This window comes from Schistocerca cancellata, chromosome 2 (assembly GCF_023864275.1).
Source record: "Schistocerca cancellata isolate TAMUIC-IGC-003103 chromosome 2, iqSchCanc2.1, whole genome shotgun sequence".
Lineage (NCBI taxonomy): Eukaryota > Metazoa > Arthropoda > Insecta > Orthoptera > Acrididae > Schistocerca > Schistocerca cancellata.
This window is the reverse complement of record NC_064627.1, coordinates 776,968,910-777,040,998: the sequence shown is the minus strand read 5'-3', so window position 1 is coordinate 777,040,998 and position 72,089 is coordinate 776,968,910.

Sequence of the window (72,089 nt, the reverse complement as noted above, 5' to 3'; positions counted from 1 at the left end):
AACACTCCCAACGCACTAGGCGCGTCGTGCCCTGCTCTCAGTTCCCGCCTTCCATGAGAACGGAAACAAGAATTAATGTTGCTGTAGTGGAAGCAGCGACTTGACCCCATTATTGAAAACAGTATTGGAAAAAGGTTCAGTAGAACTTTCAAAGCTGTCTGTTTTTTGGCCGCGATATGGTTATTATAGTCTGAAAAAAAGTTTGCACTAAATGGTGAATTCTAGGCGTAATACCGAACTCCCGCAGTGGATATCGTCCCTATTAAGGAAAAGCAAATCTAATACATCTTTTTCCTACCCTCCGCGCATAATACACACATCAAAAATGTTTTGCATCATCTCCGTTCCGAGAGTTCCGGAACCTGTACAGAAAACTGGAATAGAGATCAACATAAACACTATTTCCGCCATTTTTATTCCTCGTGAAAATCACGCATTGCATGTTGTACCATCAAACAGTGAGACTTTCAGAAGTGGTGGTCCATATTGCTGTACACACAGGTACCTCTAATACCCAGTAGCACGTCCTCTTGCATTTATGCCTGCCTGTTTTCGTCGTGGTATACTATCCGCAAGTTCATCAAGGCACTGTTGGTCCAGATTGTCCCACTCCTCAACGGCGATTCGGCGTAGATCCGTCAGAGTGGGCGGCGTAGGGTAGCCGTGCGGTCTTAGGCGCCTTGCCACGGCTCGCGCGGCTATCCCGTTGGAGGTTCGAGATCTCCCTCTGGCTTGGGTGTGTGTATTGTCGTTAGTTTGACTTAGATTAAGTAGTGTGTAAGTCTAGGGACCGATGACCTTAGCAGCTTGGTTCCATAGGAACTTACCACAAATATCCAAATTTCCTCAGAGTGGTTGGTACACTTTTCAATTTATCCCAGGCATGTTCGATATGGTTCATGTCTGGAGAATATTCCGGCCACTCTAGTCGAGCGATGTCATTATCTTGAAGGAAATCATTCACAAGATCTGCACGATGGAGGCGCGAATTGTCGTCCATGAAGACGAATGCCTCGCCAATGCGCTGCCGATATGGTTGCACTATCGGTTGGAGGATGGCATTCACGTAGCGTACTGCCGTCACGGGGCCTTCCATGACCACCAGCGGGCTACGTCGATTCCACATAATGCCACCTGAAAACATCAGGGAACCTCCTCCTTGCTGCACTCGCTCAACAGTGTTCCTAAGGCATTCAGCCTGACCGGGTTGCCTCCAAACGCGTCTCTGACTATTGTCTGGTCGAAAGCATATGCGACACTCATCGGTGAGAACGTGATGCCAATCCTAAGCGGTACATTCGACATGTTGTTGGGCCCATCTGTACCGCGCTGAATGGTGTCGTGGTTGCAAAGATGCACCTCGCCGTGGACGTCGGGACTGAAGTTGCGCACCATGCAGCCTATCGATCACAGTTTGAGTCGTAATAGAACGTCCCGTGGCTACACGAAAAGCATTATTCAACATGGTGGCGTTGCTGTCAGGGTTCCTCCGAGCTATAATCCGCAGTTAGCGGTAATCCACTTCTGTAGTAGTCCTTGGGCGGCCTGAGTGAGGCATGTCATCGACAGTTCCTGTCTCTCTGTATCTTCTCCAAGTTCGAACAACACCGCTTTGGTTCAGTCCGAGAGCCATTCCTGGCACAAAATAACAATGACGATGCGATTTAACCGCGGTAGTGACCGTCTAGGCATGGCTGAAGTACCGACTACACGAGCCGTGTGCCTCCTTCCTAGTGGAATGACTGAAACTGAGCGGCTGTCGGACCCCTTCCGTCTAATAGGCGCTGCTCATGCATGCTTGTTTACATCTTCAGACGGGTTTCGTGACATCTCTGAACAGTCAAAGGGACTATGTCTGTGATACAATACCCACAGTCAACGTCTATCTTCAGGAGTTGTGACAACCGGGGCGATGAAAACTTTTTTTGATGTGTGTGTATGAAACAGCGTTAGTAAGGTACTATACTGATAGAGGTTGTAAGTACCACGTCGATAAGGAGCGAGACAGAATTATAACGCATGGCAGATGCTATTCAGTCTCTAAGAGAATTAAAGTTCAGGGAGAAGAAATTAAAATTTTCAAGCTTGTCGATGGTATTCCAATTCTGTCAGAGAAGGCAAAGGACATTGAAGATCTGGTGAACGGAGTACATTGTGTCTTGAAAAGGGTTTATAAGATGAACATCAACAAACGTAAAAGGAGGAACTGGAATGTAGTCGAATTAAATCAGGCGATTCAAAAGGTCCTAGATTAGGAAATAAGGCACAGTAGTAGTAGTAGCAGTAGCAGCAAGGGTTGGGTGTGCAGCTTGCTTAATTTCCTATTGCAGTTTTGTGGGATTGTTCTGTTTACACATCCTTCATTTATCTCACTTGAGTGCAGATACAGTGGAACTTGTGGATCTTTATATATCATCTTTATGTCTTAGTTTTCCGGATCTGCCATGTTGTTTGAGTTGGGAGTGTGTATCTGTAGGCTGGAAAATTTTCTGTGTCAAATAGATGTTTCATCTGCTCTGTGGTAAGTGTGTGTATCTTAGCCTGCAAGTTGGTATTATTCGCGTCTAGCCTAGTGGATCTATTTGTGACTGTTCACAAACTACATTATCTTATGTTTTGTTGCTGACTTTTAATGCGATTCTTGTTTCAGTCACACATACTTGATGTATTCATCTTTTGAATCTGCAGCTCCTGTCTGTCTTTTCGTGTTTGTCGTTAAATTATTCGATATAGATTCCGCCTTTTATGCAAAACACTGTTTTTTTTTTTGTTAGCCAAACATGTTTCGGCCCCCCTATGCTATCACCAGTGGTTTTTGTTTATTGAAAACCGTAAAAAGTGAATATTTTAAGTTGTAACTAATCTAACAAAGTGGGGCCTAGAGAAACTTGTAAACAGAAAAGGAACGAATGCACAACACACGCACAAAACCTTACTCAACACGGATCAACGCAACATACAAACAATGACAGCATGCAAGGCACAACAGTGCAACAACACAAACGCAAAACAAAATGGCACATACTGATCTACAATAACAAAATTGTCCACAGAATTGGCAACATACTGAAGAAACGGGGACTTCAAATAGTATGCAGGACAGACAACACAACACAGAAAAACTCAGAACACAGGAGACACCCACAGATAAATTCAACAGATCAAGAATATATAAACTCACATGCAACACTGGCCAATTGGTATACATAGGACAAACATGCAGGAACTTCAAAACAAGATAATTAAAACATTTCACAGCCACAAAAAGTAGCTGCACCCATAGCACATTTGCTGATCGCCTTATAGCCCATACCTGCCATCCAACTACATGAGCAACAGATGATAAATACTGAAATCTAGCCACAGCCAAAACTGACAACAGAAGAGAACTACCATATAAAGAAGGAAATAGTAGAAGGCAAACAAGTTTTAAATGAAAACACTACACTCTGTAAAGGCATTCTGTAAAGGCTCATTATTTAACATATTAAAGGAACTTTACGCGTGCACACACACACACACACACACACACACACACACACAAAGAGAGAGAAAAAATGAGCAAAATTAAAATTCGCCGCCAAACTCTCTCGGGAACAAATGAACGCCGACAGGGTTAGGAAACAGAACAACGTAGTGCTCACCTAATTTTGCGAAGTGGGAAAGGCGTTTGGTAAAACGAAATTACACAAAGTAAGTTAATATATGTGCGTGTGTGTGCAGTGTCCTTAGAACACAAAAGAAGAAGAATCAGTCACAACAAAACGAGAGAAATAACAAATACACTCCTGGAAATGGAAAAAAGAACACATTGACACCGGTGTGTCAGACCCACCATACTTGCTCCGGACACTGCGAGAGGGCTGTACAAGCAATGATCACACGCACGGCACAGCGGACACACCAGGAACCGCGGTGTTGGCCGTCGAATGGCGCTAGCTGCGCAGCATTTGTGCACCGCCGCCGTCAGTGTCAGCCAGTTTGCCGTGGCATACGGAGCTCCATCGCAGTCTTTAACACTGGTAGCATGCCGCGACAGCGTGGACGTGAACCGTATGTGCAGTTGACGGACTTTGAGCGAGGGCGTATAGTGGGCATGCGGGAGGCCGGGTGGACGTACCACCGAATTGCTCAACACGTGGGGCGTGAGGTCTCCACAGTACATCGATGTTGTCGCCAGTGGTCGGCGGAAGGTGCACGTGCCCGTCGACCTGGGACCGGACCGCAGCGACGCACGGATGCACGCCAAGACCGTAGGACCCTACGCAGTGCCGTAGGGGACCGCACCGCCACTTCCCAGCAAATTAGGGACACTGTTGCTCCTGGGGTATCGGCGAGGACCATTCGCAACCGTCTCGATGAAGCTGGGCTACGGTCCCGCACACCGTTAGGCCGTCTTCCGCTTACGCCCCAACATCGTGCAGCCCGCCTCCAGTGGTGCCGCGACAGGCGTGAATGGAGGGACGAATGGAGACGTGTCGTCTTCAGCGATGAGAGTCGCTTCTGCCTTGGTGCCAATGATGGTCGTATGCGTGTTTGGCGCCGTGCAGGTGAGCGCCACAATCAGGACTGCATACGACCGAGGCACACAGGGCCAACACCCGGCATCATGGTGTGGGGAGCGATCTCCTACACTGGCCGTACACCACTGGTGATCGTCGAGGGGACACTGAATAGTGCACGGTACATCCAAACCGTCATCGAACCCATCGTTCTACCATTCCTAGACCGGCAAGGGAACTTGCTGTTCCAACAGGACAATGCACGTCCGCATGTATCCCGTGCCACCCAACGTGCTCTAGAAGGTGTAAGTCAACTACCCTGGCCAGCAAGATCTCCGGATCTGTCCCCCATTGAGCATGTTTGGGACTGGATGAAGCGTCGTCTCACGCGGTCTGCACGTCCAGCACGAACGCTGGTCCAACTGAGGCGCCAGGTGGAAATGGCATGGCAAGCCGTTCCACAGGACTACATCCAGCATCTCTACGATCGTCTCCATGAGAGAATAGCAGCCTGCATTGCTGCGAAAAGTGGATATACACTGTACTAGTGCCGACATTGTGCATGCTCTGTTGCCTGTGTCTATGTGCCTGTGGTTCTGTCAGTGTGATCATGTGATGTATCTGACCCCAGGAATGTGTCAATAAAGTTTCCCCTTCCTGGGACAATGAATTCACGGTGTTCTTATTTCAATTTCCAGAAGTGTATATATGTCAAACATTTTGCCACACTAAAACCACGTTTAAAAAAAAATCAATCCTTTGGATTGGAAATGACAAGCTATCAGTGCACGGCACTATACAGATGGTCCTGCAAAACCATATAATGTAAAATCACAGTAAGAAGAAAAAAGAACAAAAACCTTCTTTAGGGCCCACTTTGTTAGATCAGTTACAAACAAAGATATGTTCACTTTTTACAGTATTCAATAAACAAAACCCACTGACGATGGCAAATAGATACCGAAATGTGTTTAGGTAAAGAGAAAAAAAGTGTTTTGCATAAAAGGCGGAACCTATATCAAATAACATACTTGACGTGTTTCTATGATGTGAGCCATCCAGGCGGGCCACATTTTGTAGCACTGACCTGAGAAATGCCTTGTAAATATGTAGCACAGTTGCAGTGTTGGTACAATGTGCCCTGTCTCTAAAGGTCTTGATTAATTCTTCTTCGCATCCTGATTTTGTTGCTGTCACCGCGTTATGTTGGTTGCAAGACAGTGTTCCGTCTAGTTATCTGCCTAGATATGTTGAAGTCTCCTTGGGGACGATATCTTGTCGCCATAGATTGAGTGTGACACCTTTTCGACACTCAGTTCTATGCATTGTTTCGTTCCTTTGTTGGGAAACTATTAGGTGGCTCTTGAGGGTACCTGGCCGTTTTTTCTACTTTTCTAGCGATTGTTCTAATTAGTGGGTTACTGGCCATTCATTTCTGAGAGTTTTAGTGCTGTTTGTGACTGACATTAGTATCCCGCGTCGTACGCATAAAACGCCAATCCTACGTTCCGCTAGGTGGGCTGGGAATGTCTGCCATATAAAGTGAATGGAGCAGTGCTGCCTATCGCACTCTTGCCTCTGGGTAAAATGGTTCAAATGGCTCTGAGCACTATGGGACTTAACATCTGAGGTCATCAGTCCCCTAGAACTTAGAACTAAGTAAACCAAACTAACCTAAGGACATCACATACATCCATGCCCGAGGCAGGATTCGAACCTGCGACCGTATCAGTCGCGCGGTTCCGGACTGAAGCGCCTAGAACCTCTTGGCCACAACGCCCGGCGGGTAAAATGTATCAGAGAGTTTGCCATTTATATATGCTCTGGTTAGCCTTTGGCTCAGTGTGTTTTAAGAAGATGTATGAGTATTAAGTCTTGTGGAAGTCCCATTAGTGACAGCTGTTATGCTACATTTTCTTGAAGGCCCTTTCAGTGTGCAGCATCAGCGCATTGATTGAGGCTTTTGGTGATTTTATTACAGAAACGTAGAAAAGGATTGATACTTGCATGTTCCATACGGAAGCAAGCTTCTATTCTTGGTATGAGGTTTTTTTTTTCTTTTGCATATTTCTGCTGGTACGATTGGATCGTACCCGGGATTATAGCTGCATTGTTACCTTTGTGTTTTTCCACTTCTTTGGTATATTTTGTACTTCGTATACAATTTTGCTGCGCCTGAAGTAGTATCTTAGACGCACAAGCTATTGGCTGCTCTGTACCATCGACATTCTTCTGCGACAGAAAGACCCCATTCCTGTTTTGTCATGTGTTGGTTGTGAGAGTCAGGAGGTTGCTTGGAGTGAACGTCACTAAGCACAGACAGACCTCAGCTGTTTTTCCAGTCGCAAGAATGCCTCATGAGACGACACGAAGTGAACGCTTTTCTTCCTCATATGGTTCAACGAATGCATCAAGTGAGCTGCCTGGCGAATGAGCTTTGAGCTTTTATCCGGAAAAGACTTAAATGCCTATAAGATTTTTGGAGCTGGCAACTTCTCAACAGCGTCAACTTTCTCTGACATAGGCATGATCCCTTTTCTGCTTAACATGTATCCAGAATATTGCTTGAGCACAGCAAAGAATTTGCATTTCTCCATGTTACAACTAAGACCGTTTTCTGTTATCCGCTGAAATAGTGTTTAAGTTTTCTTATATTCTTCCTTGGTAGCTCCAACATCCAAATTTCATTCAAACAGTTTCTGTACTTCTGAATACATTGGGATACTCGCTCTGCGTATCTTTATAAAATTTCTGGTGTTGAGGCGACACCAAATGGTACTTTGCAAGCTTGCTACTCTCGTTTAGAATCTGGACTTTAATAAAAATGGCACGGTAGTGTTACTCAGAATACAGGAGAAGTTGTGATTAAATGACAAAATATTTATTCAATCTTAACATAACAAGACAAAAAAAATGACTAATGAAACGTCACACAAATATCTTTATTTGACAAACGCTTTCACTAACATGGGGTCTAGGTGGACAAAGTGATCAGTTGGGGATCGACACACGACGCTAGCCAGAACACTAATCGCTCTATCTGACCTCATTCACGTGAGTCTGGGATATGGCACAACAATTACCTCACAATCAAGCATCTATACTCTACGATTCCAAAAAGAAAAATATGGTTCGAAAGAACAAAAAATGGTTCAAATGGCTGTGAGCACTATGGGGCTTAACATCTGTGGTCATCAGTCCCCTAGAACTTAGAACTACTTAAACCTAACTAACCTAAGGACATCACACACATCTATGCCCGAGGCAGGATTCGAACCTGCGACCGTAGCGGTCACGCGGTTCCATACTGAAGCGCCTAGAACAGCACGGCCACACCGGCCGGCTCGAAAGAACAGAGTGCTGAGAAACATATACTGGAGCCCTAAGCCGCAGCAGCGAATGCTTTACCATCCTCCTGGTCAGGGTGACACACCACGATGCGTTCGGCGACTGAAGTCACGGACGACCGCAATCTGTTATTAACGGCGCGCACCCGAAAAAAGCAAGTACGCTGTTTCGCGTTGGGTTAATTCGGAACGCAGGTACTTTCCTAAGAGCCTCTGAAACCTCAGTGGCTTCCAGTGTGCAGGTGGACCAGTTTGCTGGTCTGTCAAACCAATTTGACTCTGTGCCATGACTGTGAGTGACGGAATACGTCAAATGTTTAGACGACCGACTCAAGACAAATAATTACACCCACGCGTCACTCGTTGTGCGTGATGCTAGAAGCAGTACCTCTGACAGTTCAGAAGGTGACTGGCATAGGCTCTAAGTGGCACACTAGCAAAAGACACAAGTATCACGGTTTAGGTAGAGACCTGCAGTTCTTTACTAGCGAAGCGCCAGTACAAGAGTGATCTCTTCTCTTTCTGTCCGCTTTTTCGTCAGCTTGGTAGCAAAGCACAATTACATCTTAGACTTCCCCCACTTTAGCACAAACAGATCAAGAGCTGGAGTGCGGCATTCGTAGATCGGAGAGTGCCCCTTGCTCTGCATACACCGATTTGACCAATCAGAGACTTTAAAGTTAATTGGGAGAAAAAGAAAAAAGATTCAGCTTCGCAGCCTCTTTCCCATGCGCCGTGTCTTTTGCTAACAACATGGCCAGGATGGAACCACACCCCTCCATAAAAAGCTTGCTATGTCCCGTGTTGCGACCATTTGGAAGTTTCCAAAGAACGCTCATAAACTCACTAAAACCCTCCTGCTTTTACAAATATGTTTTTAACAGAGTCTGGACGTCTGGGCGCCAGTGACCTGCATACGGAAATTCGCAGAACGCTCACAGTTGTCTTGTCGGCTTCCTGCCTAACAAGGGCCCATCCTCTGCTTTATTGCCGGTCTACAATGCGCTGGCCATTTTAGCAGCGACTTCCCAGCGCTAGTCAGTCTTCCCATATGTGGCTGCCCACTGACGGGAGCCAACCAACATGTCTGCACAATGAGACCACGGAACTCGGCCGTCCTGAAATGTTTCCACCCAGGTTCCCCAGAAAAGACGCGCTTCCCTTGGCCCACTGTCGCCGTGCTTTTACTGCAGTCGCTTAAATCGTCACAGTCTTCCGTTGAATGCAGGTAAAGCTTATACACTCCTGGAAATTGAAATAAGAACACCGTGAATTCATTGTCCCAGGAAGGGGAAACTTTATTGACACATTCCTGGGGTCAGATACACCACATGATCACACTGACAGAACCACAGGCACATAGACACAGGCAACAGAGCATGCACAATGTCGGCACTAGTACAGTGTATATCCACCTTTCGCAGCAATGCAGGCTGCTATTCTCCCATGGAGACGATCGTAGAGATGCTGGATGTAGTCCTGTGGAACGGCTTGCCATGCCATTTCCACCTGGCGCCTCAGTTGGACCAGCGTTCGTGCTGGACGTGCAGACCGCGTGAGACGACGCTTCATCCAGTCCCAAACATGCTCAATGGGGGACAGATCCGGAGATCTTGCTGGCCAGGGTAGTTGACTTACACCTTCTAGAGCACGTTGGGTGGCACGGGATACATGCGGACGTGCATTGTCCTGTTGAAACAGCAAGTTCCCTTGCCGGTCTAGGAATGGTAGAACGATGGGTTCGATGACGGTTTGGATGTACCGTGCACTATTCAGTGTCCCCTCGACGATCACCAGTGGTGTACGGCCAGTGTAGGAAATCGCTCCCCACACCATGATGCCGGGTGTTGGCCCTGTGTGCCTCGGTCGTATGCAGTCCTGATTGTGGCGCTCACCTGCACGGCGCCAAACACGCATACGACCATCATTGGCACCAAGGCAGAAGCGACTCTCATCGCTGAAGACGACACGTCTCCATTCGTCCCTCCATTCACGCCTGTCGCGACACCACTGGAGGCGGGCTGCACGATGTTGGGGCGTGAGCGGAAGACGGCCTAACGGTGTGCGGGACCGTAGCCCAGCTTCATGGAGACGGTTGCGAATGGTCCTCGCCGATACCCCAGGAGCAACAGTGTCCCTAATTTGCTGGGAAGTGGCGGTGCGGTCCCCTACGGCACTGCGTAGGATCCTACGGTCTTGGCGTGCATCCGTGCGTCGCTGCGGTCCGGTCCCAGGTCGACGGGCACGTGCACCTTCCGCCGACCGCTGGCGACAACATCGATGTACTGTGGAGACCTCACGCCCCACGTGTTGAGCAATTCGGCGGTACGTCCACCCGGCCTCCCGCATGCCCACTATACGCCCTCGCTCAAAGTCCGTCAACTGCACATACGGTTCACGTCCACGCTGTCGCGGCATGCTACCAGTGTTAAAGACTGCGATGGAGCTCCGTATGCCACGGCAAACTGGCTGACACTGACGGCGGCGGTGCACAAATGCTGCGCAGCTAGCGCCATTCGACGGCCAACACCGCGGTTCCTGGTGTGTCCGCTGTGCCGTGCGTGTGATCATTGCTTGTACAGCCCTCTCGCAGTGTCCGGAGCAAGTATGGTGGGTCTGACACACCGGTGTCAATGTGTTCTTTTTTCCATTTCCAGGAGTGTAGTTATTCCTTCCTTAGAGCACGCAAGCAAGAGCATTATCTATTTCCCCCCATTTCATCAGGATCTATGAAGTCAAATTGCAGTAAAGATCATATTCTCTAAGAACATGAAGTGGCATAACACCGAATCAGAAGTGAGAGTGCCCTGCAATCTCTCAACGTTTTTTGTATTAATACTGAAATGTGGCATTTAATCCAGCTTTCCTGATATTTTGTAATTATATTAAGTTCTGCAAAGGGTCTCATCTCTGCCTGTGTTTTATCATGCCTTGAGGAGGCAGGGTGGAGGTGTGGGGAGAGATCACGCTGCCGGCCGTTGTGGCCGAGCGGATCTAGGCGCTTCAGTCAGGAACCGCGTGACCGCTACGGTCGCAGGTTCGAATCCCGCCTCGGGCATGGATGTGTGTGATGTCCTTAGGTTAGTTAAGTTTAAGTAGTTCTAAGTTCTAGGGGACTGATGACCACAGATGTTAAGTCCCATAGTGCTCAGAGCCATTTGAATCAAGAGAGCGCGCTGGGAACTTTTATCTAAATTGTAAGGTGTTTGTTATTCAGCACCCGCATGTACCATTAACCATCTATCCCAACCATGGACGATTGTTAGATTGTATGAGTGTGGGTGTAATTGCAAATGCATGCACACTGGTAAATTCAGGTGGAATTCTTTGGTTCGGCTTCGTAACAGCGCGTGGGAACGGCCGTACAGTTCCAGTTTCACGTTCAAGTTTTCGTAGGCTTCGGGCGCCAGTTTGGTGGGGCATCCATTTGCCTGGTGTTTCTTAACACAGGGGCTCACAATTGGTTCCCTCGGACCCACATGCAAGGTTAGCATGTACTCAAATTTAGGCGATGAACAGATGGAAAATTTTTAACAAAGTAACCAGACGATATTTATCTTATCTTCTAAATGGAGCAGACGCCAGGATCAAGGAAAAATCGTCTTGTCGATTTGTAAGTTTGCTCCCAACAAGGTTCTTTCTTTCTCTGTCCACAGAGACGAACGAATCGGTTTTTGTGCAGAGTTAGTCACTCGCTGTGCTGGAGTCTGGTGAGTATGATGTGCCTCTTCCGTGTGCACTTGGAAAGTGATTATGAATGGAAATTACAGCAGATTCTTCTGTTAGAAGGTTTCTATAATTTTTAAAGTCATTATGGGGTTCTCACGACTAACAGCTTTTCTATTCTTCAACTTGATTCTAATGGGACTAACTTTGTTCTTTCTGTGGTCACGACTCACCTCATCGCTGTGATACCAATTATGTTCACACTTCTTTTTGCTCTGAGTTACAAACCAGTTTTGACGAATCAACATTTAAAAGAAAATAGTGAATTATTATTCTTTGAATGTTTGAATCTTCATGTGCGAATAAAGGTGATTAATGTAATGAAAAACAGCTTCCCTTAAGAAAGATTATTTTAGTATTTGATACGTGTTAAATATTTACTGAAGTTGAGAAATACATTCCACTTCATGTAATTCACATAACATCAAGAGTACTGTGGGCCCTTGTTATTGGCCATGGTATGGCAAGAACATCAACCTGTGCTCTATTTACCGCTAAATGAAGCTACTCGACAAACCAACGGCATCATGAAGTGAAGTAAGATCTAGAATTTTATAACTAGAAGTGTAATAGATTGACCAGCGTAGTTGGAATTTTATTACTTGAATAACATTGTTTTCTTGCATATTGCCACATAAATAATTTTCCTAAGTCAATTTACAAGTAGTACCCATCCTATCCTATTGTATGAACCGAGATAATCAGTAAATAAATTGAAAATGAAGTGAACATTAATTTATTGGATTATCAAAATGCAATTTTTCCAGCTTTTGGACAATTGCGTAATAATGAAATCTTTGGTTGCAGTACGAATGATGTCAGAAAGAGAATGATGCAAAAGCCAGTATTAATTCATTGGTTAAAAATAGAATAACTTTCATAATAAAAAACTGGTAGTAAAAATTTACGTAACTTGGCACAGAATTTGATTGTCAGAGCACAGTTCTAATTTATAGCTTGCGGCATAATTTGTAACTTTTATTACAAAGAAATGTCAAAGTAACTGCTAAATTCAAACAATCTTTGAGCTTGCTACAATTACGACAGTCAGTATTACGTTGAGCAACGTAACAAAAAGTTTCTGTGCACAGCCAGTAAACAGTCATACTTTACTTGATCTTTGAAAATTAGTACGATATTACGATATGTTGTATGTGTTTGCTGTTTGATTATTATCTGATTGCTGTGACATGTGTGGCGTGAAGTACTTGAAAGTGTGCGTTAAGTACTGTTCCTACGTCATGACGCCAATAACTATTCTTAAGTAAGATTGCTTACGAGCATAAAGTTCAGTTTCAATTTAATTATTCTTGTTCTGGTAAGGAACTGGCGACCGTTGGTTATTTCATTTATGACATACTTTGAAAACCTTTCTTCCAAATTTTCCACTAACTCTCCTCCCGAACAGGCCATGTAGGCTCAAAGGTATCGACCGGCCGCCGTGTCATCCTTAACCTACAGGCGTCATTGTGTAACCTCCCCCTCACTTACCGACCTTAATGACCGTAAAAAATGAAACCGCGTGTACCTAATGGGAGTTTTGGAAAAGCAATCGTCACCGAAGTTAACCTGTCGGTAAAGAGGGAGGAAAGGGTTACATCTAAATGAAAGGAAATGTGCTAATGAAACTGGTGGAAATTAATTTTGAAAAGGGGTAAAGTTAATAAAGAAAGTAAATGTGCAGCCGTTACGTTAACAATTAACTAGCGGTAATTAGGTATTTGAGATTTGGGGGAAATCACGGTCGCCAGTCCTAAGGACAATTACTATAGTAACTGAAAAAGAAAGGTTATTACACATATAATTAGCACTAGAAACGTGGCAACTGAAGGTTGACACGTGTAGTGTGAAAACTGAAAGTTTGTCAGAAGTAATAAATTTCGCTACACTCTGACTTAATTTAGCAAAAGAATTAATAAAACAGGAAAATCGAAAGTTAATTCAGTGACTGAAGTTAATAGTGAGCTTTCTTTCTGAAGCACATCGAAATTCAGTAAAACACGGTTAGTCTTGGACTACCTCAACAATCATTTCAAAAGCTACTTGAATCTACGCAATTTAGAAATAAGAGATTTAACTTTGAACTTGAATTAAATGATTCTGAACAATTAACAATAGAAAAATTTAGTACGTACCAAGCTGAGCTGCAGTCACAGGTAACTACAATACGGTAACAAAACTCGCACTCTTAATTTGTGCTTGTGCAATCTAAATACTGTAGCCAGCTATGACTGAACTTTGAAATTAAAGCAGTGAAATAAATTGATGCTGGCGTTTGAATTTCAACGACACTCGGATTCATTCCGGAAAAGGAAGGGACCCTGCTTGGTAATGCAACTGGGACAATGAGCAACAAAGGTTCATGCTAAGTTGCTGTAATTATAGTTACTAAAATGGAACAGTTTGAAAAGCTGAGGTCTGCCATACAGTTCTAAAACTTTACGTGCGTCCAGTCTTCCTTGTCGGTTGATTGAAGATTTGAAGCCGTCGGTCGAGGAGGTGGCGACAGTCACTCATTGTCGGCCGTCGCTGTTGCAGAAGCTGTATGTTGGCGCGCCTTCCTTTCGACACGGTCACCAGGCGAAACGGGCTCTTGATGTGCGCCAGCTAATGCTTCCCGTCCGCGACACCATGTCAGAAACTATCATCACAAGTCGAGCGCAATTACATGCTGCCAAACCCCGCAAGCGCGGCAACTCGCGGGAGCGTCACACAACACACCTGCTCCACTCGCTACTCCCGCCACACTCCTTCTGCTCAGCCCGCGCTCCACGCGGCAGAGCTAACTCTACCAAAGATCCTACACACTTTGATTCTTCATACGACCTATCGATGTAATCGTTCGATAGCAGTTTTCCCTAGGCAAGACCCAGCGTAAAAATACAAATAATATTTACGAAACAAACCAATTATACATCGACATAAATGTATAAATATATATATACAAACAGTAAAACAATTACAATATACAAAGAGACAGAAATGTCATATCTTGAGGTAACAAAGCAAGGAAAAAAATAATAGTACAATAAATGGAAATAGGAGGATATGCATTTCCGGCGTTACAACTGGATGCGGATATAGAGGGGCATGTGGTCAACACACCGATCTCCCGAACGTATCTCAGTTTACGAGACCGGAGCCGCAGCTTCTCAATCAAGTAGCTCCTCAGTTTGCCTCGCAAGGGCTGAGTGCACCCCGCTTGCCAACAGCGCTCGGCAGACCGGATGGTCACCCATCCAAGTGCTAGTCCAGCCCGACAGCGCTTAACTTCGGTAGTCTTACGGGAACCGGTGTTACCATTGCGCCAAGGCCGTTGGCTTCCACTAACTACTGTTAATTAAAGAACTAGTTTACCTAATTAAAATATATAAAATTAACTGAACTTTGTTTCTAATAGTTATTGCTAAAATACTGATCATGGCGATTCCGTTATAACTTCATATACTTTTGTCGGTTTTGCATTATTATTCGGAATAGATACCTTTTTCCCACAGATTAGCGACTTTAGGTACACGGTGATATAGAAAAGCATAATTAGCCGGAGAGGTAGCAGGGTTATAAACTTACTCCCTAAAGTATTTGCTGGATGCATCCCAATCTCTGCCATTCCCCACAGTTTTTACCCTCTGCAGCTCCCTCTGCTACGAGGGCTGCTATTTTCTGAAATCTTACCATATGTTTTATCATCCTGTCCCTTCTTCTTGTTTTTTCATATCGACTCCCATTTCTTCTTCTATCACATGACGAGTCAGTTCCTCCTCCTCCTATAGGCATTCAGTGTAGTCTTCCACCATATGTTCTTCCTCAGCGTTTAACTTCCACTAAGAAAGGGAATTAGAATAATTTTTAACGAAATATACGCTAACATTGCCTTAAACTGTCATTAGAAGACAGAAGATCCAGTTGAAGCCAAACTCGAAAGACGTATCTCATCAAGAAATGATTCAGAATGCAGAATTCCACCAGCCTTGCCTCTGTCCAGTGGAATGGTTGGCGCTACGCCAGGCTCATTCAGTTAAGAGCCAGCAGACGGAGTGGAGACGTGAAAGCAAATGGCAATATGCCTCATCGACAAAGGAGAGCTGAGGATCAGCAAGTAAGTGAGTTTGAAATGGCAGAATTATCGGTCTCCGGGAAATAGTGATACTGTCGTACAGAGGGCACATTCCGTGTGTGGCACCAGTGGATTGTGGAGGATGGTACGCAACCCGGTGTGATTACAGTACGGGATGGCTGCCATATTCTCGTAACTGCCGCAGTGATATCCGCTTCATCGTCCGTGCGGAGGCTCAACGTTTGAGTACTGCAATGCCTGTGAACCTGTTTGTGTTACCGGCTCCACACCGTCTCCTCTGAGCTGTATTAGTAGCACACATACTGACGCATCGATTTCTATTGCCCACATACCACAAAGGCCTCCAACTGCACCGTGGGCGTGGACGCTTTCGATAGTGTGCTGAATGTCAAACTTAAGTGTTTTCCTACGAGTTCCTTCTCGGTGCGTTTCAGAGTAATGATAGCATACCACTAGTTTTTATCACTATCATTTTAGTAGGGAATGTACAAAATAACGATGGGCTTTTAAAAAAAAAAATGTACCCTGGGCATGTAACTGAGTGACTGTTCCCACCGAGAGCTTCTGTAGTGAACCACATGCTATCTGTCAGTTGACTGTGCCATATTTACCTAATGCTTACTCTTTATCTTTTATAAGACATCAAATAAACTGAAGATAATGTCGCAGTATCATTCAGGAACATATTAGTGTTTTTACGCTGTTACTTACTTACTTTATCCGAATAACCCGAAAAACACTAAATAACTAAGCACCGATCGAATAATAAATGTGTTTTGCGATGTATCAAAGTGTTTTTTAAAAATATATCATTTACAAAGTACGTGGACGCTTAGATACGTGATGCATCCGAAATCATCATAAAAATTTTAGTTGCCCATCGTTATAACAGCGTATTATTATGACCTGTTATCAGCTACTACGAGCTCTTTCTGTACTTACATAAATGTGCTAGAAGTATCAGACGTACAATTTAGGTAATGTTGTGCCGGATGTATGCTATGTACATCTAGCAAAATAAAATAAAATGAAATAAAAAGCTCTTGCAAACTGAAGAGAGGGAGGGGTATAGTGGACAGACACAGGTCTGCGATAGTATGGAATGGCACTGAATACGATATACGATTTCGGGTCTTGTCTAATGAGAACTACTTGTGCTTTAACACTTGTTGCAGGAGGGTTTACAGGCAGGGACATAGGTCCTGGCAGAGGTAACTGCAGATACCTAATGATGGCAGGAAATTCGCCTACTTATACATCGGGAGACATGTGCAAGCTTTCTGTGATAAAAGAAGGGTACAGATACTACATAGGCCTCCACGTTCGTTCTGCACGTTGGCCATCAAACATTGTTGGGACATAGTTGGTCGCAAATTGTTCGTCACAGACTTACAAATTCCACTTGATTCTTTGTGAAGTCATATACAACCCACATGGAGGTAGATTCCGTAGCAATTCATCCGGGCTCTCTTTGTATCTATATCACGGAATTTAGAGGCTCTGATTGGACTTGACATAAAACTTAATTCCGATGAGATTTCGTGTACCTAACATGTACCTAACATGTGGTATGAAGTTCTTTTCCGTGACATCTATCCTCTTTGGTTCTGGAATTTTCATACAACTAGTGTATATTCTTCCATACATACTGGCTTCTCACTGGGTGACAAGTAATGGGTCAAAATTTGCAATATGTGCAGACTGTGAACTATCTTTCGATTGAAAGTTGTGGAAGAGACTTACGGCACGAAGGATTCTATAATTACTTGGTATAATTAATGACAGCTCTCTTTAACAGTACGGAAATGTAAGATAACACCTACAAAAAAGAGAAAAAGCCCAACAAAATTCCTATTACAGGATTAGTGATGAACACCTCGAGTATGTCACACCCTTTAACTATTTAGCGGCTATAAAAAATGGTTCAAATGGCTCTGAGCACTATGGGATTTAACTTCTGAGGTCATCAGTCACCTAGAACTTAGAACTACTTAAACCTAACTAACCTAAGAACATCACACACATCCATGCCCGTAGCGGCAGCGCGGTTCTAGACTGTAGCGCCTAGAACCGCACGGCCACTCCAGCCGGCTAGCGGCTATACTAAGAAGGAATACGTAATGGTAAAATCATTCGTACAGGGAGCGCATGGAAGCCTTCATGGGTTTTAGTAAAATGCAATAAATCCGTAATGGATTTCACACACAAGACGCTAGCGCAATCAGTTCCAGGGTATTTTTCTATTGTTTCGAGTCGTTATCAAGGAGGTACGTCAAAGGACATCGTAAGAAAGTGCAGGATCATACACACATAAAAAATTTTTGTATCATCTCTGTCCCGAGAGTTCCAGAACCTGTACAGAAAATTGATCAACATAAACATCATTTCTACCCTTTTTATTGCTTATGAAAGCCATGCATTGCATGTTGTGCCACCATACAGCGTGACCTTCAGAGGTGGTGGTCCAGATTGCTGTACACAGAGGTACCTCTCATTCCCACTAGCACGCATGATGCATGCATGTATTCGTCGTGGCATACTACCCACAAGTTCATCAAGGCACTGTTGGTCCAGATTCCGCCATACCTCAACGGCGATTAGATCCCTCTGAGTAGTTGGTGGGTCACGTCGTCCATAAACCGCCCTTATCAATCTATCCCGGGCATGTTCGTTAGGGTTCAGTTCTGGAGAACATTCTCGCCACTCTAGTTGAGCGATGACGGTATCCTGAATTAAGTCATTCACAAGATGTGCACTATGGGGGAGTGAATTGTCGTCTATGAAGACGAATGCCTCTTCAATATGCTGCCTTTATGGTTGCAGTATCGGTCGGAGGATGGCATTCACGTATCGTGCTGTCGTCACGGGGCCTTCCATGACCACCAGTTGTGTACGTCGGCCCCACATAATGCCACCACAAAACAGCATGGAACCTCCACCTTGCTGCACTCGCTTGACAGTATGTCTAAGGCGATCAGCCTGATAGGGTTGCCTCCAAACACTCTCCGACGATCTTCTGGTTGAAAGCATACGCGACACTCATCAGTGAAGAGAACGTGATGCCAGTCCTGAGCGGTCCATTCGATATGTTGTTGGGCCTATCTGTACCGCGCTGCATGGTGTCGTGGTTGCATAGACGGACCTCGCCAGGGACGTCGGGAGTGAAGTTGCGCATCATGGAGCCTATTGCGGCACAGTTTGAGTCGTAACACGACGTCCTTTGGCTGCACGAAAAGCATTATTCAAAATGGTGGCGTTGCTGTCAGGGTTCCTCCGAGCCATAATCCGCAGGTAGGGGTCATCCACTGCAACAGTAGCCCTTTGGCGGCCTGAGCGAGGGATGTCATGGACAGTTCCTGTTTCTCTGTATCTCCTCCATCTCCGAACAACATCGCTTTGTTTCACTCCGAGATGCCTGGACACTTCCCTCGTTGAGAGCGTTTCCTGGCACAAAGTAATAATGCGGACGAGATTGAACCGCGGTATTGACCGTTTAGGCATGGTTGAACTACAGAAAACACGAGCCGTTTATCTCTTCCCTGGTGGAATGACTAGAACTGTTCGGCTGTCGGACCCCCTCCGTCTAAAAGGCACTGCTCATGCATGGTTGCTTACATCTTTGAGCGGGTTTCGTGACATCTCTGAACAGTCAAAGTGACTGCGTCTGTAATACAATATTCACAGTCAACGTCTATCTTCAGGAGTTCTGAGAACGGAGGTGATACAAAAATTTTTTATGTGTGTAGTAGATCGGTATATCTCAAGAAACATATGTGGGAATCCTCTGAAGAAAGAGGGGGTAGTTCTAGCGAAATCATGCCGAGTAATCGTATATCACTGCGATAGATGGACAGAAACGCATCGATGGAAGGGACCATGAATATCGCGGGATTTGCGACGATAGCTACGACAAATAACCGCCAGTCACGAATATCGGACACCCGCGGAATTGCAAAAACGACAATACAACTAGCCACCAGTCTTTGGACAGCCACGGCAGGCACGTTACTACCAACCACGCAACGTCACCGTCCTCTTACCGACATTGCAGCTGGGCTCTTAGTACGATACCGCTGCGCTTAGATGGACTCCTCATTTTGTCGTCTAGCCAAGTTGTACTTCCGGAGATCTTGGACTCTCTCAGCGGTACTCGACTGCAAGTGACAGACTCGGATACAGTTCCTCTGCATATCTGTGCTACCGTGCCGTATGCCCGTATGGGACACTCAGAACATTCTCACGTCACTATCAAATGACAGACGATCAACTTCTGAAATTTTCTTCAACTTGATATATTTTCTTATGTAGTTCGATTTCTTTCCCAGATACATGGAGCTGTCGATTTAAGAGTTTGATGGACATTAAAAACTGCACCTGATAAAATATTTAATTATTTCTGTTTGCTTCAGTAGGTAAACTTAGTGATCCTATATTCAAGGAAGATTGTATGACTATTATGCATTGCCTGATCAAAAGTATCCGGACGCCCCTATGTAATGCGGAACTGACCACTAGACGTCACGAGAGACTAACCCGCCAGTATAAAAGCAAGACGGGGATATTGTGTCGTTAGCAGAGAAGCATAAACAGTAGAACGGGTCCGTCAGTGCAGTTCAGCTACTTCGACAGTGTACTGTCAAATACACTCCTGGAAATGGAAAAAAGAACACATTGACACCGGTATGTCAGACCCACCATACTTGCTCCGGACACTGCGAGAGGGCTGTACAAGCAATGATCACACGCACGGCACAGCGGACACACCAGGAACCGCGGTGGTGGCCGTCGAATGGCGCTAGCTGCGCAGCATTTATGCACCGCCGCCGTCAGTGTCAGCTAGTTTGCCGTGGCATACGGAGCTCCATCGCAGTCTTTAACACTGGTAGCATGCCTCGACAGCGTGGACGTGAACCGTATGTGCAGTTGACGGACTTTGAGCGAGGGCGTATAGTGGGCATGCGGGAGGCCGGGTGGACGTACCGCCGAATTGCTCAACACGTGGGGCGTGAGGTCTCCACAGTACATCGATGTTGTCGCCAGTGGTCGGCGGAAGGTGCACGTGCCCGTCGACCTGGGACCGGACCGCAGCGACGCACGGATGCACGCCAAGACCGTAGGATCCTACGCAGTGCCGTAGGGGACCGCACCGCCACTTCCCAGCAAATTAGGGACGCTGTTGCTCCTGGGGTATCGGCGAGGACCATTCGCAACCGTCTCCATCAAGCTGGGCTACGGTCCCGCACACCGTTAGGCCGTCTTCCGCTCACGCCCCAACATCGTGCAGCCCGCCTCCAGTGGTGTCGCGACAGGCGTGAATGGAGGGACGAATGGAGACGTGTCGTCTTCAGCGATGAGAGTCGCTTCTGCCTTGGTGCCAATGATGGTCGTATGCGTGTTTGGCGCCGTGCAGGTGAGCGCCACAATCAGGATTGCATACGACCGAGGCACAGAGGGCCAACACCCGGCATCATGGTGTGGGGAGCGATCTCCTACACTGGCCGTACACCACTGGTGATCGTCGAGGGGACACTGAATAGTGCACGATACATCCAAACCGTCATCGAACACATCGTTCTACCATTCCTAGACCGGCAAGGGAACTTGCTGTTCCAACAGGACAATGCACGTCCGCATGTACCCCGTGCCACCCAACGTGCTCTAGAAGGTGTAAGTCAACTACCCTGGCCAGCAAGATCTCCGGATCTGTCCCCCATTGAGCATGTTTGGGACTGGATGAAGCGTCGTCTCACGCGGTCTGCACGTCTAGCACGAACGCTGGTCCAACTGAGGCGCCAGGTGGAAATGGCATGGCAAGCCGTTCCACAGGACTACATCCAGCATCTCTACGATCGTCTCCATGGGAGAATAGCAGCCTGCATTGCTGCGAAAGGTGGATATACACTGTACTAGTGCCGACATTGTGCATGCTCTGTTGCCTGTGTCTATGTGCCTGTGGTTCTGTCAGTGTGATCATGTGATGTATCTGACCCCAGGAATGTGTCAATAAAGTTTCCCCTTCCTGGGACAATGAATTCACGGTGTTCTTATTTCAATTTCCAGGAGTGTAGATGTCACCTGAGTAACAAATCCATCAGAAAATTTAAACGCTTATGAACAGCCCAAGTCGTCTGTCGGTGATGGCCATTATGAAGTGGAGATGCGAAGGAACAACCAAAGATAAACCCAAACCAATTAGACCCCATGCACTGACGAACACTGCGGAGGTTTCCCGTTGTATAAAAATTGCTCGAAATATCGGAAGGCATCACTCGTGAGTGCCAACTATCAGCACTCCAGCTAACTCAATGACTCCGTGGGTTGTTAAGAATAATGGGTTGCAACTACTCAAAAGCCACACTAACAGGCCCTTGAGGAGGTGCAAAGAGCGATACCACTGGATAGTGAACCAGTGGAAACGAGTGGCTGGGAGTGATGGATCTCATTACATCCTGTGACAATCCGGTGGAAGGGTTTGGGTCTGGCGAATTCCTGGGTAACGTTACTGCTGTCATGTGTAGTGCCAACATTCGAGTACAGAAGAGGCAGAGTCGCGGTATGGGCGTGTTTTCCGTGGTTATGGTGTGGTCCCTTATTACGCGTAAGAAAATGTTAAATATGGAAAGATGTTAACACATTTTGCAGCATTGTGTGCTGGGTACAGAAGAGAAACAGTTGGGGGACGCTGACTGTTGCTGTCAGCATCACAAATCACACTGTCGTAAAGCAGCACCTGTGAGGTAATTATTTGTGGACAATAACATTTCTGATATGGACAGCCCTGCTCAGACTCCTGTCTCCAATGGAACACCTTAGAGATGAGTTAGAACGTCTAAGTCGCCCCAGACACCAGCATCAAACCAACTTGTGTGGCTTCGGCTCTTGAAGAAGAAGGGTATGCCATCCCTCCCCAGATATTCAGACACCTGATTGAAAGTGCCCAGCAGAATTTAAGCCGTCATAACGGTGAAGGGTAGACACACACCGTCGTAATGTCTTGTAATAGGTGCTGGCTACGGTTGATCAGACGCTGTATATCTCGTGTACGTCTCACGACAAATAAAATCAGAGAGGTCGAGGAGGGTAAAGAAGCAAATAGACAGGCGTCACTCTCGTGCCCAACACGCGAAAGCATGGGAAAGAAAACTAATAATACTGACACGATGTACCCGAATGCACTGTAGAGTGGCTTTTGGTGTGCATATACGCAGCTATAGAAGTAGAACCGATTTAGCGGTGTGCTCGCTGGGCTTTTTTCCGTCGTAACACTTTACGATAACCGGAAGGGCGCTGTGACGTGACGCTTTCCGCGAAGCTTGCCGTTCTGAAAACCGAGGCGAACGCCTGCGCGGCGCCGTAACAACAAGTAGTGGCTCGGCGCCAGCTGACGGCCTGCCCCGCCGCCGCCGCCAAAAAAACAAGCGAATTGCGTTATCTCGCCGTGGGAGCGCCAGGGGCAGCACCAGCGCCGGCGAGTGTGCCGGCCCGCATTACTGCGACGGCGGGCGGGCGGCCGCCCACAGAGCTTCCGGGGGCGAATTACAGCAGCTACCGCCCGCCGCCTTGATGGATACGCCGGACCCTACTGTGTCGTCCCCACCACGAGCGGCGCACGTGTTGCGCCACTTCACGCCCTAGCCGCTTCCCTCATAACGATCTGTTCGTTGTTCTACATACTGCTGTAGCATCCGCTAACATGGTATATTCGTTATAATAATGTCGTGTGACGACGGCCTCCCGTAGGGTACACCGTTCGCCTTTTGCAAGTCTTTCGATTTGACGCCACTTCGGCGACTTGCGCGTCGATGGGGATGAAATGATGATGATTAGGACAACACAACACCCAGTCCCTGAGCGGAGAAAATCTCCGACCCAGCCGGGAATCGAACCGGGGCCCTTAGGATTGACAGCCTGTCGCGCTGACCACTCAGCTACCGGGAGCGGACGTATATTTACCGCAATAAACTACAGCGTAATTACATTAACGAAAAAAAAATCACAGCGCCAAGTAGAATCTTTGTGACATAAACGAAAGCTGGTAGGCTGTGTATCTACATCTGACAGATCAATCTTAAGGGCCTGGGTTCGATTCCCGGCTGGGTCGGAGATTTTCTCCGCTCGGGGACTGGGTGTTGTGTGGTCCTAGTCATCATCATTTCAGCCCCATGGACGCGCAAGTCGCCGAAGTGGCGTCAGATCGAAAGGCTTGCACCTGGCGAGTGGTCTACCTGACGGGAGGCCTTAGTCACAAGATCTGACAGATGGTGTCTAATCAAATTTCGCGCTAGTCGCGTAAGAGTGGCGATAGGGGCGTCAGTTATTTTTGAGATCAGACATGGTAAGCTGACGTCAGTCAAAAATGCCTTAAAGGCGACAAAGATGTTATCAACACATCACTGAGTTTGAACGAAATCGCGTAGCAGGGCTACGAGAAGCTGGATTTTTCCTTCTGCGACACTGCAGAAAGATTTGGCAGGAATGTAGCCACCGTACACGACTATCGGCAGCGGTGGTCAGGAGAAAGTACGGTCGCGAGGAAACCGGACTCTGGACGGCCTCGTGGCGCTACCGAGGGAGATGACCATCACGTCTGACGTATGGCTGTGGCGTATCGTACTGCATCTGCAGCGGGAATTTCAGGAGCAGTTGGCACCACAGTGACATAACGAACTGTTACTGTTCAAGAACAGCTCCGAACCAGACGCTCTTTAGCGTGCATTCCACTCACCCCAAGCCACCGCCATTTGCGACTTTAGTGGTGTCAAGCGAGTGCTCACTGGAGGACAGGGTGAAGGTCTGTTGTGTTTTCTGATGAAAGCTGCTTCTGCCTCGTCGCCTGCAATGACCGTATGTTGTTTATAAAGAGTCCAATTGAGGGCCTGTAACCAACCAGACTGCGTGCTAGACACACTGAACCTACACCTGCAGTTGTGGTCTGGGATACGATTTCGGAGGACAACAGGAGCACTCTCGAGGTTATCCCACGCACACTGACTGCAAATCTGCACGTCAGTGGCCGAGCGCTTCTAGGCGCTTCAGTCTGGAACCGCACGACCGCTTCGGTCGCAGGTTCGAATCGTGCCCCGGGCATGGATGTGTGTGATGTCCTTAGGTTTAAGTAGTTATAAGATCTAGGCGACTGATGACCACAGATGTTTCTTGTATTGTTAATCACTTAAATATTTTACCTTGACAAATGTACACTAGTAGCCATTAAAATTGCTACACCACCAAGATGACAATCTACAGACGCGAAATTTAACCGACCAGGAAGAAGATGCTGAGATATGCAAATGATTGGCTTTTCACAGCATTCACACAAGGTTGGTGCCGGTGGCGACACCTACAACGTGCTGACATGAGGAAAGTTTCCAACCGATTTCTCATACACAAATAGCAGTTGACCGGCGTTGCCTGGTGAAACGTTCTTGTGATGCCTCGTGTAAGGAGGAGAAATGCGTACCATCACGTTTCCAACTTTGATAAAGGTCGGATTGTAGCCTATCGCGATTGCGGTTTATCGTATCGCGACATTGCTGCTCGCGTTGTCGCGATCCAATGACTGTTAGCAGAATATGGAATCGGTGGGTTCAGGAGGGTAATACGGAACGCCGTGCTGGATCCCAACGGCCTCGTATCACTAGCAGTCGAGATGACAGGCATCTTATCCGCACGGCTGTAGCGAATAGTGCAGCCACGTCTCGATCCCTGAGTCAACACATGGGGACGTTTGCAAGACAACAACCATCTGCACGAACAATTCGACGACGTTTGCAGCAGCATGGACTATCAGCTCGGAGACCATGGCTGCGGTTACCCTTGACGCTGCATCACAGACAGGAGCGCCTGCTGTGTACTCAACGACGAACCTGGGTGCACGAATGGCAAAACGTCATTTTTTCGGATGAATCCAAATTCTGTTTACAGCATTATGATGGTCGCATCGTGTTTGGCGACATCGCGGTGAACGCACATCGGAAGCGTGTATTCGTCATCGCCATACTGGCGTGTCACCCGGCGTGATGGTATGGGGTGCCACTGGTTACACGTCTCGGTCACGTCTTGTTCGCATTGACGGCACTTTGAACAGTGGACGCTACATTTCAGATGTGTTACGAACCGTGGCTCTACCTTTCATTCGATCCCTGCGAGACCCTACATTTCAGCAGGATAATGCACGACCGCATGTTGCAGGTCCTGTACGGGCCTTTCTGGATACAGAAAATGTTCAACTGCTACCCTGGCCAGCACATTCTCCAGATCTCTCACCATCTGAAAACGTCTGGTCAATGGTGGCCGAGCAACTGGCTCGTCACAATACGCCAGTAACTACTCTTGATGAACTGTGGTATCGTGTTGAAGCTGCATGGGCAGCTGTACCTGTATACGCCATCCAAGCTCTGTTTGACTCAATGCCCAGGCGTATCAAGGCCGCGATTACGGCCAGAGGTGGTTGTTCTGGGTACTGATTTCTCAGGATCTATGCACCCAAATTGCGTGAAAATGTAATCACATGTCAGTTGTAGTATAATATATTTGTCCAATGAATGCCCGTTTATCATCTGCATTTCTTCTTGGTGTATTAATTTTAATGGCCAGTAGTGTATTTCCGATAGTTCATCACTCCATATTAATTATATCTTGGTCTGCAGCTTTTTCCATTAGTGTATAAAATCCATGAAATATAATTTTAAAAGTCAGTTCAAATAAATGGCCGGAATGACGCAAATTTCTATGTGCCCACCTCCCTCTCATGGCACATCTGATCACATCTACTCGGTAGTCCAATTCTGTCCTCATTCGATACAGCATATCAATAGTGACGTCAACACCAGCTGTCACTGTGTTGCAAGTCTTCGAGCTTCCGTTGCAGTGCTGTAGCATAGACGCTAACCTTGATGTAACCCGACAGGAAAAAATGGCTAGGCGCAAAGTCCGGCAACCTTGGTGACCACTCTGGTAGCGCCAGGTCGGTGGCCGCAACATGACATATCCGGCGATGAGACGTCGTGTCATTCAGATAAACTCGTACCACAACTGTGGAAATGTAGAGACCCGCCATATCATTGAAAGATGAAATCACTGCTATCAGTTTTAAGTTGCTGCATGAGCCACGATTGCAGGACGTCGAGACGGGTGATACCATTAACATTGCTCGCAGTGAGGGAGAAGAGCCCATGTACTGTCAAGTTGGCCACGGCACACACCATAAAAACTATATCACAATTCTGGACGTGTTCGATAGTTGCATGTGGTACCTCTGTCCCCCTCCCCCCTCCCCCATGCATGTGTTGTCGCCTAATCTTCCCCAAAAAATTAACGTGGCTTCATCACTGAAGTTTAATTTGCTTGTGAAATCGTTGTTCTCTAGATGGTTCTACATATCAATGCAGAGCTACAGCCGGTTCAATTTGTCGTCATGGTTTATGGCTTACAGGAACTGCAGTTTGTACGGCTCCGCTTTTAATTCCTTACGAAGGATGTTCCACACTGGTTGCTAACGGATTTTCAATTCTCTAGTAACTCTGCAGGTAGACTGTGACAGATTTCTAAACATCACTCTGTCCTGCCTTGTTCGCCACCATTTTCAGCAACGGTTGTCGGTGGCGAACCAGTCAGCGGTTTTACAAACTAACATTCCGGCACCACGTTCAAAAATTAACGTTGAGAGTTTGTATTTCATGCGCTGTATTGTATGTTGCATTATGTTTAGTCATTAACCTATAGCGGTTTTTAAGATGTTCCTAGGAATTTGTGATTACCCTGTGCTTCGTGCAATGCATGTAATAACGTTTCCAGCTTGTCGTCGGTACATCGTAAAATGTTTTTCACAGTCTTCCAAAAATCAGTTGCATCTTTACTGATTCGAGAAATTACCTAGAAATGTACCGAGACACTATTTGAATTCAAACTGCTGGCATTTAAAATCGCATCATCATGAATGTAGCATACAACAAATGTCAAACTGACATGATGTGCACTACACACTTCAACATATATACGATTAGCATTACAGCGCATCCGGACAAAGTATGAAGCAGTATCGTCATCTGTTGTTGTTGTTATTACTATGGCCTTCAGACGTAGGGCTAGTTTCACGCAGATTTCCACATTAGTGTGTAAGCCCACCCCCCCCCCTGCCCCCCAAAGCACCTTTATAGCTGCATAATTACTGCAACCTACATCCATCTGATCTGAGTTTTCGTCGCTGTTTGACTTCCGTACAACACTACACTCCAGACAAATGCCTTCTGAAAAGAAACCTCCCAAAAAAATTAAATTTGTATTCGTGGTTAACAAATTTCTCCTTTTCAGAAACACTTTCTACAATACTGACTTTTACTTCCTCTTTACTTCATCTGTAAGCATTTATTTTCCTCTCACGGAGCTACTTTTAATGTCTCATTTTCTCAACTGATTCAATTAGCATCACCAGATTTAATTAGACTACACTGTGTTCTTCTTGTTTCACTTTTGTTGACGATCATCTTATAACCACTTTTCAGGACACAAGCCATTCCATTGCCTTCAACTAACCTTTCAAGTCCTCTGGCATCTCTGTCAGAATTGAAATGTTTTCAAAAAATTTAAAATATCTTTATTAATACCACTGGAAATTAAATTCTTTCAAAATCTCTCCTTGTTTCCTCTTACACCACACTGAAAGCATAGATTAAATAGAATCGAGAATAGGCTACAATATGGCTTCACTCACATCACAACTACTTATTATCTATCAAGTACCTGGAGCAATATAATTGGAACCAGTTCCTGTAGATGCTGTCGACAATCTTTTACACACTGTATTTTACCCCCGTTATTTAGACAAACCTTCAACTGATGATGGTTGACTGAATGACCAGTGTGCATTTTCTTTGTGTTTCCATATGTTTGCGGTTTGCTCCAACAAGTGGGAGAGCTATGTCCATTGGATGTACTAGTACAGCACAGTCAGAGTCTATTTAGTGTTAGGTTTTCGCATTTATGGAACACTATGATACGTTTTCGAACAGGTTTTGAAGAAAGAAAGTGTGTTCTCCAATAAATAATATAGGGTGGTTCTTAAAATAGACGCGCTGCTGTTCATATCTTCGTAATGAGTAAAGAAGCCAACAAACATGCTGGTTAATGTCTCTCTGGCAGCTAAACAACATTCGCTTTGGTACATTTATTTTGCTTCTGAACAAGAAGCTGTTTGTATGATCAAGAGAAATGACACATCATGTATAATTTAAAACACTTCGGTTGTAACGACGCGCAATATTCGTCGATCTGTTGAACTGGAGAGTAATTAATTTACTTCCACCGTATACTGAATGAAAGCTCCTATTATGAAGAAATGAGACAATATAGGATTTCTGACTGTAGTACTAATTATTAGTAATTCTGTGGTTTAACTAGAATTTGAAATCGTGTTGGTAAAGCACAGTCGCATCTGGTAAAGTTTGCCATCTCTGCCAGAGGTAAAACTGAAAAATTATCGACAGTCGAGCATCCTACTAAACGACAGCAGTTTCCGACATTTGCGATATTCTTCAGTTTTTCCAATTATGTCCTGTGGCAACGAATTAATTATACCGTTTATAATAAAGACTAAAGCCAAAATGTCGCACCGTCGACGAGGAGTTATTATAGGTGCAGATAAGTTCAAATGGTGGACGAAGCAGGCTGTCTTATCCTGAAAGTGACCATAGCAGCATTATTCTTAATAGATTTAGGGATACCATGGAAAACTAAAATTAGGAAACCAGGTCGCGGATCTGAATCACGTTTCTTGAGAATGCGAGTCCCAAGTGTCTCATTCAGCACACATGGCGCAGGATAAGAGGTCAGGGAAGATCAGTTTGGCTTTCGGAGAAGAATAAGAACACGTGAGGCAATAATTACTCACCGACTTATCTTAGACGACAGATAGAAAAAAGACAAATCTACGTTTATGGCATTTGCAGTTTCGGAGAAAGATTTTCATAGTGTTTACTGGAATACATCTTTTGGAATTCTATAGGTAGCAGGAAAACAATACAGTGAGCAGATTGTCTCCAACTTGCTCAGAGCCCGCAGCTCGTGGTCGTGCGGTAGCGTTCTCGCTTCCCACACCCGGGTTCCCGGGTTCGATTCTAAGTTCTAGGGGACTGATGACCATAGATGTTAAGTCCCATAGTGCTCAGAGCCATTTGAACCATTTGAACTTGCTCAGAAACCAGACTGTAGTTGTAAGATTCGAAGCTTGAGAAACGGAAGCAGTGTTTGAGAAGGGAGTCAAACATGCTTGTAGCCAATCTCCAGTGTTAGATTAGATTAGATTTACTTTCATTCCAATTGATCCTTAATGAGGAGGTCCTCCAGGATGTAGAACATGTAAGAAAAACAATAATACATGACAAATATTTAAAAACTTAAAGAAATAAGCTAATATACTTTCCACAGATCCCAAATGGTATGACCGTCATTTTTTTTACTGAACACTATATGAAAGGATCATTTTACAACACTCATTTACTAAGATTGCATTGATGAACTGAATTTAAAATTTCGAAACAAATGTTTTTTATTTATAAAGTAATATAGATATAATAAAACTACTACAATACTTTTTTACAATGAAAACATTACTGCGCTGAAATGGTGCAGAAAAATGTTTTTTTTATTTATAAAGTAATGAACATATACTAGCACTACAGCAATACTTATTCACAATGAACACATTACCGCGCTGAAATGGTGCTGAAGTTAGATTGTACTTTATATACTGATTGTACTTTATATACTGAGAAAACCATGAATGGAGTAGAAGGAGTAGGTCAACAATAAATCCTTTAGGCTTCTCTTAAACTGAATTTCATTGGTTGTTAAGCTTTTTATGGCTGCTGGCAAGTTATTAAAAATATGTGGTACTGAGTAATGCACACCTTTTTGTACAAGAGTACCCCCATGAACCATGGACCTTGCCGTTGGTGGGGAGGCTTGCGTGCCTCAGCGATACAGATGGCCGTACCGTAGGTGCAACCACAACGGAGGGGTATCTGTTGAGAGGCCAGACAAATGTGTGGTTCCTGACGAGGGGCAGCAGCCTTTTCAGTAGTTGCAGGAGCAACAGTCTGGGTGATTGACTGATCTGGCCTTGCAACACTAACCAAAACGGCCTTGCTGTGCTGGTACTGCGAACGGCTGAAAGCAAGGGGAAACTACAGCCCTAATTTTTCCCGAAGGCATGCAGCTTTACTGTATGGTTAAATGATGATGGCGTCCTCTCGGGTAAAATATTCCGGAGGTAAAATAGTCCCCCATTCGGATCTCCGGGCGGGGACTACTCAGGAGGACGTCGTTATCAGGAGAAAGAAAACTGGCGTTCTACAGATCGGAGCGAGGAATGTCAGATCTCTTAATCGGGCAGGTAGGTTAGAAAATTTAAAAAGGAAATGGATAGGTTGAAGTTATTGAAATTATTCAGGTAGTGAAGGGAGACGGAAATTTAATAGTCATGGGTGACTGGAATTCGAGAGTAGGAAAAGGGAGAGAAGGAAACATAGTAGGCGAATATGAATTGGGGGTAAGAAACGAAAGAGGAAGCCGTCTGGTAGAATTTTGCACAGAGCATAACTTAATCATAGCTAACACTTGGTTCAAGAATCGTAAAAGAAGGTTGTATATATGGAAGAATCCTGGAGATACTAGAAGGTATCAGATAGATTATATAATGGTAAGACAGAGATTTAGGAACCAGGTTTTAAATTGTAAGACATTTCCAGGGGCAGATGTGGACTCTGACCACAATCTATTGGTTATGAACTGTAGATTAAAACTGAAGAAGCTGCAAAAAGGTGGGAATTTAAGTAGATGGGACCTGGATAAACTGACTAAACCAGAGGTTGTACAGAGTTTCAGGGAGAGCATAAGTGAACAATTGACAGGAATGGGGGAAAGGAATACAGTAGAAGAAGAATGGGTAGCTCTGAGCGATGAAGTAGTGAAGGCAGCAGAGGATCAAGTAGGTAAACAGACGAGGTCTAGTAGAAATCTTTGGGTAACAGAAGAAATATTGAATTTAATTGACGAAAGGAGAAAATATAAAAACGCAGTAAACGAAGCAGGCAAAAGAAAATACAAACGTCTCAAAAATGAGATCAACAGGAAGTGCAAAATGGCTAAGCAGGGATGGATAGAGGACAAATGTAAGGATGTAGAGGCTTATCTCACGAGGGGTAAGATAGATACTGCTTACAGGAAAATTAAAGAGACCTTTGGAGAAAAGAGAGCCACTTGTTTGGATATCAAGAGCTCAGATGGAAACCCAGTTCTAAGCAAAGAAGGGAAAGCAGAAAGGTGGAAGGAGTGTATAGAGGGTCTATACAAGGGCGATGTACTTGAGGACAATATTATGGAAATGGAAGAGGATGTAGATGAAGATGAAATGGGAGATACGATACTGCGTGAAGAGTTTGACAGAGCACTGAAAGACCTGAGTCGAAACAAGGCCCCGGGAGTAGACAACACTCTATTGGAACTACTGACGGCATTGGGAGAGTCAGTCCTGACAAAACTCTACCATCTGGTGAGAAAGATGTATGAGACAGGCGAAATAACCTCAGACTTCAAGAAGAATATAATAATTCCCATCCCAAGAAAAGCAGGTGTTGACACATGTGAAAATTACCGAACTATCAGTTTAATAAGTCACAGCTGCAAAATACTAACGCGAATTCTTTACAGACGAATGGAAAAACTGGTAGAAGTCGACCTCGGCGAAGATCAGTTTGGATTCCGCAGCAATGTTGGAACACGTGAGGCAATACTGACCCTACGACTTATCTTAGAAAATAGATTAATGAAAGGCAAACCTACATTTCTAGCATTTGTAGACTTAGAGAAAGCTTTTGACAATGTTAACTGGAATACTCTCTTTCAAATTCTAAAGGTGGCAGAGTAAAATACAGGGAGCGAAAGGCTATGTACAATTTGTACAGAAACCAGATGGCAGTTATAAGAGTCGAGGGGCATGAAAGGGAAGCAGCGGTTAAGAAGGGAGTGAGACAGGATTGTAGCCTGTCCCCGATGTTATTCAATCTGTATATTGAGCAAGCAGTAAAGTAAACAAAAGAAAAATTCGGAGTCGGTATTAAAGTCCATGGAGAAGAAATAAAAACTTTGAGGTTCGCCGATGACATTGTAACTCTGTGAGAGACAGCAAAGGACTTGGAAGAGCAGTTGAACGGAATGGACAGTGTCTTGAAAGGAGTATATAAGATGAACATCAACAAAAGCAAAACGAGGATAATGGAATGTAGTCGAATTAAGTCGGGTGATGCTGAGGGAATTGGATTAGAAAATGAGACACTTAAAGTAGTAAAGGAGTTTTGCTGTTTGGGAAGCAAAACAACTGATGATGGTCGAAGTAGAGAGGATATAAAATGTCGACTGGCAATGGCAAGGAAAGCGTTTCTGAAGAAGAGAAATTTGTTAACATCGAGTATAGATTTAAGTGTCAGGAAGTCGTTTCTGAAAGTACAGTATTTGTATGGAGTGTAGCCATGTATGGAAGTGAAACGTGGACAATAAATAGTTTAGACAAAAAGATAATACAAGCTTTCGAATTATGGTGCTACAGAAGAATGCTGAAGATTAGATGGGTAGATCACATAACTAATGAGGAGGTATTGAATAGAATTGGGGAGAAGAGGAGTTTGTGGCACAACTTGACAAGAAGAAGGGACCGGTTGGTAGGATATGTTCTGAGGCATCAAGGGATCACAAATTTAGCATTGGAGGGCAGCGTGGAGGGTAAAAATCGTAGAGGGAGACCAAGAGTGAATACACTAAGCAGATTCAGAAGGATGTAAGTAGCAGTAAGTACTGGGAGATGAAGAACCTTGCACAGGATAGAGTACCATGGAGAGCTGCATCAAACCCATCACAGGACTGAAGACAACAACAACAACAACAAGTGACTAAAAATCCTAGGGAAGATTATTCTTATTTCTAGTATTGATTCCATGAACTGAGCTGTTAGTTTGAAAAAGTGATGTATTTTTATTGAGAAATTTCATTAAGGAATAAATATATTGGGAAGCAGTTGTTAATATCCCTAGTTCCTCTGCAGGATGTTCTTGAGTTCACAACACATATAACTCTTACTGCACGCTTTTGTGCCCAGAAAACATTAGCCTGGCTTGATTAATTTCCCAAAAAATAATCCCATATGGCATCATGGAGTGAAAGTAAGCTTAGTATGCCAGCTTTTTCATTTTTGTGTCCCCTATATCTGACAGAATTCGCATTACAAATAGAGATTGTTTAGAGACTTCGGCGGTTCTGTGGTGTGCTCCTCTCAATTGAATTTATTATTAAGCTGTAATCCCAAAAATTTAACACTGTCCACTTCTTCTATCTGCTTGTCATCATATGTTAGGCATATATTCGTGGGACACACCTTACAAGTTCTGAACTGTATGTAGTGTGTTTTTTCAAAGTTTAGTGACAATGTATTGGATACTGATCAGTGATTAATGTCCACAAATATTTTATTAGCCGATATTTCTAAGATTACACTTGATTTTCTATTTATTACAATGTTCATTTCATTGGCAAACAAAAGAAACTTGGCATTTGGAAATGTTACTGATGAACGGTCATTAATATACACAAGAAAAAGTAAGGGCCCTAAGACGGAACCTTGTGGGACCCCATATGTAATTAGTTCCCAGTTGGATGATGCCAGATAGCTTAATATATGTCTCTTTCCTAATAACATCCTTTGTTTCCCCCAGAGATATGAGATTTGAATCATTTTGCAGCATTTCCTGTTACACCAGAATATTCTTAATACACCATAATATACTTAAAAGGATATTGTGATTTACACAGTCAAATGCCTTTGACAGATCACAAAATATACCAGTTGCCTACAATTTTTTGTCTAATGAATTAAGTACACTTTCACTATAAGTGTAGATAGCCTTCTCAATATCAGAAGCCTATAGAAATCCGAACTGCGACTTTGACAGTATGTTATTTGTGATAAGATGCTTATAAAACCTTTACCTTTTCTACCTGTTCTAAAAGTTTTGAGGATGCTGGCAAAAGTGAAACTGGATGGAAATTTGATGCTTTTTCTTTATCTTCCTTCTTAAACACTGCCTACATCAGCATATTTCAACCATTCAGGAAATATTATACTGATAAACGACTGGTTATATGGGTAGCTTAATATGTTACTTAACTCAAAATCACATTCTTTAATTAACTTTGTTGATATTTCATCATACCCACTAGATGTTTTTGATTTTAAAGATTTTATGATAGAAATTACTTCTGCTGGGGTGGTGAGGGTAAAATTTATATTATGGAGGTTACTTGAAATGTCTGGTCTGAGGTATCCCATGGCTGCATCCACAGAACCTGAAAACCTCATCTTTTCAGTAACAGTTGTAAAATGTTTGTTAAAAAGTTCTACAACACTATACACATCTGTCACCAATGTATCATTTACTCTTAACGCTATTTTCCCATCTTCATGTCTGGTTCTATTGGCCACCTCCTTCACTATATCCCGTATTGTCTTTATTTTCGTATCTGATATAACTATCTTTTCATTGTGATGTATTTTCTCTGATGTCTGTATTGCAGTCTTTAATATTTTACAGTATTTCTTGTAAAGTGCCATAGCATTGTCAGAACTGTTTTGGACTGGCAGATACAGTATTCTATTTATTTTACAAGAGACCTCTATTCCTTGAGTGATCCATCGCTTCTTTGTAGACTTTGCTCTAACCTTGGTTAGTTTTGGGGGGAAACAGTGTTAAAATAAGGTAAGCATTTTATTAGGAAAAGTATTATATTTTTCATTCATGCCATGAGCACTGTAAACATCAGTCCAGTGAATTTCTCTGAGGAGTGTCCTATAATAATCAATTTTTGGCTTATTTTCTCTGAGGAGTGTCCTATAATAATCAATTTTTGGCTTATTGACTGCCCTCTTGAGTTCAGATTTAACAGATTTTATATCCTGTTCAGTACTAATAATTAACAGAAGAAACTGCATGTCATATTCTGAGAGATACTAACTCAAATAAGTTCGTATTGGGAGAGTCTTTAAGGAAATCTACATTGAAGTCACCAGGAACCACTATTTCTTTGATTTTGGTTGTTAAATGGGCCAGTGCAGCTTCAAGATGGTTTATGAACAGATTAAAGTTAGTTGCAGGTGCTCAACATGCATTCAATATTATGAAGGATTCTCTGTGAAATTCTATTTCTGTTGCACGTGCTTCTGTATGCTGCTCTAGCCAAATTTACGAATGTCTATGTTCTTAAATTTACGACAGTTCCTGATGAATGTGGCAACTCCTCCTTTCTCCATTTCTGCTCTACAAAAGTGAGACGCTTACGTAAACCGTGTAACACTTAAAAGTTCTATACCAGTAGTCACATGATGTTCAGAGAGGCAAATTATGTTAGCTGGGTTTGAGGACTTTGATTCATCTAAGCAGATAATTAATTCATTAATTTTATATCTCAGTCCTCGAATATTCTGATGCAATAAAGAATCTGACATTTCACACTGACTGAGTTAAAATTGGTTAGAGTTGGAATTTCTGCTGATTGCTGAAAATTCTTAACCAACAGCTGTTTATGCTGATGCAATGAGCTAGAATCATGTTTTTTGGTTTCTTTCTCAAATTGAAGGTTTGTCTCAATCCTAATTCCTCTTAAAACTTGGTTTCTTTCTATCCTGCCTCCCCTGAAAAAGGGTCTTTTCTGAACCCAATTACCACTGGTATTTTATCACTTATGACAGTGCCTCCCCCCTTTAACTTTCCTGCTATATGCCCAGCCAGTTTTCCCTTCCCTTTCCTGTTGAGGTGAAGGCCATGCCTAGTATAAAACCACCTATTGAGAGAATCAACAGGAACCACACCAATGTGTGACCCTGCATCCGACATAAGCAGCCGTTCCAACCCTACATTAACTCTCCTGACAGAAGAGTTCAAATGAGGTCGGTCATGGCGCCAAAGGACAGATACAAACTCAACACTAGTTTGCTTCGACGCTGATGCTATCTTTGCCAGGTAACACTCTATACTGTACCCAGGATCTCTGTCAATACTATTACCTGGCGACCCACTATAACCACGGTGTCTTCCTTATTGAATACTTTGCAAAGTGATCCTAAATCGTCTGTCACCTGCTCCAGATCAGCACTATGTTTAAAAAAATTGGTGACCTGGTATTCTGATCCTAGTACATCCTCTTCCATAGGACCTACCCAACAACAATACTTTCTTTTTCTTTACTGATTTCCCTACATTCTTAGGTTTCAATTTGCTGCTGAAAGTTTGTTGTGCCCTGTCTACACCTACAACAACTTGAGGCAACTACTAGAGGCAACTACTGAAGCAACACGTCAAATCTATTTGCCACATTCACCACGAAGCTGTCAGACGGAGTTGTAGGCCTGTTCCTCCTGATGCTTGTTGCCACTTCCCACCTCTTCTTACCCTTCTCCCTCCTTAACCTGTCAAGATCTCCATTGGCGTTGTCTAACTCAGCCAGAAGGGCGGAAAGTTTCCCCTCCTGTTCTAGTATCTTCTCTGTTACATATCCTACAACACCACTAATGAGTCTCCTTTACTTCCCCCACTCCCATGCCACTACATTCACCCACTTCGAAAAAACTACAGCAGCCGTCACACCAAAGCCCGGACCTAATAATTCTACTGCAAGTCAAGCACTTTTCACTCATGATAAACGTAATAATTTATTAAGAGTAAATCAGTTAAATTACAGATAAACACGAAAATATGATTCCACAAATTTGGACTATACGCAACTGTATATGAACAAAAACAACAGTGCAAAGTTTCTGAAACAACAACTTAAACTTTACGCAACTTTCCGGAAATGTAAGTTAAATAATGAAGAGGTACGCTACAGTTAAATTGCTGGAGAGAGCAAAGAATAATCTGTACAGTGTGCATGCAATAAAGAAAATCAAAGATAAATGTGAAAACGGAATTAAAGTTCAAAAAGGAGAAATAAAAACTTTATGGTTTTCTTATATTACATTGCAGTTCTGTCAGAGACAGGGGATTTGGAGGAGCGGTTGAAAGGAATGAAAAGTGTATCGAAAAAATATTGTAAGATGAATACCAACAGAAGTAAAACGAGGATATTGGGATGTAGTCGAATTAAAGCAGACGACGCTGACGAAATCAGTTTAGGAAATGAGACAGAGAAAGTAATGTATGAGTTTTGCTATTTGGCCAGCGAAATAACGCATGATGGACAAAGTAGAGAGGATATAAAATGCTGACTGACTATAGCATGGAACATATATCTCTGAAAAAGAGGAATTTTTTAACATCTAATATAAATACAAGTGTTACGAAGTTTTGTATGAAGTTATTTATCTTGAGTGTACTCTTGCACGACAGTCGAACGGGGACGAATAGCAGCTCAGACAAGAAGAAAACAGAATCTTTTTGAAATGTGGTGCTATAGACTACTTTTGAAGAGTGTATGAAGAGATCGAATAGGTGACGATGAGATACTGAATTAACTGAAAAAAAAAAAGAATCTGTGGAACAACTGGCTAAAAGGAGGACCAGATAATAGAGCACTTCCTGAGGTAGCAAGAAATCTTTAATTAGGTAACGTATGGAAGAGTGGGAGAGGGGGGGGGGGTAAGTAGAGCTAGACGTAGGCATAAACACAGTAATTACGTTGCATTGGATGTAGTCTACAGTAATTATTCAGAGGTGAAGAGGCGAGCTGCTTCGAACGGAAGAGCACGACAAGAGAGGTTCCGTACAATGGTGCAGATGGTGTCTGACACGTTAAGGGATAAAATTACACAGACGGGAGAAGGTACTAGACTGGGAATTTTGAGATAGTGGACCAATAATCGGAAATGAATATTTCAGCCAGTGAACGAGCAGTCCGTGTTAGGTGCGTGTTTGTGAAATACTTATGTTTAATAACAACTTCCTGCCATATTAACGCTGCTGCAGTACCTTCGTAAACGTCACAGAATCGTCGATGATGCGTCTACCGTGGAGGTTATCATTGTTTTTGCAGTTAACGACTAGTTGCCGTAGATGGAAGATTACTCTTTGCTTTAACTGATAGATTTGCATTCAATGTATAGTGCAGCAATAATTAGTGCCCGCGAAACTGGAGAATAAAAAGAAATTTTTTAAATACAGCTCGCTTTGTCCGGAAGAATTCTATCGCCTTGGACAGAAACTGGGTCGTTCAAACCATGGTTCCAGACAGATACAAATTGGTGATGGTACTGCGTTGTGAGACAGGCGATTCATCAACGAGTATTCGATAACTTGTCCGTGAAATGCACACTTCCAAGAGAACTGTGATTAAAGTATATGTGGTCCTAGTTCCGTGTGTCATTGCACAACAGACGTCAGCGATGTCCGAGGGAGCGCAAACAAAATCTAGTCACCTTCGTAAAGGATACTTTAAGACTCACGGTCGCTACGTTGAACATTTTTTACTGTAAATTTTAAGCTAAAAACCAATTCTTGCCCTACATTTTCTCATTTAAAATCATCCAGTTTAAGATATTTTAACGACCAATAATGTTGACCCAAAAAGAATTATAACATTCAGTGGTGCATAAAGGGTTACGTATGAACCATATAAAAATAATGAGTAATACAAAATTTGCTTGAACAGGAGAATAACAAGCTGTTTGCTTGAACAGGAGAGGCTACAACTTCGTTCAGTGGCAAATGTGAATGTTAATCGAACACAGGAACATGATCACATGTATTACAAGTTTGTGAACAAAACACTTTTGACACTGACAGTCATCAACATAATAAATATTGACAACATAACTGGAGGATCATTCACCAATAAAATACTAACTCACTCAGCGGAACACAATACTCACTCATGAATGGTGTGTAACGACAGTATTGTAACATTGCACAGATTGGTAAGGTGGTTCGTCTAAGTATAACAAAATAAACGCAGTATGTGTAGCACGTGGAGAAGTAGAAGGCAATACACGTGGAAGCAGAGAATAAATCTAATGAGTGCGGTTATGACTATGTGTAGAATGTAATTATTTATAAATAGTTTTCACATTCGTTCCTCCTAGGGCAAACGATTTTTCTTCTTTTTACCCATAAATGTTTCGCTGAACTTACAGCATCATCAGTGGCTCTTTTTTCTTACATTAAGCTGTCACTTTGACTTCTCTTAAACACAAAAAGGACATTCCACAGAAAGATCCAGGTGAATGACCTCGTGTAAATACGTCATATGAGACGTTACATGAGGTAGTTAAAGGGAAGGAACACTAGGCTGAAGCATCACATCGACAACAAGGTCAATAGAGAAAAATCACAAGTCTGGATTGAGAATGAAAGTTTATCGTGACCTTTTCGAAGAAATCACACAAATATTTACCTTAAACGACTTACAGAAACAACGAAAAACCCAGATATGGACGGCCGGATGAGGTTTCAGCAACAAGCCTCCCGAATACTAATCCACTGCACTAAGTCTCTCTGAGGTTTACAATTTTAGGCAGACAGGATCTGCACCACTAGATGGCTTGCTACAATTGTCATGAATACTAAAGCACAATTTAGGTATTCAGAGTTACCAAAGAGCAACACTGACACTAACATGTAGTATGAAGTTAGTATAGAGACAACACGTACGTACCTCGTTTTAAGTAGAAATACGGCACGATGAACAAGCGCCGCAGAGGACCGTGGACTCGGCCTCGGCAAGAGCACACAGAACGGTTCAAACAGCTGTAAACCCGAGAGCCAATCGCACACTCGCAAATACGGGCGGGAACTGGCAGTAACCACGGAAATGCTGCCCATTGTTGGGCAACTATCTCTGACGTACGAGAAGCGCGTTACGCACGTACAGATGCATTGAATTCATCACAAACCGCAGATTTCTCTGTGTTGATCTGAGACTGCATATTAGTCGTTCTGCAACTTTCTGTTTCAATGGCATGACTTTTGGTAAAATGACTGTGACACCTGACACGACGGAATTTCTAGGGAGCTTTTATGCGCGCTGTTAAATAAATAGCGACGGTCAATAAAACAACATTCTTTGTTGCTTTTCATTACGAACCTGTGTAGCGCATCGTCGGTCATTAAGCAGTGTTCCGCTCTTTAAGAGCTCTTTGTGTTGACCTATGTGTAAGTGCGTGACAGTTTTCTAAATGTTTGTGAATCGTATAACTGAAACGGGACGTGGCTGTCGGCCCGGTATTCACCTATACAATCGGACGTGGAAAAACCGCCTAAAACCAGATCCAAGCTGCCCGGCCACCGGCCGTCGTCGCTCAACCGCCGGAACGATTCGATACGGTCTGAAAACGCAACATCCATTTCCTAGATTTTACTAAATATGCTCTTATGTTATCAACAGTAGTTCTAACATTGCTTCACGAGTGAACCTACTCATCCTAACATGACAACTGTTCTCTCCTAAACTAGCTTAGATTTTCCCTTTCCTTTTTGTTAAAATACTCTTTCGGACTCACTGTGTGTTAATATTCAAATCCATTCAATTTTGTTTTCTTGTTAATAACAAAATTACATTATTTTCAACGTCTTACGGAACTTTCGCAATGACGTTATTTTCCTTCGCAGCTTTGTGTAGTTCTTCCTCTGCTCTTTGGTTTGATGCCCACAAGAGATTCGCAGATATGTAAGTAGCAATTTTACTGCAGAGAGCAGCTTCAACTGATGAGAAACTGTAGTAGTACTTTCTCTTGGTAGTGCAGTATGGAGATTTTCTTTGACAAATAAAGCGCTTTTCGCTGCAGTTGGACCAAACTGTCCGGCCGTGGAGCGTGCTTGGATAGCCTAGTGGTAAGTCGATCGCTCGCCATAAGCGGGAAATGTGGGTTCGAGTGCCGCTACAGCAGAAATTTTCATTGTCTTCATTCCATTATACAGCTGATGGCTGCCCATATTCGCAACAGCGAATACATTTTGGTTATTTCATAAAGGCTGTAGTCGCCGCAGTGTCTGTTCCTTCGGACGAGCATGCATGTCTGAAGAAACATTGCAACGTAAATCTGATCAGCACAGGCACTGAAGTATCGTATGATCACCTACTCCATCAACGCGTTACTTCTGGTCTTGTCTAATGGAGTTGACGCCAGTGATGTAAAGGTGATAATTTTTCAGTGGATCACCACATCTCGATAATAACTTCAAGTTTTTCTTCCTAATGTCATACTAGAAACTTTTTCTTCCACTCTGGCCAGCAAATTACTAAATACAAGACGATAACAACTTTGCAAATTGCACTGAGATTGCTGTTGCTAACATACACGTGGCGAAGTTATTGCGGTGTCACGCTGATGCTGTTCGACACAATATAATTGAATTCTCATAATCTGCAGGGTCACATAAGAGATCAGACCACATAAGAGACGTAGCAAAAAATATCATTTCGCAATATCTTAATTATAAACATTAGAAAAATTGTTTCTCACAAGTGAAGCAGTTGCAGATTGATCCTCATTCGATCCTTATGAAAAGCTTAGTGTATGAAATGCTGGAACATAAGGAACAGCGAAAGTTTTTTTAACTTGCAACACAAGGAAGAAAATATATTTTCCGTTCCAGTGCCTGGACTGGCTCTGTAGTCACAAGGAATGTGGCTTCTTGGGAAACTGGCAATACGTTAGTAAGCGAAAAAGCTACAGACGGCTTTTATTCATAGAACTTTGTAGTTTATAATTAATTTCTTTTCCCAGAGGTATTGGAAGAGATGTATTTCGTCATTCAGTCCTGTATAAATAACTAAAAAATATCACTACCCTTTTACTTATTGTTTCTGTTATTTATTGTATATTTTGATATATTTCACTAACGCAACTGAATTTTCAGGCTCCTATGTTTCTTATAGGACCTAAACTTTCCCTCGAGATTGTCTCTATCGTATTTGCAGTTTCTTTAACTTACAATTAAGTTTTTTTCACAAAGCAAACATAGACACCACATACATTATCTCACAGAGGTATCCGGAATCCGTATATAATGCGGAACTGACCAGTAGATGACACGAGAGGCGAAGCTGCCTATCTAATAGGAGGCAGGAGCACTGTATTGTCAGTAGAGAAGCAGAATGGGTCGGTCTGGAGCGCTCAGTGACTGTTAACGTCAACTAGTCATTGGAAGTCAAAATGGCTCTGAGCACTATAGGACTTAACATCTAAGGTCATCAGTCCCCTAGAACTTAGAACTACTTCAACCTAACTAACCTAAGGACATCACACACATCCATGCCCGAGGCAGGATTCGAACCTGCGACCGTAGCGGTCCATTGGAAGTCATCTCAGTAACAAAGCCACCACAGACATTTCAGCCCTTCTGATGTAGGGTAATCGAGTATTGTGATTCTGAAGAGGAAGTGGAAGTGTTTTCAGGGGAATCCAAGCCATCTTAACGGCGAAGGCTGGACACACACACACACCCCATATTAATCTGCACTAATTTTTGTTCCGATACTTTTGATCAAATAGTACATACTTTGCAACGTAATGGTAGCCTAATGACAGTGAACGATATAAAAGGGCGTATACATTTGACAAGTGAGCGGCTCGATGGTCCCCCGGAATTAGCCACTAGCTGTCGCATTTCCCGGGGAACACAAAGTGGCATTCAGGCTGTGGAGACGGTGCGGTTGCGTGCTGGGATATGCCTACGCAGGGTGGCGACACATGTGATTCACAGAATTTTCAGGTTTTACGAAATACGCGTGTGAAACGTAAGTTCAGTATCCTTCATATTCCATGTTAAAGGAGTGGTCAGGTCTTAGGGCTCGACATCCTTTATAAGCTAATGTGATTACATCACAGTAACCACGTAATTTTCGGGGTAAGGAACTATGGGACCAAACTGCTGAGGTCTTCGGTCCCTAGGCTTACACACTAATTAATGTAACTTAAACTAACTTACGCTAAGGACAACACACACACCCATGCCCGAGGAAGGCCTCCGACGGGGGTAATCGCGCGAACGGGGCGGCCACGTAATTCAAATATGTGGTAGGCGTTCGCTGGGAAGCACCCCAAGAATCTGCATTAGGATACATAGCGCTCTAGTAAGAGCGTACATGGAAGCCATTAAACGGTTCAGCAACACAAAATAGTCAAGAGAAACTAGGTATGTGCCTGTATCAAGCTAACACAGTCTATATTAGGGCATTCATATCGACCCCAACTGACGATTTACTGGTGGAAGTAAATGAAATGCCATTACAACTTCACAGGAAATACACAACCGCCAAATCTCTTGAAACGTTGTTACTTCTTAGATGACAATTTATTAACAAAGATTAGATGTCTCACTTCTAAGTGCCATGCAGACAGGTATTAGCTTAAAAAGAAAACCACTACCCTTATCAGAATTTTCTTCGACGCTTTTTCTTTCCGCGAACACATCGCCACTTCCACAAATTAAAGCTGCTTCAGCACGCCCGCCTTACGCTATCACCTTAGTGAAGCAGAATATCAATACGCGCCTTCCGCTCATCCAAGGTACACCGGACGAGAGAATTTTAGCTAACAACCTAGCAACACGGCCATCCTCAGGACAGATCTACACAGATGAGTCAGAATCAGTGGTAGCCAACGTGGTCCCTACGGCCCAATAGCGGGCGTTCCAGCTTACACGGTGGGCAGTGGGCAGTATCAGTATGGGTGTTACATACATATACATTACATTTACATAAAATTTTCACGTAAAGAATCTTGTAAGTAATTACTATTATGTGCTTTCACTAACTGTAGCTCTGCGTTATAAATTTTACAGAAGGACGATTACTTCCCTGCTTTATAAATTACCATTAATGTGGAACCGGCGGGTTGTCAGAACATTTTTGAACTAACAGATATGAAAGTAGGCGGTAGGTAAAAGAAAAGGTTGAAAACGCCGGATCTAAATAAAAAGACAAGCCTGTGAGTGCATTTATAGATGGAAAGACTAATCGAGAAGGCAGATTTAAGCTTCATGGAGTTGCGTCAGTACTCACTACAGAACTTACAGCGATTTTAGAGGGACCTAAATATGCAAAAGAAGTGTAAGAAGAATCAGTGGTAATTTTATCAGATTCACACTCAGCACCGATGCTGTTAACATGCTATGATGTCAACAGTGCCAAAAATTATCTAGTACATCGCATTATAGACGCAGCTGAGGAACTACCCGCCTAAATAAGACATCCATTATGTTGTGTGTGAAGGCACACATCCCAATAAAGGGAAATGAAAATGTAGAATACTCTGCCCAAGGAAGTAGTATTATGCACTGGATCAGCGAAATATCATTAAGTGCCGTCTGACGACATGCCATGTTGGTGCCTTATCTCCTACTACGTCCTTGGTACAGAAATTTCAGATACAGAAGAAACTTTATAATGGCACGACTTCCATTCAGTCACATAAGATTCCAGCAATACCTCTACCGCCTGAACATGATCACATCTTCTGCACGTGCATGCGGCATTGAGGAAGGGGTTAAACACATTTTCTTCGACTGCCGCAGAAGATATCAGGAAACTACGAAAATAAAACAGCATCTGATGACCTCTGAAAGTACTTCACCGACAACATTAAAACTCTTTTAGCATCAGAGGACATAAAAGTGTATAAGCTCGTGTACCATTATACATTCTTTACAGACGAATGGAAAAACTGGTAGAAGCCGACCTCGAGGAAGATCAGTTTGGATTCCGTAGAAATGTTGGAACACGTGAGGCAATACTGACCATACGACTTATCTTAGAAGAAAAATAAAGGAAAGGCAAACCTACGTTTCTAGCATTTGTAGACTTAGAGAAAGCTTTTGACAATGTTGAATAGAATACTCTCTTTCAAATTCTGAAGGTGACAGGGATAAAATACAGGGAGCAAAAGGCTATTTACAATTTGTACAGAAACCAGATGGCAGTTATAAGAGTCGAGGGACATGAAAGGGAAGCAGTGGCTGGGAAGGGAGTGAGACAGGGTTGTAGCCTCTCCCCATGTTATTCAATCTTTATATTGAGCAAGCAGTGAAGGAAACAAAAGAAAAGTTCGGTGTAGGTATTAAAATCCATGGAGAAGAAATAAAAACTTTGAGGTTCGCCGATGACATTGTAATTCTGTCAGAAACAGCAAAGGACTTGGAAGAGCAGTTGAACGAAATGGACAGTGTCTTGAAAGGAGGGTATAAGATGAACATCAACAAAAGCAAAACGAGGATAATGGAATGTAGTCGAATTAATTCGGGTGATGCTGAGGGAATTAGATTAGGAAATGAGACACTTAAAGTAGTAAAGGAGTTTTGCTATTTGGGGAGCAAAATAACTGATGATGGTCGAAGTAGAGATGATATAAAATGTGGACTGGCAATTGCAAGGAAAGCGTTTCTGAAGAAGAGAAATTTGTTAGCATCGAGTATAGATTTAAGTGTGAGGAAGTCGTTTCTGAAAGTATTTGTATGGAGTGTAGCCATGTATGGAAGTGAAACGTGGACGATAAACAGTTTAGACAAGAAGAGAATACAAGCTTTCGAATTGTGGTGCTACAGAAGAATTCTGAACATTAGATGGGTAGATCACGTAACTAATGAGGAGGTATTGAATAGAATTGGAGAGAAGAGAAATTTGTGGCACAACTTGACTAGAAGATGGGATCGGTTGGTAGGACATGTTGTGAGGCATCAAGGGATTACCAATTTAGTACTGGAGGGCAGCGTGGAGGGTAAAAATCGTAGAGGGAGACCACGAGATGTGTACACTAAGCAGATTCAGAAGGATGTAGGCTGCAGTAGGTACTGGGATATGAAGAAGCTTACACAGGATAGAGTAGCGTGGAGACCTGCATCAAACCAGTCTCAGGACTGAAGACCACAACAACAACAACCGTTATACGAAGGGCGTTCCATAAGTAATACAACGGATTCTTTTTCGCTGGGAATTTCGGTAGAAAAATTCCGGAAATTGGTACGGGATATCGTGGAATATTTCCGCTTCAACCCTTATAATTTCATAAATTTCCGATAGGTGGCGGTGATGTACATAACCTTCAAAGTGGCCTCTGTAAAGGAGGGTAGTTTCCGGCAGAGAGCTGACATTGACTTTCTTTTGGTGGAAAACCACAGCGTCGCAGATATTAATTTGCGCTTGCAATTAACAAAAGAACGATGAGTGGTTGGACGAGGCATCTGTCATCATCGCAACAAGGTCGTGCAAGCTTGTACCATCTCCCGCATGTCGCCCGACCGCACGCAGCTGTTACTCCTGAAATATTGGAACGTGTAGACACTCTCATTCGAGGTGATTTACGGATCGCAATCAAACAGCTCGCCGCTCAACTGGATGTCACTGTTGGCAGTGCCGACACACTCGTCCACCAGCTGGAGTACTCAGAGGCGTGTTCCTCGCCGCCTAACAGAAGACAATAAACAACAACGAAGGACCATCTGTAACGAGCTGCTTGCTCGTTACGACGCTGATAATGAAAACTTTTTGACGATCCTAAGAGGCGAAGAAACGTAGGTTTATTACTTCTAACCGGAAACAAAACGTCGGTGCATGGAATGGCGCCACACCATATCTCCTCCGAAGAAAACTTTAAAGTCGCACCGTCAGCCGGTAAAATCATGGCGACCATATTGTAGGACTCCGAAGGGGTTATTCTGTATGATGTCCTCCCTCATGGTGCAACGACCAACCCTCAGGAAACTGAAGAACTGACTTCAGCATGTTCGTCACCTCAGAAATGCATATGAGATTCTCCTTAACAAAACTTCAGTGGACTCTTCTTCCTCATCTCCACTACAGCCCGGATCTCGCACCTTCTGACTTCCAGTTGTTGGGCACAATGAAGGATTCAGTCTGCGGGAAGCTGTAAGTAAATGATGGGGAGGTTGCTGATACAGCCAGACGCTGGTTCCGACGTCGACCACTAGGCGCCAGTAAGGTGGCGTAAGGCCGTTGCATTGAACAGAGGTTATGTTGAAAAATTAGGTTCTGTAGCCAAAAGAGTGAGGACTAATATGCTGCTGCCGGCCGGAGTGACCGAGCGGTTAAAGGCGCTACAGTCTGGAACCGCACGACCGCTACGGTCGCAGGTTCGAATCCTGCCTCGGGCATGGATGTGTGTGATGTCCTTAGGTTAGTTACGTTTAAGTAGTTCTAAGTTCTAGGGGACTGATGACCTTAGAAGTTAAGTCCCAAAGTGCTCAGAGCCATTTAAACCATTTGAACTAATATGCTGTACCGGAATCCTGAACAAACCCAACTTGATTTCAGAAAGAAATGTTGGATTACTTATCGAACACCCCTCGTGTAACAGAGCCTCAAGTAAGAATGTAGCAAAAGAGATTTTTTTTGCGTTTAATGTAGAAATGACTAGAATTTTCTTAGATCATTGACTTATATTCAGTTTAAATGGATGTAACATAATTCTTGCTTTTTCTGGTTCTGAGGCTGGCTGTATAGGTGATGTCCAAAATCCACTAATAAATTCCGCGCCAGTCTTTTTTAAAGAATACTGTACTACAGTTTACAGAATGCAACAGAATCCACTGTGACTCCTAGTTGGCAAGTCACCAAGGGGCATCTGACGATCAAGGTATTCGGGACGACCAGCAAACCAGCGGGCATGTACATCTACACCTACATCTACATCTATACTCCGAAAGCCACCTGACTATTCCAGTCTCGTATTGTTCGTGGAAAGAAAGATTGTCGGTATTAGATTAGATTTACTTTCATTCCAATTGATCCGCAGTGAGGAGGTGCTCCAGGATGTAGAACATGTCAGAAAAACAACAACACATGACAAGTATTTACAACTAAAACAAATAAGCTAATGTATCATTCCACAGGTCCCAAGTGGAATGATCGTCATTTTTTAATGAACACTATATGAAAAACTCATTTTACAAATACTAATGTACTGAATTTAAAATAAAAAAGTTTTTTTTTTAAGGTAATAAACGTGTAATACAACTACTATAATACTTATTTACAATGAACACATTACTGCACTGAAATGGTGCAGAACTTAGATTGTAATTACACACACACACACACACACACACACACACACACACACACACACATATATATATATATATATACTTACAATGAACACATTACTGCATTGAAAGTGTGCAGAAGTTTATATATATATATATATATATATATATATATATATATATATATATATATATATACAGGGCTACTACAAATGATTGAAGCGATTTCATAAATTCATTGTAGCTCCATTCATTGACGTATGGTCACGACACACTACAGATACGTAGAAAAACTCATAAATTTTTGTTCGGCTGAAGCCGCACTTCAGGTTTCTGCCGCCAGAGCGCTCGAGAGCGCAGTGAGACAAAATGGCGACAGGAGCCAAGAAAGCGTATGTCGTGCTTGAAATGCACTCACATCAGTCAGTCATAACAGTGCAACGACACTTCAGGACGAAGTTCAACAAAGATCCACCAACTGCTAACTCCATTCGGCGATGGTATGCGCAGTTTAAAGCTTCTGGATGCCTCTGTAAGGGGAAATCAACGGGTTGGCCTGCAGTGAGCGAATAAACGGTTGAACGCGTGCGGGCAAGTTTCACGCGTAGCCTGCGGAAGTCGACGAATAAAGCAAGCAGGGAGCTAAACATACCACAGGATGGTGCTCCACCGCACTTCCATCATGATGTTCGGCATTTCTTAAACAGGAGATTGGAAAACCGATGGATCGGTCGTGGTGGAGATCATGATCAGCAATTCATGTCATGGCCTCCACGCTCTCCCGACTTAACCCCATGCGATTTCTTTCTGTGGGGTTATGTGAAAGATTCAGTGTTTAAACCTCCTCTACCAAGAAACGTGCCAGAACTGCGAGCTCGCATCAACGATGCTTTCAAACTCATTGATGGGGACATGCTGCGCCGAGTGTGGGAGGAACTTGATTATCGGCTTGATGTCTGCCGAATCACTAAAGGGGCACATATCCAACATTTGTGAATGCCTAAAAAAACCTTTTGAGTTTTTGTATGTGTGTGCAAAGCATTGTGAAAATATCTCAAATAATAAAGTTATTGTAGAGCTGTGAAATCGCTTCAATCATTTGTAATAACCCTGTATATCAGTTGGTTTTACTGAGAAATTCATGAATGGAGTAGAAGGAGTTGGCCACTAATAAATCCTTTAGGCTTATCTTAAACTGAATTTCATTGGTTGTTAAGCTTTTTATAGCTGCTGGAAAGTTATTGAAAATGTGTGTTCCTGAATAATGCACACCTTTTTGTACACCACTAAGTGACATTAAATCTTTGTGAAGATAATTCTTATTTCTAATATTGATTCCATGAATTGAGCTGTTGGTTTGAAAAAGTGATATATTTTTAATGACAAATTTCATTAAGGAATAAATATATTGGGAAGCAGTAGTTAGTATCCCTAGTTCCCTAAACAAGCTTCTGCAGGATGTTCATGAGTTCACACCACATATAACTCTTATTGCACGTTTTTGTGCCCAGAAAACTTTAGCTTGGCTTGATGAATTACCCCAAAAAATAATCCCGTGTGACATTATGGAATGAAAGTAAGCATAGTATGCCACCATTTTCATTTTTATATCCCCTATGTCTGACACAATTCGCATTGCAAATAGAGATTTGTTAAGACGCTTCAGTATTTCTGTGGTGTACTCCTCCCAGTTGAATTTATTATCAAGCTGTAATCCCAAGAATTTAACACTGTCCACTTCTTCTATCTGCTTGTCATCGTATGCTAGGCATATACTCGTGGGACACCCCTTACAAGTTCTGAACTGCATGTAGTGTGTTTTTTCAAAGTTTAGTGACAAATAATTGGCTAGGAACCAGTGATTAATGTCCACAAATGTTTTATTAGCTGGTCTTTCTAAGACTACACTTGATTTGCTATTTATTGCAATGTTTGTATCATTGGCAAACAAAACGAACTTGGCATCTGTTAATGTTACTGATGAAAGATCATTGATATACACAAGAAAAAGTAAGGGCCCCAAAATGGAACCTTGTGGGACCCCACATGTAATTAGTTCCCAGTTGGATGATGCTTGATAGCTTGATACATGTCTCATTCCTAATAACAGCCTTAGTTTCCTGTCAGAGATATAAGATTTGAATCATTTTGCAGCATTTCCTGTTACACTATAATATTCTAATTTATTTAAATGGATACTGTGATTTACACAGCCAAATGCCTTTGACAGATCACAAAATATACCGGTTGCCTGCAATTTTTTGTCTAATGAATTAAGCACATTTACACTGTAAATGTAGATAGCCTTCTCAATATCGAAACCCTTTAGAAATCGAAACTGTGACTTTGACAGTATGTTATTTGTGATAAGATGGTTATAAAGCCGATTGTACATTATCCCTCTTTGTGGGCTCTAATTTCTCTGATTTTATCCTCATGGTCTATTCCCGAGATATACGTAGGAGGGAGCAATATACTGCTTGACTCCTCGGTGAAGACATGTTCTCGAAAACTTCAACAAAAGCCCGTACCGAGCTACTTAGCGTCTCTCTTGCAGAGTAGACATAACATCGACGTTAGGCAGCGCATAGCCAATGAAGTAACTAATCAGCCGACGCAAGCTACAGCGTGATATTCGCATTTGCCGACCCGTGTCAGGGGACAGTGCAACGAGAAGCGGCTTTTATGGGAGCGTGGAAACCTTTTAGCGAGCGCTTTAGTGCCGCGGCGCACGTGCAGGGCGGCGAACAGCGCCGGTCGATGGCGGCACGTGGGCGCACGGCTCCGCGCCGCTTGTCTCCCTAAGCGGCCGCCGACATCCCGCGCCGCCACGGCTACCACGGCGGTAACTGCTGTCCAAACACTCGACTGTCTCCACACGCTGAAGCCACGAATGTGTTCGACAAACTGCCTTCAGCCCTGGCGACCAGAGCGTTACGATGCAAAGGCAAAGGTCCCTGTCTCTGCTGGACTCGGCAACCTGTACCAATGAAGTCAAAAAATGGTTCAAATGGCTCTGACCACTATAGGACTTAACTTCTGAGGTCATCAGTCCCCTAGAACATTGAACTACTTAAGGGGGGTAGGACGTCAAACGGGCCGACTTCGAGAAAGAGAGGCACCACAGGACATTTTAATTTGCACTGTCTATACTTTTACAAATAAACTCATAAAACTTTGTCAGCGTGACCAGGAAAGATTCAGGATTCACACTCATAGTAGTGGAAGTTCAAAAACACCAAAAAATAATATTTTTTAAATGTGAAATTTCATGGTTTTTTTTCTTACTGTTGGCTGCATTTGTTGCTATAGGTACACTTTTCTTCATAAGTAAGAGAGATTCTTAGATGAATTTTGCACAGCTGACAAACCATACTTACAGGTGTATCAAATTCTAGAATTTATTTAATCTATGGAAAAACGAATGGGCTGTTACGTTTTAAACTTCGTGTTTAGAGAAAAGTCGAATTTTATAGTTAATTATTTCAATTTGTACCACAGTTTTTAACAGATTTGGAAAATTCTTGAGTTTCATACACCTGTAAGTATGGTTTGCATGCTGTGCAAAATTCATAGAAGAATCTCTCTTACTTATGAAGAAAAGTGAACCTACAGCTACAAATGCGGCTAATGCCAAGTGAGAAACTGATGAAATTTCACATGTAAAAAAAGTGTTTTGTTATGTTTCTGAACTACTTCTGCGGTGTAGTGTGAATCCTGAATCCTTCCTGGTCATGCTAACAAAGCTTTAAGAATTTTTTTGTAAAAGTATAAATACGAGGTGCATTCAAGTTCTAAGGCCTCCGATTTTTTTTCTAATTAACTTCTCACCCGAAATTGATGAAACTGGCGTTACTTCTCGACGTAATCGCCCTGCAGACGCACACATTTTTCACAACGCTGACGCCGTGATTCCATGGCAGCGGCGAAGGCTTCTTTACGAGTCTGTTTTGACCACTGGAAAATCGCTGAGGCAATAGCAGCACGGCTGGTGAATGTGCGGCCACGGAGAGTGTCTTTTATTGTTGGAAAAAGCCAAAAGTCACTAGGAGCCAGGTCAGGTGAGTAGGGAGCATGAGGAATCACTTCAAAGGTGTTATCACGAAGAAACTGTTGCGTAACGTTAGCTCGATGTGCGGGTGCGTTGTCTTGGTGAAACAGCACACGCGCAGCCCTTCCCGGACGTTTTTGTTGCAGTTCAGGAAGGAATTTGTTCTTCAAAACATTTTCGTAGGATGCACCTGTAACCGTAGTGCCCTTTGGAATGCAATGGGTAAGGATTACGCCCTCGCTGTCCCAGAACATGGACACCATCATTTTTTCAGCACTGGCGGTAACCCGAAATTTTTTTGGTGGCGGTGAATCTGTGTGCTTCCATTGAGCTGAATGGCGCTTTGTTTCTGGATTGAAAAATGGCATCCACGTCTCATCCATTGTCACAACCGACGAAAAGAAAGTCCCATTCATGCTGTCATTGCGCGTCAACATTGCTTGGCAACATGCCATATGGGCAGCCATGTGGTCGTCCGTCAGCATTCGTGGCACCCACCTGGATGACACTTTTCGCATTTTCAGGTCGTCATGCAGGATTGTGTGCACAGAACCCACAGAAATGCCAACTCTGGAGGCGATCTGTTCAAGAGTCATTCGGCGATCCCCCAAAACAATTCTCTCCACTCTCTCGATCATGTCGTCAGACCAGCTTGTGCGAGCCCGAGGTTGTTTCGGTTCGTTGTCATATGATGTTCTGCCTTCATTAAACTGTCGCACCCACGAACGCACTTTCGACACATCCATAACTCCATCACCACATGTCTCCTTCAACTGTCGATGAATTTCAGTTGGTTTCACACCACGCAAATTCAGAAAACGAATGATTGCACGCTGTTCAAGCAAGAAAAACGTCGCCATTTTAAGTATTTAAAACAGTTCTCATTCTCGCCGCTGGCGGTAAAATTCCATCTGCCGTACGGTGCTGCCATCTATGGGACGTATTGACAATGAACTCGGCCTCATTTTAAAACAATGCGCATGTTTCTATCTCTTTCCAGTCCGGAGAAAAAAATCGGAGGCCTTAGAACTTGAATGCACCTCGAAATGTAAATTAAAATATCCTGTGGTGCCTCCCCTGCTCCAAGTCGGCCCGTTTCACGTCCTACCTCCCTTAAAACTAACTAACCTAAGGACATCACACACATCCATGCTCGAGGCAGGATTCGAACCTGCAACTGTAGCGGTCGCGCGGCTCCAGACTGTAGCGCCTAGAACTGCTCGGCCACTCCGGCCGGCCATACCGCAGTCGTGAGCAAAGAAGTTACAGACATAGCTGTTGTTAGGGAGAAACTGGACTCCTCTCGCAAGGCAAATGAAGTACTACTGTGCGTCACGTTGTAACCTTTTCATATGTTACCCAATTTGCAACACTTTTTGAAAGTTAGGTGAAAGATACAAACTGAAACGTTATTCAGCTTTCTTGTCTGGAACTTCCTGAGTGCACTCACAAGTCGCGAGATTTGTAAGATGAACTCCATTGCTGCAAGGATGGCTGAATGGGACAAAATAAATTATTGTAAAAAAAAAAAAAAAGGATGAAATGGCCGTGTGGCACTGAAGGCCAGGAGGTCCCATCCAGGCAAGTTCGGCCGCCGGGTTACAGATCTTATTTCAGGTGATGCCACATTGGGCGACTTGCGCGTAGGTGATGATAGAACGATGATGAATGATAGAATGATGATGAGGACATCATCCAGTCCACGAGCGGAGAAACTTTCCAACACGGCAGGGAATCGAACCCGCGCCCTCTGCATGGTTACCACTCAGCTAAGCAGATGGACACATATTGTTGCACTATTTACGGAAATTTCCATCGGTACTTGGAGAAACACAGACATATTAAAAATTTTAATGCGCATTATTGATGTTACGCAACGGCCTTGCCGCAGTGGATACACCGATTCCAGTGAGATGACCGAAGTTAATCGCTGTCGGGCGTGGTCGGCACTTGGATGGGTGACCATCCAGGCCGCCATGGGCTGTTACCATTTTTCGGGGTGCACTCAGCCTCGTGATGCCAATTGAGGAGCTACTCGACCGAATAGCAGCGGCTTCGGTCAAGAATACCATCATAACGACCGGGAGAGCGGTGTGCTGACCCCACGCCCCTCCTATCCGCATCCTCTTATGACGATGACACGGCGGTCGGATGGTTCCGGTAGGCCACTCGTGGCCTGGAAACGGAGAGCTTTATTATTGATGTTACACAAGAACATTTATTTAATAGTTCGTTATGACCTGTTTTCGACTTCCTAATTAAATACTAAACGTATAGTCCACACGACATCAGCGGCAGTTCGTAGACGCACAAATATTATTCTCCTAAGACATTTTGCCGGCCGGCGTGGCCGAGCGGTTCTAGGCGCTACAGTCTGGAACCGCACGACCGCTACGATCACCGGTTCGAATCTTGCCTCGGGCATGGATGTGTGTGATGTCCTTAGGTTAGTTAGGTTTAAGTAGTTCTAAGTTCTAGGGGACTGATGACCTTAGAAGTTAAGTCCCATGGTGCTCAGAGTCATTTGAACCATTTTGAGCCTAAGATATTTGACATTTTACGACTATAGATCGATACAATACAAGCGTAATTAAATACACAAAGAAGCTCTGAACTATATAATCTTATACTAAAAGTGGTCCTTAGCTCGTGGTCTCGCGGTAGCGGGTTCGATTCCCGGCGGGGCCAGGGATTTTCACCTGCCTCGAGATGACTGGGTGTTGCTGGGTCGTCTTCATGATCACCATTCATCCCGATTACGGTCGGAGGAAAGCAATGGCAAACCAGCTACACTAGGAACTTGCCTAGTACGGCGGTGCGGGTCTCCCGCATCGTCCCCCCACGCTCTGTCACGGAATATGGGACATCATCATCAAGAGGGGCGTTCAATAAGTAACGCAACACATTTTTTTCTCAGCCACTTTCAGCTAAAAAATTGTGGAATTTGTTGTGGGGCATCGTGGAAAATTCCAGCTTCAGCGCCTATTGTTCCATGAAGTTCCGATCGGTGGCGGCGCTTTACGCAGCCTTCAAAAAGGCGACTGTAATGGAGATACATTCCAAGCAGAAAGCTGTCATTGTGTTTCCCTTGGCGGACAGTCAGAGCATCACAGATACTCATAACCGCTCTCAATACGCTACGGAGACCGGGCAGTGAACAAAAGCACGGTGAGTTGTCGAGCGAAGCGTCTGTCACCATCGCAAAAAGGTCACGCAAACCTGTCCGATCTCCCGCGTGCCGGCCGGCCGCGCACTGCTGCGACAAGTGCAGTGTTGGAACGTGCGGACACTCTCATTCGAGGTGATCGACTGATAACAATCAAACCTCTCGCTGCAAAACTGCATGTCTCTGTTGGCAGTACTGACACACTCGTCCACCAGATGTGGTACGCAAGGATGTCTGCCCGCTGAGTTCCTCGAAGGACCATCTGTGCAGAATTGCTTGCGCGTTACGAGGCTGCTCGTGAAAATTTTATTGACGCAGCAAGGTGCTGGCACCGACGTTGGCCAGAAGGTTGGCACCTTGCAGACATACAGGTCCTCCCAGTAAGGCGGCATAACGCCGTCGCATTGAACAGAAATTATATTGAAACATAGGGTTTCGTAGCCAAAAGAGTGGGGAGAAATATGGTGATTGGAATCGTGAATAAGACAAACCTGGTTTCAAGTAAGGAAATTTGTGGCACGCTCCTCGTACTTTATACTCAAAGATTAAAAGTATCGGAATGTGTAAGGCAAAAATATCGTACATGTGAGAAATGGCACAGACGAACTGGTGACTGTGATAAACAGGCTGAAAACATGGAATGTGGATGTAGAGCAGTTACAGAAACGATAACATCTAATGATTAGAAAAATGTCAACTGGCTGCTGCTGCCTTAGTGAGGGTGAATAATGAATAATAGCTACAAATAAACGACAGTCAATGAATTCTAACCTTTTCCTTGGTTAACAAACACAGTTTTATTGCTCAGAGCTTCTTTTTGAATTTAATGATCCTTCTGTTCTTGTACCAATATATAGTCATGAAATGTCACAAATGTTTGAAATACGGCTATGAACTCTCGCCGATATTGTGTGAACTTTCTCTTTTAGTATTAAGTTATCTGAGTGTGTCTTAGAAAGCCGAAAGCCGGCTTATAAAGAACTAGAAAGTAAAAACTATAGTGGAACATCTATACTGCGTATTCAAGTTTTTAATTACTGTGCTTATCTTTCATTGCATTGGTCTCCTCTGAGTTGAAAATGCAACGTGTATTTATAAGGTCCTGTGAAATAACATCTAGGATGTACACTCCTGGAAATGGAAAAAAGAACACATTGACACCGGTGTGTGAAACCCACCATACTTGCTCCGGACACTGCGAGAGGGCTGTACAAGCAATGATCACACGTACGGCACAGCGGACACACCAGGAACCGCGGTGCTGGCCGTCGAATGGCGCTAGCTGCGCAGCATTTGTGCACCGCCGCCGTCAGTGTCAGCCAGTTTGCCGTGGCATACGGAGCTCCATCGCAGTCTTTAACACTGGTAGCATGCCGCGACAGCGTGGACGTGAACCGTATGTGCAGTTGACGGACTTTGAGCGAGGGCGTATAGTGGGCATGCGGGAGGCCGGGTGGACGTACCGCCGAATTGCTCAACACGTGGGGCGTGAGGTCTCCACAGTACATCGATGTTGTCGCCAGTGGTCGGCGGAAGGTGCACGTGCCCGTCGACCTGGGACCGGACCGCAGCGATGCACGGATGCACGCCAAGACCGTAGGATCCTACGCAGTGCCGTAGGGGACCGCACCGCCACTTCCCAGCAAATTAGGGACACTGTTGCTCCTGGGGTATCGGCGAGGACCATTCGCAACCGTCTCCATGAAGCTGGGCTACGGTCCCGCACACCGTTAGGCCGTCTTCCGCTCACGCCCCAACTTCGTGCAGCCCGCCTCCAGTGGTGTCGCGACAGGCATGAATGGAGGGACGAATGGAGATGTGTCGTCTTCAGCGATGAGAGGCGCTTCTGCCTTGGTGCCAATGATGATCGTATGCGTGTTTGGCGCCGTGCAGGTGAGCGCCACAATCAGGACTGCATACGACCGAGGCACACAGGGCCAACACCCGGCATCATGGTGTGGGGACCGATCTCCTACACTGGCCGTACACCACTGGTGATCATCGAGGGGACACTGAATAGTGCACGGTACATCCAAACCGTCATCGAACCCATCGTTCTACCATTCCTAGACCGGCAAGGGAACTTGCTGTTCCAACAGGACAATGCACGTCCGCATGTATCCCGTGCCACCCAACGTGCTCTAGAAGGTGTAAGTCAACTACCCTGGCCAGCAAGATCTCCGGATCTGTCCCCCATTGAGCATGTTTGGGACTGGATGAAGCGTCGTCTCACGCGGTCTGCACGTCCAGCACGAACGCTGGTCCAACTGAGGCGCCAGGTGGAAATGGCATGGCAAGCCGTTCCACAGGACTACATCCAGCATCTCTACGATCGTCTCCATGGGAGAATAGCAGCCTGCATTGCTGCGAAAGGTGGATATACACTGTACTAGTGCCGACATTGTGCATGCTCTGTTGCCTGTGTCTATGTGCCTGTGGTTCTGTCAGTGTGATCATGTGATGTATCTGACCCCAGGAATGTGTCAATAAAGTTTCCCCTTCCTGGGACAATGAATTCACGGTGTTCTTATTTCAATTTCCAGCAGTGTATTTAATATCCTCAGTTGTCTCTCAAATAAAATCACTGGCCGTAAGATTTGTTGTGTGTCTCCATTTATTCACTAGTAGACTAATCTCTACCCAGTGTAATACATTGCAGACTATACGCTAGTGTAGCGCAATAATTGTATATACACAGAATTTGACTATGCTCCTAAATTAAACCATCCAAATTGCAAGCGACTTCCTCCTCAGAAATATCCACGGCCACAGACAATATTCCCAGTACCTGTTTAAATACTACAATGTGACCTCCTTACACAGGCGTTTATCAGAAAACGATATTAGCGTTTGACTTTCCGAGCGCTATGCAATTAATTTAATAGAAGTCGTAAATTACGACTTTATTTAAATATTACTTTTTTTTTTTAAGTTGTGGTAAGTTTCTACGGGACCAAACTGCTGAGGTCATCGGTCCCTAGGCTTACACACTGATTAATGTAACTCTAACACACACACCCTTCCCCTAGGAAGGACTCGAACCTCCAACGGGGCGAGCCGCGCGAACCATGACAAGGTGCGTTAGACCGCGCAGCTACGCCGCGCGGCATTGCTTATTTCAATAAATCCTCAGTCCTACAAGCTTGACAAAATGTGGAAGGTTTTTCTTCAAATAAGATTTCTAGTGAGACATAAATTCTTAAAAATGCAAATACTTCTTGTAATACGAAATTTAGTAAATAGCGTGTTTCATGAATTTCAGTGATACTTCCGTTAGCTGGTAATTTCGAAAGCTTCTTCCGAGTTGTGGTCAATAACAGACTGAGGAAGAACTACTAGGCTGTAAATTGTTTCTCCATTCGTTATTTTAGTGTTATTGTGTATTTTCAAACATGCAGGTAATTTTAGTTTGCAAACAAACATTCATGACTGGAAGAATCTAACTGAACTGTTATGGTATCGAGTAACAATAGGTATCGTGGATGGCGTACGGACGGTTGTCATTCTGGTTAAACGAGTTATTCGCTAAACTGGAGCGTAAAATATCGGCTGAAAGTAGCGACTCCCGGAATCTTGTAATTTGGTGCTCAACATCTGACCTGCTTATAAGGTGAACTGCCGATACCCGGCGTAAAGAGTTACAATATGCAACGTCACTGTGTAAAAAAAAAGGCTCTCTGTAGTGCTACAGCCACGCACAGTCACCCTCTGACTCGCATCCACTTGTTTCCTCAGAAGAGTCTGCTAGCTCAGTGACAATGTAACATATAGAACTCAGCTACCTCACTCTAACTGCATACGCTCTATCTGGTCACACACTGTATACTTTGAATTAAACAATAAGCCAGAGAAGCGGTTGGTAGGCCAGTAAATAAATACCAAAGTCGTGTGGTAAAAAAAGGACGGTATTGTTGAGACTCAGTGCCCTCCATTTAAGCTGGTACATGCAAATATCATATTTAAAATCGATGCGATATATGAGCCACGCCAGAATTCGTGGGGCTAGCATGGGAGCGACTAATCCAGGTTAGTCCTCTTCCCAACGTACCCTCTACGGACTGTTCACACGAGTGAGAGATAAAACAGCCAATCAACTATTATTCACACATATTTAACAACGCCTGTATGAAATATTCTACACCGCGGAACTCAACTCCAAGATATTAAAATGTTTGGCAATGATCACCAAATGATTCTCGACTCCTGTCACGTTTGCGACCATAACACCAACCGTAGTGACACAGTGTCGAGGATATGGCGCCGCTGGATAGGTAGAGCAGCCATACTTAAAATTACAGTGTTGAGCAAGGTCGCAGTGGAGCTTTCCTGTCTTCAAAATTTTATAGAAATGTAATCACAGGTATATCACTACCACGTCTGCACGTGCTTAGACAATATTGCTGATATTGCTGGTGCCCGACACATAGGACACTCCATAACCGATGTCTTGCCTTGAAGGCATTTGTGATATGCAAGGGGCGTTCAGTAAGTAATGAAACACATTTTTTTTTACTGAAAGCAGGTAGGTTTAATCCAGGATTCCAATACAGCATATTATTCCCTACCAGTTTGGTTACAAAATCCTATTTTTCAACATTATCTCCGCTCAATGTGACCGCCTTTCGCCACCTTACTGGGTGGCCCTGTACGCCAGCATGGTACCGCTCTACTGTTCGACGTCAGGGACAACGTCTTGCTGCATCAGTAACATTCGCGTCAGGCACGTACTGCTTCCCGCAGAGTGCATCCTTCATAGGGCCAAAGAGTTGGAAGTCAGAAGGTGCGAGATCTGGGCTTTTTCGATGGATGACAAAGAGCAGTCCAATGAAGTTTAGTGAGGTCACTTCGGGTGCGTAGACTCGTGTGAGGGCTTGCGCTGTCACGGAGAAGAAGTTACACTCCTGGAAATTGAAATAAGAACACCGTGAATTCATTGTCCCAGGAAGGGGAAACTTTATTGACACATTCCTGGGGTCAGATACATCACATGATCACACTGACAGAACCACAGGCACATAGACACAGGCAACAGAGCATGCACAATGTCGGCACTAGTACAGTGTATATCCACCTTTCGCAGCAATGCAGGCTGCTATTCTCCCATGGAGACGATCGTAGAGATGCTGGATGTAGTCCTGTGGAACGGCTTGCCATGCCATTTCCACCTGGCGCCTCAGTTGGACCAGCGTTCGTGCTGGACGTGCAGACCGCGTGAGACGACGCTTCATCCAGTCCCAAACATGCTCAATGGGGGACAGATCCGGAGATCTTGCTGGCCAGGGTAGTTGACTTACACCTTCTAGAGCACGTTGGGTGGCACGGGATACATGCGGACGTGCATTGTCCTGTTGGAACAGCAAGTTCCCTTGCCGGTCTAGGAATGGTAGAACGATGGGTTCGATGACGGTTTGGATGTACCGTGCACTATTCAGTGTCCCCTCGACGATCACCAGTGGTGTACGGCCAGTGTAGGAGATCGCTCCCCACACCATGATGCCGGGTGTTGGCCCTGTGTGCCTCGGTCGTATGCAGTCCTGATTGTGGCGCTCACCTGCACGGCGCCAAACACGCATACGACCATCATTGGCACCAAGGCAGAAGCGACGCTCATCGCTGAAGACGACACGTCTCCATTCGTCCCTCCATTCACGCCTGTCGCGACACCACTGGAGGCGGGCTGCACGATGTTGGGGCGTGAGCGGAAGACGGCCTAACGGTGTGCGGGACCGTAGCCCAGCTTCATGGAGACGGTTGCGAATGGTCCTCGCCGATACCCCAGGCGCAACAGTGTCCCTAATTTGCTGGGAAGTGGCGGTGCGGTCCCCTACGGCACTGCGTAGGATCCTACGGTCTTGGCGTGCATCCGTGCGTCGCTGCGGTCCGGTCCCAGGTCGACGGGCACGTGCACCTTCCGCCGACCACTGGCGACAACATCGATGTACTGTGGAGACCTCACGCCCCACGTGTTGAGCAATCCGGCGGTACGTCCACCCGGCCTCCCGCATGCCCACTATACGCCCTCGCTCAAAGTCCGTCAACTGCACTTACGGTTCACGTCCACGCTGTCGCGGCATGCTACCAGTGTTAAAGACTGCGATGGAGCTCCGTATGCCACGGCAAACTGGCTGACACTGACGGCGGCGGTGCACAAATGCTGCGCAGCTAGCGCCATTCGACGGCCAACGCCGCGGTTCCTGGTGTGTCCGCTGTGCCGTGCGTGTGATCATTGCTTGTACAGCCCTCTCGCAGTGTCCGGAGCAAGTATGGTGGGTCTGACACACCGGTGTCAATGTGTTCTTTTTTCCATTTCCAGGAGTGTAGTTTGCATTTACGTGGCGATAAACGCGCTGAAGTTCTTTCTTCAGTTTCCTGAGGGTAGCACAATAAACTTCAGAGTTGATCGTTGGGCCATGAGGGACGACGTAAAACAGAATAATTCTTTCACTGTAACAGAAGACCTTCGCCGTGACTTTACCAGCTGACGATGTGGCTTCGAACTTCTTCTTCGGAGGAGAGGTCGTGTGGCACTCCATGCTTTGACGTTTTGTTTCCGGTTCGAAATGATGAAGCCATGTTTCATCGCTTGTGACGATGTTCAACAAAAAAAAACTGTCGCAGTCAGCGAGGTAATGCACAAACAATTCCACAGAGATGATCCTTCGTCGTTCTTTATGGTTTTCTGTTAGACGACGAGAAGCCCAGCGAGTACACACCTTCGAGTACCGGTGGACGAGTTTGTCAGCACTGCCCACAGAGACGTCCAGTTGAAGAGCGAGGGGTTTGGTTCTGATCCGTCGATCACTTCGAATGAGAGTGTCTGCACGTTCCAGCATTTCAGAAGTCACTGCAGTATGCGGCCGGCCGGCACGAGGGAGACCGGAGAAGACTGCGCGATCTTGTTCCGATGACGACAGACGCCTCGCCCTACGATTCACCCTGCTTTTGTTCACTGCCAAGTCTCCGTAACCATTCCACAAGCGCCTCTGAATATCTGCGACGCTCTGCTTCTCCGCCAAATGTAGCTCATTTACGGCTGGCTGCTTGGAATGCATGTCTGTTACAGACGACATTTTGAAGATTATACAGCGCCGTCACCTATCAGAACTTCACGAAGCTGTAAGTACTGAAATGGGTGTATTCCGAGATGTCCTACAACAAATTTCCCATTTTTTCAACCGAAAAAGACCGAGAAAAAAATGTGTTGTATTACTTGTTGAACGCCCATCGTACATTCAGGTATCAACACAGTACGACTACTGATCACTGCGAGACTGAATCCCACCTGGCGACTTTGCGGACACGTGACATGGTAACGAAAGCATATAAGCGGAGTAGAGTCGAAAGGGGAAACATTCTCATGAGGACACGGCCAGTAATTGGGGAAATACACTGACATAACCGACTTTCGCAAACGGCGGACTGTTACAGCTCGGCACCTGGGAACGAGCATCTCGGAAACGGTGAATCTGATCGGCTGCTTGCCTCCTATTGTCGGTAGCATGTGTGGAAAGTGATTGAAGGGCGGTGAAACCACGAGTAGGCAATATGGTGTTGGACGACCACTTCTCGTCACAGACTGAGGATGTCGTAGGATGTCCCGCTCTGTGAAGCAGGACAGGCGGCGATGTTTAGCAAGTCTGACGATAGATTAGAATGTTGGTGCAGGCATAAATGTTTCCTAGCGCACCGTTCAGCACCCGCTGTTGAACAAGGGGCTCCATAGCAGACGACCCCTTCGTCTTTCCATATTGACCAAAGAACCTCGTCATTTACCATAAAAGGAGGCACGAGACCATGAAGGCTGGACCGTGGATCAACAGAAAAGTTGGATGCATCACGTGTCTCGTTCGGGTTCACCGTCGTCCAGGCTGCTCAAAATACGCATCACGCCACGGATACAGACCGGTGAGTGACAGCGTTATGTTATGGGGGCAGTTCACCTGGGCTTCCAAATGACCTATGGTAGTAATCGAAGGCACCATGACAGCTTCGGGCTACGTGAACATTTTTGCAGACCACCTGCATTCCTTCATACTTAGCGTCTTCCCCGATGACAGTGACATTTTCCGGCGGAATAACTGTCCCTTTCGCAAGACCATAATCGTGTTGCAATGATTTGAGTGGTTTGATAGAGGATTGACTTTGATGTCTTGGCCACCGAAACACGTGATCTTAACCCGATGAAACACACCTGGGTTTTTAGCGGGGGCGAGCTATGCGTCCGCGAACCACCGCCCAGGAATTACGTGACATGTGCCTCTCGACAACTAGTGCGGAGACCGCTGGAAACCTACGATTTACTTGACGTTCTATGCCATGCACAATCGCTGCACTATGCCGTTCTGTAGGTAAATCAGTACGCAAATTAAGCACGCAGTCATAATGATTTGTTTTATTTATGTATATGAAAATCGATTACAGCTGCACATACCATACGTTATTGTGCTTGATAAACAAAAGACAGTCGCTTTGGCTTGGTTATCCTATTACGAATATAGATTGTTGGTCAAAAGTTTGCGATCGCAGCTCTCACAGTACACAAAGCATATGCATGTCTAGCTTTTCTTGAAGAATTAACTCATTTGTACACCTTACACGTCTACGAAAGCAACTGTAGTGTAAAGCGGAATTTTGCTTTCTTCCATTGCCGCATCGTGCTTATTCAACGACTTCTTATGTGTGACCTCAAGTGTCTGGCAGTGGCATGCTTCAGATTTTACTCTTCTCTGACAACCTTTAATTTACTTTTTTTTAATTTTTTTTAAACCTCGATATAAACAATTGTACATATTATTTCGGAGTGCAAATGAAATCAATCCACTTCCATTCTGGTTCATGCATTTGTGCAACACTTCAGATAGTTATTATCAGTTACCACAAAAATTCGTTTTTGTCCTCCTCTTCTTAAGAAATTTGTAGTGTCACTTGGAAACAGTTCGGTGAAATTTTTGTGAATCTATTTTGGAAATACAGAACAGTGAAGTTACTTTTTCTTTCAGTAGTATGCACTTTGACCACAGCCACAACGAAATTATAAGGTAAATCATTTAAGAGATACTCATTCTATCGTCGAATTTTACTTTTAAATGTGTTTAAAGCATATTCATTACTCTCTTTTGAAGAAAGACAGTACAAATAGCTCAGACATGAAGCCCACATTCACAAGAACAGAGAACTCAAGTGACTGATTAATATGTAGAAAAAATCTGTAACTGTATATGATCTTATATTGTCTATACCGAATCAGAAGGAGTACAGAACAGGTTTACTTTATTGTATCACGTATTTCGGTGCAATAGTTCACGTTTAAGGCTTTTAAATTTAATTTAGTAACAGACATTTACTTCTTACAGTATTAGATAGGAAGTAGCTAATTATTATTTTTGGAAAACATGTAATTTTAAAATAACTGGAGGTGGCAAAATGTTCTAGTTACATGAAAAGTAGACGAATGGTAGTTAAAATTAAGAAATATACTTTTAAAAAAATGTATTTTAAGGCAGTCATGTGCAAACCTTAACCAAGGACATTTAAGTGTTGCGCCAAAGTTACTAGGAGCAAACGAGTTTTTTAAGATTGCAAGAATTGCAGAATGATGGGCGGCCTTTTGTGTTCACAAGGCATTGCTAGTATAAAACGTCATGTTGTGATTCCACATTAATTTTGTTAGGGTTTTAAATAGTAAATTAATTTAAAAAAGAAACTGACCTCTCAATTACTGTGTGTCCCCGAGATTAGAATGAGATGAAAATTACATATCATTCTCTCTGTACAGATGTAATTTGGGGCCAGGTTAATGTTAATGTAACGCCTTTCAAACTGTGATTATTTGCGGTCATAGAGATGGCAGTGACCGTTAGACAGGCTCTTACGTCTTCAGACGGACGCCAGGAGTGCAGGTATGCCATCCCGGAAGGTAGTTGCGGTTAGGAGCAGCCACGTAATGGCAACCTAGCAGATCTGGAGAATTCCCTCAGAACGCTCTTGGAAGAGTCACACCGCTTTTTGTAGGAAGAACCGTTTATGATGGCAACAGAAAATAGTGCCTAAACTAACAATCTTCCTTTTTACTGCTGGGAACGAGATTTCAAATAGGGCCAGCGGTGTCATTCGGTATCATGTTTGCCGGTGTCTTTGAGCAGTCAAGTCGTAGCTTTCGCTTAGTGAGCGTCCACCACACAGGACATCGTGGAAGGGCCGTGTTGGCGAAGGTCCGACTATAAGGCATCAAGCACTTGCAAGAGTAATGAGAGCCTTTGAAAATCGAATGTGACGTTTACTATTCGCGAGACGTAAATGACCTACATTATTCAAGCGCTCAGAAGACAACCGTCAGGTGCCGTATACATAACAAGGTGAGGTGCTACGCCTACAATAGCGTCGGCCAAGGGGTGCCGAACCATGTGTAGTGTGCAGACCGCTTCGGGTTTGCTCGGTCCTGCTCGGAAGTGCCCGGAACGGCGCGACAATTCGTTGAGTATTGCAGTTTTTATCTTTCATTCGCCACAACTCTCTTCATTTCGGCAGAATCGTGGTGTCAGAGCTGTTTACCATTCGCTATTTGTTTGTGGTAGGAAGAACGGTTACAGGACCAGTGACTGCACAAAAACAGGCAATCTAGCGATCTGTCGTCGCAAGCCTTTAAAAACGAATGTGACTGGTAGAAGAGAGGAATGAGACAGGCACTGCTGATCTGCTATGAAACGACATTACAATACCATGCAAAAAGGACTTAAAAATGTAGTTGACAAGGATAGAGCAAACAATTACAGTAATCGAGAGACGGGATTCGTTCTTCTGTTTATCTATAACCACTTTGTGCTAAATTTTCAGGAGTGGAGCACATAAGTAATTGGTGGTACGCCTATCTAAAGTTGAACACAGCATTCCAGTGTCAGTTGCAAAATTTGTCTATGGAACTGAACGAAGAGTATGAAAACATCATCTAATACTGCAAAGTACCATGGGTAAGTCAAGAGGCATGCTAGAACCACTTTTCAATTTAAAACCTGTTGAATTTATGAAGGAAAAGGGAGTGCAGGAACGAAAATTAGAACATCCTAAATGGATCGCAAACCTCGCATTTTATAAGTGCACTTGACTGCACACTGCCTACAACAAGACACTGCAAGGTGAGAAACAACTTTTTTCCGATTTTATGGGGATGCATTTGAGAAAAAAAAATCGCGTTGTAGATGGAACACATTCTGACAAATGCAGTCCAGTTCCCTAAGCTCAGTAATATTAAATAAAATGCGAGGTCTGAATAATTTATTGCAGCCTTGAAAGAATTACAAGGATAGTTTCCCAAAAATTTGAGGACACTCCCATTCTTACATCTATTTTCAAGCCGTTTTCTCGATCTTTTACCGTTTGCAGTTGAAAATGCGCAGATGTAACTGACTGATCTGCAAGGTATTCCTGGATTAAAGACGATTTCATTTATGTTCAAACTGTCCAGGACATCTACATTGCTTTCCTCGGGTAAAATTTCCATATCTCCATATTGAGGTTGTAAAAAACCTGCAACATTTAGTTCATTATATAAGTGTGAAGCACATTTCTTCGATTATGAAACTAAATAACTGACGATTATTCGAAAATCTGTGAATTTTTCTGCATGTGTCCGTATAGTGACATTTAGTACCGGATAAAAATTTTATTAAGCCTTCATCTCACTAAAAATAATGAAATAGTACGGAAAATTCCATTTGTTTGTGATCTATGTTGTTGAGAAATGTGAATTAAAAACTAAGTCGTGCGCAAAGTGATTGTATTGCCATTTAAATGCAGCACCTTCGCATTTCCCCCTTCTCCCCCTCCTCGCGCTCAGCCGGCATGGCATGGCAGTGAGGGAAATGTGACAGCCAGGCCGAGTGCTGTAGCACTAGTGCCCAAGCATAGCTTGCAAGCCGAATTCTGGGCCATCCCTGGCGTACAAGCGAGGTAACAGACTATCATACTCCAGTATCGCTCCTATTTGCCAGCATTTCTTTCTCTCTCTCTCTCTCTCTCTCTCTCTCTCTCTCTCTCTCTCTTTCTGTTGCTCTCCTTGACCTCATAGTGGTTTCCTTCATATCATTTGGTAACTTTTTATTTTATTTGATGCTTGATATTATGTGAAACCTGATACTGTACACTATTGCTTTCTTTTCTGTTGATTACAGTGCTTAATATTAGATTTCTTGTTTATTTGTAAATCCAAAGTATAGAAATATTTCAATTAATGAGTCATATTTGGGTTTCTTGCACTGTTATTATTGTGGTAATGCACTTTCTATTTACCTACATACCAATAGTAAGCTTTGATTAACAGATATTCAAACTGATGCTTCGTTGTGCTACAAATAATTTATTGGCCAGAGGGCAAAATTATCTTTTTATATTTAGGGCATGTGAAGTTCAGAAACCAAATATCACTCCATCAGAACTTGTAGATGTATTCTAAAAATTTCTCTAGGAAATCTTCTTTCCAGTTTTCAGAGTCTGTTTGCAGCTAGATATAAAAATTATTTCGACGGAGGAGTGCGGCTCTATGGGAAAATGCTCACTTGCCATCTGGGCGCCTAGTGTTCGATACCAAGCTGGAGCGTAAAATACCTAAAGACGAAAAAAAATAATTTGTGATATATTTTTAATTTTAAAAACCATTGTTAACAATCTCTATGTACAACAGGCAAAGTCCCAACTGACTGCTGCACTGACTCATCATCGCTCATCACAAACCGCTAAGGATAGAAACTTGAAATTTGGTGAGAGTGTATATCTTGTACTATAGACTTCGTTTGAGAAAGGGTTGTTCGAAATTCCGCTCCTAAGGGGATGAAAAGGGGATTAGGTGATTTTTGAAAGTTCTCGTATGTTCCACATAGGCAATTTTTAAGCTAGAACTACGAAAGCGAGTATTTAATTTCCCATCCTGAAACAAAAAAAAAAACTTGTTTCAGCATTTTTGGGAATTTAACCCCTAAAGGAATAAAATAGGGGTGAATGTGTGGTGTCACCGCAAGGCACGACACTTGCTAGGTTATAGGCTTCAAATCGGCCGCGGTCCGTCAGTACACATTGGACTGTAAGCTAGCAAACCGAGCGCCGCCACTTGGCTGGTCTTACGAGACAAGCTAGCGCATTGTCCAGTTCTACAGCCGACTTTAATAGGAATGGTTCACTTGTTATAGCTTCAGAGATCTCATGTGCAGAGACGCTAGTTAGCGTAGCTTTCAGCTAAGTCAGTAGCTACGACCTAGCCAGGCGCCACATACCTTTTATGCATTGACAATTGATCTATATGTGTGAAGCAATCAGAAGTGTAAAGAAGTGTTCGCAGTTCAGTCTGTAATTGCACTTGTAAATATTACTGTACAAAGTCAAGATCGACGTTCACCACTGATGCTGAATTAAAGCTAAGTATTTAATTGTATTCCTGTCTACTAACTTTCTAATCACCTAAGATGTTCCAGATACATGCCGTCAAGTGTAGTTCGTTGATCCTCACGTCAGCCTACGTGATCAACGCGTGCAATTAATGGCCACACTTCGTGATCAGACAGTCAAACTGCGTGACTCAGCCGGGTCACCCTTTTTCCATGAGGCCCACAGTTCCGCCTCATACAGAACAGAAAGTTCTCTCAAAAAATTAATCGTTGTTAAAGAACTACTACAGCATTTTTAAAGCTACGTCTACGGAAATTGATATTTGACTTCTCGGTTGGAAATTAAAAAAAAGTACAAGTTTCAATGTTTTTGGAAATTCAGCCCTGTAAGACACATAAATTGGGGATGAAAAGTTTTATGAAATTATTTCATTATGAAAGTATTTTCAAAGCTAAATCTTCTCTGTTAGAAATTAAAAAAAGTGTTTCGCAGTTTTTGCAAACTCAACCTGTGGTGAAAGAGGGGATGAAAACTTTTAAAAAATATTTCGTTGTATTAAATATTTTTAAATATTTGAAAATTAGATTTCACTTCTCGGTTAGATATAAAGAAATGTGTGTTAAGGGATGAAAGTTTCTATCGAAGTACCATCCCAAGAACGCAAAGGCATCATTAAGAAAAGCCTTGGTCTCCAGCTACGAGAATCGGTTTTCGTTCAGAAGTACATTCGGAAAATACGATGCTTCTGCGGCCTTGATTAGAGTGAAAAGTTTAGGTGTTGCAGTTTGTGAACAACATACAGAAAACAAAAACAAAATATCTGTGCAGACCACGAAGTCAATGCGAGCGAAGCAGCGAGCGCTAACCTAGCCTTTCATAAAAGATCCGTAATTAAGAATTTATGTTTACAATGAAAACTGGATGTTTGAGTGTAATTTTTAATTAGAAAAAGAAGACGTGAATTTCAATTAGATTTGCGTTAATCATAATATATTTGTCCACGCGGGGTAGCCGTGCGGCCTGAGGCGCCTTGTCACGGCCCGCGGGGCTCCCCCCGTCGGAGGTTCGAGTGCTCCCTCGGGCATGGGTGTGTGTGTTGTCCTTAGAGTAAGTTAGTTTAAGTTAGGTTAAGTAGTGCTTAAGCTTAGGGACCGATGACTTCAGCAGTTTGGTCCCATAAGACCTTACCACAGATTTCCAAATTTTTTTCATATGTTTGATAAGTTTCATATTTGAATGTTGTAGGTATTCGAAGGGAACGGAAAAAAAGAAAAAAAAAAAACGAGACTCGGACCAGCGATCCGGCAATAACCAGTCTCGAGCCGTATCGATTGTTTATCGTCTTTATGTATTTTACACTTAACGTAAATGCTCGTGGGACATGTACCTCTGTCTAAAAATTTGCATCAGCGTGGAGTCTAACACAGCGCAAGAGAGCATTCTAACACATAGCCGCACTACTTGTCGAAGAATGCACTGTACTTTGGCGTGTTACATATGCTCGGAAAAAATTAAAAGTCGATTTTCGCGAGAATATTTGAGAGTTGCATCGAACTGCTTTGGATGTTGATATTTGACTTGTGATCTTCACGTACCATAAATATTAAAAAATTACAAAAATCGAACTTCCGTGTGTTCTCGTAAGTAAAACTAAAACATCTTCCACGGCTAATGAAACAGGTCGCCGAAACTGGTCAATTCGGGCCGGGTAGTCGAAGTTATATACATGCTGATGTGACAGGCACTGCCACTTTTTCTTTTAAGTCTCTTATCAGAAACATACATATAATGTACACAGTTATGAGTTTATTACTTTTACCCAAAACTTGGACACCTCCAGTGTATTTTCTGCTCATTGATGTTCATCTTCTGTGCAGGAGACGGGATACAGTCGGCAATGAAACATGTGAGTGATGAACAGTCTGGTTTTCTCCACAGTCACACTAATTGTCATCTTCATCAGTGCAGCCTCATCCAACTCCAGATATCAGCTTGTACAGGGACTTTCAAATTGTCCATTTTTTGTTATAGCCATGAGGTACACGTTTCTGAAACTCTTTTCCAGCCAGGGGAAAGGCAGGATGTAGCCCTCCATAGCTGCAACCTAGCTTCTTTAGCAGTGGTTCCAGTTGACACAGATGTTCTTAGTAAACTCAGTCGTTGCGGGTGCGGTTCGTGCCCATAAAAATGAAGCGTTCTCTCCTGCTCTACTTTCTTTCTATTCTCATTCGTAGCTATATCTCTTCAAACAGGATGTGTTGCTATTCCTACGAGGTGTTAAAACCATTCGACGGGAGTGGATTTCGAACAACCTCCCATTCAGAGCCATGTCCACACCAGAAACATCTACCGCACTGTCTCTCAGGCGTTGAGATGGTTACCACTTGCTACGGCAAAGCAGAGACATAATAGCATTGATGCAGCAGAAATGTAGAGCCACTGTGACGTGGATGCTCTGATTGTTCCGCATCCGATCAATGGTTTTGTTACGATTTACGTGAAATAACCTGATGCTTTAGCACAATAAGGACGAGTGAAGCCCGATATAAATACTCCATTTCGATTCAGAAGGACTGCACTCTGCCAGCCACCAACTCTGAAGGAGGAACTACGATCGTCTACGAGTCTACGTAGATCAACAAGTCAACACCTCCGGACTCTGGCGCTGCCAGCTGCGGCCCTAGTGCTCGCGCTGAGATCTACGCTGTGGACCTAGTGCCCGTCAACTGGCTGCCCCCTGGTGGCCCACGGTTCGATATCAGGACGGCGCAACCAATCAACTGCCTTCACTTGGGCGGGTAAACTCCTTACTG